This window comes from Pinus tabuliformis, chromosome 6, assembly GCF_031772625.1.
Source record: "Pinus tabuliformis cultivar Carrire ecotype Pingquan chromosome 6, CPIR1, whole genome shotgun sequence".
NCBI classification, from domain to species: Eukaryota; Viridiplantae; Streptophyta; class Pinopsida; order Pinales; family Pinaceae; genus Pinus; species Pinus tabuliformis.
In genome coordinates this window covers 1516367578-1516439666 of record NC_142292.1, presented here as the reverse complement: position 1 = coordinate 1516439666, position 72089 = coordinate 1516367578, and the positions used below count along the sequence as shown (strand labels likewise).

Below are 72089 nucleotides of genomic sequence, written 5' to 3'. Positions count from 1 at the left end.
TGGAAGGCTTCAATAGGATAGAAGCAAACTAAATTAAAGAAGATCTGCCTTCTGAAGATCGAAAGCTAGAAGATAGTTTCAAATTAGCTAACTATTAATTTAAATTAATTTATTTATTTTAGGATATATTCATTTATAGTCCCTCTAACCTTGTTTTTAATAAGAATATAACTAAATAACGATTTGATATTTATTTGAATTAACTTAATTATTAAAATATAGGTCATGCCCTTAATCTTGTCCAACTATCCATCTCCTAGTCAAATTTAGCCGTTGCTTGGTCAAGAAATATAGCCATTGGATGTCCTGCTCTAACTATTTAATATGCAAAGCTAGATCTGATTCTTCAACTTGTCCTGATGATGAACCACACTAGTTGGTTCGAAACGCGTTGACAAATGAAATTTCATGTGATTTACACCGAAGAATCTCTCATAAATTTTATATGGATCACAGAAGCCTCAATTCAACAAAAAAAAATACCTAGGATTCTTCCCGAAACCCAACTCATACAGGAAGAAGGTTTGGCATTGGTTGATTGCAAAAATCTAATCAAGGATCACTCACTAGAGTTTTAAATGGCTATCTAAAGCTGGTAGACTAACCCTCATTAAATCAATACTCCTCGCTATACCTGTCTACTGGGCTGCTTTAACTTGGGTCCCAAAAGGGATTCTGGAAAAAATTAGAAGAGTTTGCAGCAGATTCTTATGGGCAGGCTCAAAGGAGGATTCAGTACTACCATGGGTGGCTTGGGAGAAGGTGGCAAGGCCAAAGGAGTGGGGCAGATGGGGAATCAAAGACTTAACTACTTTTGGGCCGTCGCTAGCAGCAAAGCTGGGATGGAGGCTAATCAGAATGGAGAATCTATGGACTATGGTGGTCAAGAGGAAATACATTGATCCAATTCCATTGGAAGACTGGATTAGAAGTCCAAATAAAAAGAAAGGAAGTGCCTTAGTGGTGTGGAAAGCCACACTAGATGGCTTCAAGATCATTGAACAAGGGTTATCCTGGTAGGTAGGAAATGGAGAACAAGTCCAGATAGGGAAGGATCCATGGGTTGGGTGCAACAAATATTTCACTCTATCCCCGGGCCTCATCAACCAACTCGACATAAGAGGCATCCAAAATCTCAGTCAGATCAAGAACCATGGCCATTCCTCCATTTGGGGACAAGCCTGGCTATCAAGGTCAGACCTAAATCTCAATCATCAATGGAGAGGGGAATGGAACACCTTCATCATGGAACTGTCCAGATCCAATGTCCGACTTAGAGATAGACCTGACCAACTAGTCTTGGAACATGCAGACTTAGGTAACTACTCCCGAAAATAAGGATATAAGTACCTAATGTCAAAGAAACGCTGGGGAAATTAGGATTGGTGGGTTACCTCAATTTGGAAAATGTAATGTCCGGCAAAAGTTCAATTGTTCTTTGGGTGCATTCTCAAGGAGAAGGTGCCAACCTGGGATATACTCTAGAAAAGATATAAGTTAGGTCCAGGGAGATGCTCTCTATGCAAAAATTACTATGAATCGATTCAACATCTTTTTGTAAAATGCTCTTTCTTAGAGAGGTATGGTAGGCTATTGGGGGACTTATCCAAAAGAGTGTGTCATGGGATGGGAGGACAGTAGTGGAAGTATGATAAACTTAGTGGAAGAAACACCCTGAAGAGAACCTAAGAAACCTTCCTCTAATCGTTTCCTATGGTCTATGGCTTGCAAGGAATAAAAGTATTTTTAAAGAACAAAACCCCTCGGTGGGGAACACAGTTGTTGAATTCATGACAGTCTTCAATAACATTCTTGATCCATCCCATGAGGAAATACCATGCCCTGATCTACAGGAGCGCATTAAGGAAGGGGTCCCTTGGGCATACTTCGATCGGGCCTCCAGCCAAAGTAACAAATGTGGGGCTGGGTTGGTTATTCATCTAAACTCTCATAGATGCCTCAAAGCCTCAGTGGGATTGGGGACCAAATCCAACAATTTTACAGAATTATCAGCCTTAAAACTTCTACTTTGTTGGCTTACCCACTTGGGCATACCCACAATTCAGATCTTCGGGGACTCAATGAATATTATCAAATGGTTCAATGGAATGAGTAGATGTCAGAACTACATATTATCACCATTGTTAGAAGAGACAAAACATTTAAAGTATTTTTTTAATGAATTTTCTCATTGTCACATTTATAGGAACACAATGATACAATAGACCAGCTTTCTAAAGTGGGTTTGCAATGAGATCTGGGCAGTTTGAGGATAGAGGAATCTAATATGGGCGCGATCCATGTGTTGGATCTTACACCATAAGTTTAAAAATCCATATTTACTATGATTGTCGCCTAGTTTCAAGCATCTTACTTTGTTTAAGTTTTTATCCACTTTGAAAAACAACGAATATTTTACTCTATAACATTTCCATAACAAATTTTTAACTCTTATAAAACATTCAGCTGACTCATTCCTGTTTGGGTTGTTTTCCTTTCTAAGGAGACCTAGGAATGATTCAGCCCCATCAGTATGTGTTTCTTGCTTATTTTTGGGACATATGATGATGTTTTTGCTCAGATAGCTGATCAAACGGGGTTGTTTTCCTCTCTGAGGAGGTCCATGTTTTTTAAAAATTGATCAGTGATTCAATGTTAGACAAGTGAGACGGTAGAAGGAGAAGACCTTCAAATACCATCTCAATAAACTCTATGATTGGAAAATCATATAATCACCTGAATGCCTAACAACATATACAATGTAACTTTTTATAAAATGAAATAAAAAGTTTGATTTTTTCCTTGGAAAAAAAGGAATGGGTTTTATGTCCTCTATGATGGATAGTGAATTTTATCGCTTATTATCGAGTCATATATTTTAGTCCTGGATTATATTAGTCATTTAAGTTAGTCACTTTTAGTTTGGTCACTTATTATCTAGTCATATATTTTATCCCTTGACTAAATTAGTCATTTAAGTTCGTCATTTTTAGTTCAGTGACTTAAAACTGCTCAAATTTAGTAGTAATTCACTTGAAATAATTGCGGTGGCTAACTTTTTTAGTCACCTAGTCACTAATTTCATCATTTTCTACTAGTGCTTGTTATATAGTTAAATATGTAAATTGTACCCATCTGGTACATTATATAGTGAGACATATTATAGCAAGAGATGTTTTTGGTTACGTGGCTCATTGTGCCAATTTGGTACCTGCTAATAATGTTAAATAGTAAGATATGTTAAAGCACCAAATTCAAACATGTTATAGCATTACGTGAGTAAGGAAGAAAACAACAAACCATCCCACCACAACACCTACGATAACTTATCATATTAACCCAACATGGATTACACAGTTGCATGGTACCAATTATATTTGCATAATAGTGGCTCTTTTCACTTACTACTTTAACATTTTATCATCATAAAACTTCTTTTCACTTTATGTTTTCCCACTTTCCGTATGTAACTTAATTACATCTTAGGAATTACATTCTCATAGTACGAATTATCTTGCATTTTCTCATGTTTATTGTATAAATAGATTTTCAATGGAGTATGAAATATGCTAAAAATGATGCTCTAAAAGTGATTTGTTAGAAAATTCATAGAAAATTAACGTAAATTTCATTAAATATTTTTAAAAGTTGTTAATATTATATCACTGTATATTATTATTCATATATGTAAAACAATACAATGTGCCAATAATATAACGCGTCAACTAATTTTCCATGTTTTTTTAAGAAAAACATGGAATATTAATCTATTTATGAAATTTGGCCCCTCTCAGTAGTCTTACTGATAATAATTGATGTATAGTAGTTGTTTAAAGTTGTATTTATGTTTTATTTTATGGGTAATACTATTACAAAATGGGAGAGTATTGACTAAGTGACTAAAAAAGTTAGTCACCACAATTATTTCAAGTGAATTACTAGTAGATTTGAGCAATTTTAAGTGACCAAACTAAAAATGACTATCTTAAATGACTAATTTAGTCTAGGGATAAATATATGACTAGATAATCAGTTCTCCAACTAAAAACAACTAACTTAAATGACTAATTTAGTCGAGGACTAAAATATACGACTAGATAATAAGTGACAAAATTAAAAATGATTTACGTAAATGAAAACTATAGTCCAAGAATAAAAATATGATCAAATAATAAGCACAAGCATATAAATTAGTCATTTATGCTAGTCAATTTTGATTATTTCACTTTGAAAATGAAAATTGCAATTTTGATATTGAAGTGTTACATTTCACTAAATTTTAACATTATAGATGTATTCTCAGACCCCCTAGTCTCTGAATTAATCTAGAGTGTTAATATTTAAAGACAATCGCGTCTCTAAATCCATCTACAATGTTAAAGTTTAAAGACATCTTTAAGAGGGTCTATATATCCATCTGCAATGTTAAAATTTAGGTAAATGAATTCAACAACCCCTTAAAAGGATCTATTAATCCAAATACAATACTAAAATTAAAAGAAAATTATACAATAAACAATATAAGTTTACAATATATAATACTTGTATACCCCTTTTACGATATATAATATTTTATAATATATAATAGTTTAATGCTAGTCCTCCTTTTGCGTGCTATTGGTTTGATGGGGAGAGCCACGTCAAGGACTTCATTCACACATTCATGATTTATGGTGGCTACAATGAGATAGTTGATATCTTGGTCAAATTGAACTCCTTGGTGTCTGAGATGGACAAACACATTTTAAAGGGTTACTGCATCACTGTGTCGATGCCCAATGATGAGGAAATGGGGGAATTCACAGCAAATTAGCTGAGCAAATTGGGTTCCTCGAAGCAGATCGTGTATTATCACATTATCCTAAAATATGAGACTGAGGAGAACTTGTATATTGTGATGAGGAGGTTTGATAAGGTTAAGTATGATACGCTTAGGGTCCCTCCTAAGGTAGTCACTCAGGAAGTAGATGGGATTGCTATGTCTGGGCATAATTAAATTACTTCCCACTTGTGTGATAAGGATATATAAATTAATGAAAGAATCTATGTTTAGGGCATCGATAATGTATTGTACCCACAAGAAGAAGCAACAAACCACCATGTTAAGGGCCAAAAGTTGGAAGAAGAGAAAAAGGAATTTGAGGAAACGAAGAAGCCAAGTAAGGGAAATTCATTCCAAACATTGAATTTTAAATTGTTGTAGTAATAACTATATTGGGAATGTGAAATTATTTCCTAAAAAGGGAGGGGATGGCTTCCTAATTGAGGAAATTTTTCTGTGACCTAATCTGTAAATCCCAAGATATGTGGTGTCCCCTATCGTTAATTTATCATGGTTTGAGGATGATTTTTTGGTTGGACTTCTCCCTCCTCTATGGGATATTTTTTATGGGTGTGTGTGAAATAGTCCAATAATCCTATCTTATACCATCATAATAGAAATATGCTCAATATCCTTATTTGATAAACAGTCCAACAAGATATTTTTGTGTGTTATTTTTTGGGTGCATGTGTCTATTTCTAATGAATCTAGTCCTCATGGATCTCCAAATTAATAAGACTTTTATTTTTGCCTCAATTTATTTCTTAATTAGGTTTTAATCCCCCATTTGTAATGAATCTAGTCTTCATGGACTGTTAGATGAAAAATATCTCTGTACTTTGTGATATTTCGGCATCAGTTTGTTTATTTTCAGGGTTTACTCCTATCTACATTTCTAGTTCCTACTGTGGTTAAAATTTGATGCACGAAATTTTTTTGTTGTTCCCTCGGAGCATCAACGCATTCCATATATTGATGGGATTCTTACATTTTAAAATTTGTTTGTATATGTTAGGCATTAGTATACAATGTACATTCTTCAAGGACTACCTGATTATGAAGACTTATATACCATATTGTCTTTTCGCCCCCCTTTGTCATTTTTTCAAGGAATCTTCTCACCAGACATTTCTAGTACCTTACCCAGGCCATTTTTTGAAGACTTCTCTACCCTATTATATTTTGGCCCCATATTGTCACTCGGTTAGGGCATCTTCTTACAAAACATTTCTAGTCTCTTACCCAAGCCACTTTATGATGCACACTATTTTGTTCTTTTATCCCTTATAACATATATTCATTCATCTATTTATGGGAAGCTTAGATTTTGGATTTTTGGGAGGATATATGTGCTAGCCATTAGTAAACATTCTTGATTGACTACTGGTCTTGGAAGAGCCCTCCACTTTCTTCTAATTTAGTCACAATTTGTTTCTCAGTCAAGTTTTAATTTGTAGGTATTTGTTGTAGCAATGATTTTGATGACATGTAGGTATTTGTTGTAGCATGGGTTTTTTTTGGATGTTAGAGGTTATTTAGAGTCTCTTTTCTTATGTATTTTCAGTTTAGAGATGGATTGCATTTGATGCTAATTTGGCTATGTGCTCCCTTACATGTTATATAAATGAGAACTTTTTCTTATTTATGTATAAATAGTTTGTATTCATATGGATGCACATGAATATATGTGTTCTTCTTTAAAATTTGAATATTTGATGTTTTTTGGTTGACCATTTTTTTGGTTTGGGTTTTTACTAGTTTTAGTAAAGTGTCGACTAGTTTTCGGTTCGAAGGGTTTTCTGGTTCAATCACCATTTCGCTTCTAATAACATTGGGTATGTCAAGACATTTAATCTATTCTAGTCTGATTTAACACTATTTTGGATATTTTTCATACTTCACTCATACCATAGGTTCTATTGAGCCCGTCATCTAATGCACAATAATTCTTTGTATCCCCTTAGAATATTATCTCGTTTATTCTTATGGCACTAAACTGAATTATATGTGATCTAGTTGAAAATTACCCATGCTTTATCCATTGTAGAATTATGTATACTTCTATATCTGCGCCAACTTCAACAACTTACACTTTTGAAGCAAGTGCAACGGATAGTTTTTCATCATCATCCATCATTAACAACTTATACAACTTGAAGTGATTCACGTTGAAGACCAATTGAATTCTCATGTATGGTGGTAACTCCAACTTGAATGCCTTTTCTCTAGTTTGCTTGATGATGGTCTATGAGACATATTTGAGTGGTTTGATATCCATTCCTCTCTCCTTAAAGATATTTGAGTGGTTTGGTATTCTTTCCTCTCTCCTTAAAGTTCTCCTTTTTAGGCAACCCAAATTTTATCTCATGCAAAAAACTAATGATATGCATAATGTTGATCATGCATGGCATTATGTTTTTTTTATTCTTATGCAAAGCTTCTCAATCTTGACCATGAATCTTCTATATGTGGTATATAAAACATTTTCCAATGTGAAATGACCTCTTTCACCATTGTTTACTTGGTTATAGGACCCAAAATGGCTAAATGTATCTACTGACAAAAATACCAAGCATGCTTCAAAAGGTGAAGTTCATGTTGTGCTATGTAGTGTGCAATTGTTACCCATTTTTAACCCTAAAACTTGAAAGACATGAGATGAAAACATCATTGTCACATGTCTAACACAATCCTAGTTTTGCTATGTAGTGCGTGGTTATAACAATGTTGTACATATGGCATATTGACATCTGATGTATTTGCAAGTTTATGGTTAAAAATGTTTAACAATTGTATTATGTTGTGATTTAGTACCTTTGTTTGAACAATTGTCGAAGGATGGAAGGGGATACTTATCTTTAGCTTGGTGTCCATCAATCCTCACACTTGTCAAAATTAGTTGAGAAATATTTTTGATTGATATGAGATGATTGACAATGATAGACCAAAGTGCATCCAAACCCTTCAAGGAAACTATTATATGACTTCTTGTGTTGAATTTTCATTGTTGCAAGGTATTATTAGTCATTTTATTGAGTAGTCCATAAGTAGCATCAGATAATCATTGCCCCTACAAGTTGTCAAGAAGCCCTCAAGGAAATCCAATGAAATTGATTCTCATGCTCTACCTGGAATCAAGAGTAGAGTATACTTGCCCAATTTCTGGTTTGTTGGCTCTGAAATTATATAAAGGGAGCAACTTATTATTAAAGTCTCTACCATTTTCTCTTGTGAGTAGAAATACCTTAAATAATTTTTTCGTTGTCTTCTGCACTGTAAAGTGTCATTGAAATTTGGAATGGTAGCCTATATGAAGCTACTTTAATCTGTGATCTCCTCAAGGAGCAAGAATACCATTCAATTTATATATAATCTCATCCTTTAGTATATAGTTGCAAAAGTCTTAATTTGGTGGGGTCATTGAAGAATTATTGCACCAAGAGGAGCTCTCCGTCCAGTATGGTAGAGATTTTGTCTTATCAAGTCCTGTCATGTAAACATTTTGACTAGGTCCTTTTACATAAAAAAAATAAAATAAAATAAAACAAAATAAAAATAGAATTAATAATTAAAATAAAATAGAGCTAAGATAGTCAATTTACCATTCGTGGTTTCTTGGTTCTATGTTTTGAGAACCCATGGTATTCTTATATAAGAATATATAAAAAAAATATAAGTAATAATTAAAATAAAATAGAGTTAAAATAATCAATTTATGGTTTTTTCGCTACAAGTTTTGACAACCCATGGATTTTCCCATGGAATAATAAAAAAATAATGTTAAAATAAAAATAACTTCATGGCATAGACCCATGGTATGAGAACCCATGGAATTCATGTGGAATGTAGGCTGTTTAAAGTAGGAAATTAGGTTAGATCTAGGTTGGTGTAAACTTCTTATCTATGTTTGAAGTTTGGATAATGTGCACAAACTTCTCGTAAAGTATTGAACCCAAACTGTTGAAATTAGGTCAACAATACCAATTCGATTGTTGGTAGTCATGAAAGGGAATGTGCTAGCTTACTTGTTGTTCCTTTTCAACACTTAATCACAATGCAAATAATTGAACCATTTAATGTGGTGTGCATTATTGATCCTGCTCAATGTTTAAAGGATTGGTGAGGCTTATGATTGCTAAATGACGATCTCTTTACCACTTAAAGAATGTATACAATGATGTGTTGTCTAAAACAATGTGCACATATCATGTGCAGACATGTTGGTCCTATATTATGTAATTGAAAATGCTTGAAAATGTATTGGAGTGGTGTGCAACTGGTCTTAATGTTGCATAAATCATGTAACAATGGAATTTTCACACCAATCTATGTTTATATTGAGGGCTTGTTGAATATGAGGTAAGGCAAGAATAGTAGTCACAACTTGACACTTGATTTCTTTGAACAATCCTTGTTGTGAATTCCCCCCTCCCCCCTCCGCCCCCAACTAAAATTGAATTGGTCATTTTAGTGCATTAAGAGGGTGCATGACATGGAAAAACTACACAGGAAATATCTCTAGATAATTTTCCATTCCCATGAAGCTTTGTAGGATGTGAATGCTTTTTTTGGTAGTGGTCATTTGGCAATAACTAATTATTTTTTTAGAGCAATGATGAATCAATCTTAGTTCGCGAAAAATCCAATATACACTAGTTTTCTATGCTTTAATGTATGTTTATTTTTATTAAGTAATTCTTTTTCTATTCATAATATTGATAATACATGGTCCAAGTGCTTCAAAGGGTACTCCAACGTTTTATGAAAAACTATTATGTTGTTTAAATACAATATAATAAAAAATAGTTAACATACAATGTGAGCACTTTGTTCAATATCCTTGTAAATGTAATAAGGGCATAAATGATATTGAATGACTTCACCAACCATTGAAAAAGTCCTTGTCGTGGGTCGAAAGTTTCCTGTCATATATATTTGAGTTTCATATATATTTGAGCTTCATACAGATTTAGTTGTAAAATGAACTTTAACTTGTAAAATGAAGTTTGGGTTTAACGTTGTGTCTGATGATGCCTGATTGCAATAACTCTTTTGGGTGAATATAAGTATGTTGTTCAAATTTGGATGTGTAACATTATAGCTGTCACATTGGATAACCGGGAGGAGTGCTCATATAATTAATGAATTTGCTATTTTTTTATCCACCTAATATTTCATTCCGGTAATGAAATTAATCTCTATTATGGTATAGTGTAATCATTATTTATTTGGATTGCTCCGGTCCTTTATCCTGCGTGGTTAGGGATGGCGGCTTATTGCCTCCTCCCCCAGGTTCGACCCTGTGTATGTATCGGCTGCTTCGCAGTATATATTTTCGATGACGTATGCTACTCTGTCAGCATATGTAAAAATTCCCGTTTCCTTAAAATATGTATATGTTACACACATTGTGAAACTCGGCTTAATCAAGCTTTTAAAGTGGGACTCACCCCAGCGTTTTTCAAATAATTATTTATTTGGAAACTATGTAACGCAATCCAAGAAAGAATGAAATTAGTCGCAAGAATTTCCAATTCGGAGACCATGTGATTGGGGATTACCCACGTTTATTGATGCATTTACTGGTTCGTGGATAAGTACGCAGGCGTTTCTAATAGGACTCTCTTGATCAATTACTTGTTGACAACGCTGAAGTTCGCTCGGAATTCTCCCTGGTTGCCAGTCAATACATCAATATTTCCCATTTTGAGCATCACAGTAGCAATTTGTTTGCTGCCATGTGTGCATGCTAAAGGCACCGGAGTTTGCAAAAACCAAATTCCTGGTGTTTACATTGGTCAACAGCGTCGCATCTTGAGGTAAAAGAAACTGTGACTCTTTATAACGTGGCCGTAAGTAGAGATTCTCCACGTAAACAAACCGCCATTCTTTAGGGGCCAAATTTCATAGATAGCTTAATTTTCTATATTTTTCCCCAAAAAAATATTTTCTATTTTCTATTTTCCTTACCACTTAATTTCAATTTTCCCTCAAAATTATTCACTTATATTTTATAGGATAAGAATATTTTACATTAAAAATAATCTAAATTCATATTTTCCATACATTCATTTTTCTTAAAAATTATTCACTTATATTTATAGGATAAATATATTTTACATTATAAATAGTCTAAATTTTAAAGAAATAATACAAATATTTAGAAATTTGAATATTATTTAAAAAACATTACCAAACATTTTATAATTTGCATATTAAGTACTAGTAAAGCATCCATATAGTTACATCAATGATGTTATAACTAGGTCTTCCTTAGGGTCCATCATTTCCTCAAATTAGGTTCTCTTATCAAGTGCTCCAATTATGAGACACCAAGGGAAATCTTATCCATTGCCTCACGTATCTTTGGTGAAACTAATTATTTCATTCAATCTTGTTGTGCACATGAGTTAAATTGATTTTTAACACATTTTTTTTCAATTAATTAATCGTTGTAATTATTATAGGGATGCATTGTTTAGAGGCTTGGATCATGAGGGAGGACAACCCCTTACCATTTACTTTTCTGTATGTGGTGAGTTTTTATGTGAATTCTAATTGTATTTATTAAGTGTGTTAATTAATCTAACTATGGCAAAACAAATTCATATGTTGTTTTTTTTTTTTTTTCCAGTGTGAAGAGACATAATATTTTGATCCCAAAGAAGGACCAAGGTTCCTCATGTTGGGCCGCCAAATTGTCTCAATTTTCACCATCCCAAACAACCATTTCCATTCATTTATCACTTCTTTGCCCATCTATCACCCATCTTGATGTGTTTCTTTGTGCCAAATTAACCTTAAGGATATTAAAGTAGTTAATTATCACTATTTTCCTTTTTTTGGATGAATTAGAATGGATTATTGTTGGCTTTGCTAATGATGGTTTTCCTAGTGTTGTTCAAGTGGTTCACATGTGGTAACAATAACCAACATCCTTGGTTAGCATATCTACATAGCTCCAAGAAGAATTCTAGAACATAAATTTTGTTTCTAAGAATGATAATATGTAGTTTTGTTACCTAATTCATTCCTTGGTCGACCCCATTAAGCTCCACCTCATGATCTATAGTCCAAACACCTCATACCAGGTCTAATTGGGTGAGCATGATTGGTTGACCATTTTTGGATGCGATTTTCAAACAAGCAAAAATGAATATTGGAAATACAGGACATGAGTTTTTGTCAAAACATCTCCAATTAAGTGTCATGCGAGTACTCTCTCCAACAAGTTCATAAAATAGGCTTTAAGTACAATTCTTTCATGAACATCCCCAATTAAGTGTCATGCAAGCAATTTCTCCAAAAGCTTCATAGAATAAATACTAAATACAGTGCTTTCGTGAACTTTGTTAGTTTGACAACGAATTAGTAACTTTGGGTAAAATGTAACTAGACAGTTTTATACCGAAATATTAGTTATGTAACGACGGTCGATGATATAAAACTAACAAATGCCCATGAAATGTAATGCGCAGAGAATCATTGTTGAATAACAAATTCCAATCCAATTCAGTTTCTTGTCTTGGTTATTCTATTGAGTTTCTTTGTTTTTCTTCATTATTTCTGTTATTCGTACAACAAGTGGTATCAGAGCTCCGAGGGTGGTGAGCCTGGGTGTGAAAGAAAGCGGCTGTGCATTGAAGGTGTGAGTCCAAGATTTTTTCTTTGCTATGTGAAGACCGGCGAGGAGTGAAAGTCTGTCTTTATCAGCGATTGGTGTAAGGCGCGTGAGGCTGAGACCTGCAAGCTGTGCATGAATCCAAAAACCTAAGCGTGAGGCTGAGACATGCGTGAGGTTTTCTTTTCTGATTTGCTGTGTGAAGAAGGCGTGAAAGGTGACCTGATCGTGTGAGGCTGAGACCTGCAAGCTGTGCGTGAGTCCAAAACCTGGGCATGTGGCTATATCAGCGTGGAGCCGTAAGTCCAAAACCTGACCGGCATGAGTCGAATCGTGTTGCGTGTATCGGTGTGAGACTGCTCCGTGAAGAGATTGTTGCGTAGCGTGAGGCATTTTTTTTTTTAAAGAGCCTGTAGACGTGCTGTCCCTGCGTGAAAAGCCAGACTGTTGGTGCTGTCCCTGCGTGAAAAGCCAGACTGTTGGTGCTGTCCCTGTGTGTGCGTTAGCTGCCTGCTGGCCTGCATAAAGTTGCAGAGGACTTGTGACAGAGCCTGTGTGAGATGCGGGTAAATTTAAAAAAAAAAAAAAAAAGAATTATTTGTTGAAGGCAATTTTTTTTTTGTTTACCCAGAATATTTTGGGTTGGGTTCATAAACCAGTTGAAAAGGAAGTTGTCCAAAACTGATAAAGAGCAGGGTTTCAGTAAGAATAACAAGTTTTATTTTTCAGTAAAATTTGTTGAAGGGTTTCTCTAAAAAAATATTGCAGAAAAACAAAGGCTCAAAATTGTAGAAAGAAATTTGTAAAATTTGTTTGTTTAAAAAGCAGGCTCAGTTTTTTTAAGAAAAAGGGAAACAAAGTTTTTTTTTAAGAAAAGGATAGCTGAAAGACTGAACCCTAGGAGAAGAACAAAATGGCCAAGATGTCGAATGCGAAATTCGAGGTGGAGAAATTCATCGGAAAGAGCAATTTTGCTCTTTGGAAACTGAAGGTTAGGGATCTGCTTGTGCAATAAGGGTTGCACAAGGCATTGGATGGGGCAACTAAGAAACCTACAACCATGACTACTTCAGACTGGGAGGACTTGGATGCTCGAGCTCTCAGTACCATCTGGTTATGCCTAGCGGATGAAGTTCTATTCAACATTGTTGAAGAGACTACGGCATCAGGGTTGTGGGAAAAACTTGAAAATCTCTATATGACAAAATCATTAACCAACAGAATTTATCTTAAAAGAAAGTTATACAATATTCGAATGAAAGAAGGTTCAAATGTTGCAGAACATTTGAATGTTTTTAATAGACTAATATGTCAATTAACAGATATGGAAGTCAAAATACAAGAAGAAGATAAAGCCATAACCTTGCTGTGTTCTATGCCTGAATCGTGGGATCACTTCGTAACTTCAATCAGCTTCAACTCTGCTGATTCTTTGAAGTTTGAATCAGTCGTGGGAGCTCTCCTGTCTGAAGAAGTACGAAGGAAATCCAGCACTGAAACAGCTGCATCAGAAGCCATGGTCGCTAAAGGATGCTAAAAAGAAAGAGGAGAAAAACCAAGGGGGTCTTCCAGATCGAAATCGAAGGGAAAAAAGTGTAAGGCAAAATGTTGGAACTGTGGTAAAGTTGGAGACTTGAAGAAGGACTGTTGGAAACGAAAGGAATCCGAAAACCTGAAGAACGAAGCGAATCAGGTCGATTCAGGTATGATAGACGAAGTTTTATCTGCTGAAGAATTATGTATGATAGATGAAACTTCACCTGAATGTAATGTCTCTCAGGTTTTAGATAGCTGGTTGTTAGACTCTGGCGCTTCGCATCACATGTGCCCACATAGAAATTGGTTTACCTCGTATGAAAATGTAAACAGTAGTTCTATGTTTATGGGTAACAATGTGTCATGTTAGACTGTTGGGATGGGAGATATCAGGATTAAGATGTATCATAACACAGTTAGAACATTAACTAGTGTTAGACATATACCTGATTTGAAGAAAAATTTGATTTCTTTGGGAGTGTTGGATTCAGATGGTTATAAGTTTACAGGTCAAGATAGCGTCTTGAAAGTCTTTAAAGGAGCCCTTGGGGTTATGAAGACAGAAAATGTTGGAAATCTTTACAGGTTAAAAGGAGTACTCAGGTCAGTGAAGCAGCGGTTGCATCAGAAAATGAAGAAGCAGGTACTCGTCTATGGCATCAACGATTGGGTCATATGAGCGAGAAAGGTCTTCAGATATTGATGAAACGTAAATCTCTTCCCGATCTGAAATACTTGAAGTTAGATTTCTGTAAACATTGTGTGTATGAAAAACAGTGTAAACAAATATTTAAAGTTGGAAATCATAATAGTAAAGATGTTTTAGACTATATTCATTCTGATCTGTGGGAACCATCCCTGTTGTGTCATATGGAGGTGCATTGTATTTTTTAACGTTTATTGATGATTATTCTCGTAAAGTTTGGGTCTATATGCTAAAAAGGAAAGTTGATGTATTAAATGTCTTTAAACAATTTAAAGTAATGGTAGAGAAAAGAACAAGCAAATCTATTAAATGTCCAAGAACTGACAATGGTGGTGAGTTCACTTTAGTTGAATTTGAACAATACTGTAAGGATGAGGGAATTGTTAGACACAAAACTGTTGTTTATACTCCTCAGCGAAATGGTGTTGTTGAGCGTATGAATCAGACTCTTATGGAAAGAGCCAGAAGCATGATCAGCAATGCTAACTTGCAAAAGGAGTTGTGGGCAGAAGCAGTATCTACTGCTTGTTATTTAGTTAACAGATCACCTTCAGTAGCAATTGATTGTAAGATTCCTGAAGAAGTTTGGACAGGTCAGTCTTGTGACTATTCACATTTGAGGATATTTGGCTGTGATGCTTATTCTCTTATTCCGAAAAATAAGCGTTCAAAATTAGATCCAAAGTCGAAATGTTATGTCTTTGTTGGGTATGACTATGTAGTGAAAGGATATAGGTTGTGGGATTCTACATTGCGGAAGATAGTCATTAGTAGAGATGTAACATTTGATGAATCCTCTATGTTAAAATCAAATGTTGAAAGAATTGAACAGGAACAGGTATCGCCGAATCAACAAGTTCAGTTGGAGGCTAGACCTTTCGGTAACAGTCGAAAGGAAGGAGAGACTTCTGGAGAAAAAGGTGTTGAAGACACAAAGGAAGTCGTTGAAGCTTCTGAACCAGTGCAAGTTTCTGAACCAGTTCAGCAACTAGTCACTCTGAGAAGGTCTACAAGGGAAAGGAAAATTCCCAAAAGGTATGAAGATTCTGCTTCATCTTTTGCTTTGATTACTGAAGATGGGGAACCCTCTTGTTATCAGGAAGCAGTAGATGATACAGATAGCGAGAAATAGAAAATGGCTATGGAAGACGAAATGGACTCCTTAGCCAAGAACAATACCTGGGATCTTGTAGAGCTTCCTGGAGGGAGAAGTGTTGTTGGATGTAAATGGGTCTTCAAGCTGAAACGGAAAGTTGATGGAAGTATCGAAAGGTATAAGGCGCGACTGGTAGTAAAAGGGTATTCTCAGGTTGAAGGTATAGACTTTCATGACATTTTTTCTCCAGTTGTAAAACTTGTTTCTATATGTACTGTGTTGGCACTAACTATGTTGCTTAATCTTGAGTTAGAACAGTTAGATGTTAAAACAACTTTTCTACATGGTGATTTGAACGAAGAGATATATATGGAACAACCAGAAGGTTTTGTACGAGGTCGCAACAGAAGATTAGTTTGCAAGCTCAGGAAATCATTGTATGGTCTGAGGCAGTCTCCCAGACAATGGTACAAGAAGTTTGATTCCTTCATGGTGAGCCAAAACTTTATAAGAAGTGAGTATGATCATTGTGTGTACTTCAAAAGTTTCAATTGCATATTCATTATCTTAGCTTTGTATGTTGACGATATACTTATTGCAAGCAAAAGCATGGAAGAGATCAACAGGTTAAAGGCTCAACTCTCTAGGACGTTTGATATGAAGGATCTTGGAGTAGCAAAACATATCTTGGGCATGGAGATACACAGAGGCAGGAAAAATGGTAAGATTTGGTTATCACAGCAAAAGTATGTGGAGAAGGTACTTGAAAAGTTCTCTATGAATAATGTGAAGCCTGTTAATGTTCCACTAGCTTCCCATTTTAAGCTTTCTTCGGTTTTGAGTCCTAGAGTTGATGAAGAAAAGCAGTATATGTCTCATGTACCATATGCAAACACTCTAGGCAACTTAATGTATGCGATGGTATCTACAAGACCTGACATTTCACATGCAGTTGGAGTTGTCAGCAGGTTCATGGCAAATCCAGGTAAAGAACATTGGTAAACAGTGAAATGGGTGCTTCGATATCTAAGAGGCACAAGTGACCATTGCATCGTATTTAATGGTAGTGAACGATCAGTCTGCGGAGATGTAGATGCTGACTATGCAGGTGATTCGGACAAAAGAAGATCTACTACAGGTTATGTCTTTACTCTTGCAGGTGGAGCAATTAGTTGGATGTCAAAGCTTCAAGAAACAATTGTGTTGTCCACTACCGAAGCTGAATATATAGCTGCTTCAAATGCCAGTAAAGAAGCAATCTGGTTAAAGGGTCTACTCGATGAGATTGGAAGGACGCAAGAGAAAGTGAATGTACTTTGTGACAGTCAAAGCGCTATTCACTTGGCTACAAATCCTGCTTATCACAGCAGAACCAAGCACATTGATGTAAGGTATCATTTTCTGAGACATGTGATCGATGGCGGAAAAGTAGCTCTTCAAAAGGTCCATACGCGAGAGAATTGTGCAGACATGTTCACAAAGCCAGTTACAATAGAGAAGCTGCGGTGGTGTTTAGCTTCTCTTGGCTTGCAGAAAAGATGATGAATGGGCATGGGCAAGAGATTAGGAAAATTGTTGTCAAGGTGGAGTTTGTTAGTTTGACAACGAATTAGTAACTTTGGGTACAATGTAACTAGACAGTTTTATACCGAAATATTAGTTATGTAACGACGGTCGATGATATAAACTAACAAATGCCCATGAAATGTAATGCGTGGAGAATCATTGTTGAATAACAAATTCCAATCCAATTCAGTTTCTTGTCTTGGTTATTCTGTTGAGTTTCTTTGTTTTTCTTCATTATTTCCGTTATTCGTACAACAAACATCCATCTTTTTTGTTGTAACTATTAACAAAATTATGTTCTAAACGGAAAAATAAAAAAACGAGTTATCAACTAAAACAACTTTAGCCTATTCTCAAATTATTTCATAATATATTAATCCAATGTAATCCTAACTTAACTTGTTTTCTAACTAAATTTTTCAAAAAGCAACCAACATAATATCTTGTATAAATATGAGGGAGATTCTTGTATAAATGTAGGGGGCAGAGAAGTTTAGGAGTGTATGTTAGGCGAAGTAGTAGAGACAAGGTCACATCAACAAGCAAGGTCATATCAACGAACAAAGACACAACGAGAATATTGTCGCATCATCTTTTTAATAAAGCATGCAAATTTCTATCATATGAAGCCTTAATTTGTGAGTAAGGTTTAGCAACACTGATTGATGAAGGAGAGCCTTATTCAGTGGACGAGTACCATAGTGTTATTTGTTAATTAAAATTATAATAGGAGTTTTATAATTCCTTATGCTTTGATTTTTTGAGTAGGTTGATTTGCTGAAGTTGAGATTTTGCTACATTGACATTTCATGCGATTTATTTCTTGTTATTTGCAGTTTGGTTTTGTCACTGTACATGGTTTTTTTTTTTTAATTAAAAACTAATTTTAAACGATAAAAATAAAAATTAAGATTTGACTTATTATTATTTTTCAAAACCAATTAAAACTTAGTATATTTAAACAACGCATTATTATTTTTCAAAACCAATTAAAACTTAGTATATTTAAACAACGCGTTATTAGAAGAATAAAGTAGAAACTAGTACAATATGGTCCATATCTATTTATTTCAATCAGCATCCCTGCGCCTTCTGGGCAGAGAGAGGGATGGGTTTAAAAGGGATAAATCTCGAAGCGTACAGAACAACTGCCAAGATACAATTGAGCTCCGATCTGCGAAGAACAACACTCATCCATAGCTCTAATAGCTTCTCTCAGACACACCCCGCAGTCGGGTGCTGAAAGAGTTGTCAAGCACATTTCTAATCCATAAACGGTGAGAGAAGAATTCACCACCCATGCTCCCGTGGCGAATCTATTCACGTTTAGGGGAGCTTCGCCTGCCAGAGTCTCCATGAGATTCAAGACGGTGTAATTGAAAGCTTGAATATCATGGCTGCTCTTAACATTCTCAAGAGCATAGGAAACTTTGGTATCCAGATCAGAGGCGAAACTGTAATTCTCATAGCGAATGACGCAGAATTCCAACTGAACACGAGCGCCTATGGCGTTTGGGCAGTCTTGATAAACCAGTTGTGAGGCTGCAGCGGAACAGCTTTGGCAATCGTGTTGAGAGACGTCGGGCCTGCATTGCAGAAGGCCGTAGACTCCACCATAAGTATATGTTGCCAATCCGCCATTGGGGGCGGCGGCTTTCACCAGGGACTGCAATACCATATTGACGTTGCTCTCGTATTCACTGCCATTGCTGTATTTATTTACGTTGCAGAGACCGTAAATAAAAGGATCGGATTGCCTATCGACAGCTGAGATTGAAAGTACATTATGCTGGAGTCCAAAAAACAATAGTGCGATCCAAAACCACCTCCATGCTAGGTTGCCTTCCATCTTCTACGTTATGATGTTGTGGAATTGAGAGGGATTAGGGAGAGGGGAGGGGGTAAGTATGCGGTACGAAACCGTAATATTTATTTGTGATTCGGCTTAATGCAGGAGGAGGAAGAGAGGACAAGGAATGAATGAAGCAATGCATAAACAAAGGAATGAAGGAGTCGATGCACAGACAAAGGCAAAGCGAATTTCGATGGATATTAGGAGGGAATACGAGGAAGGATTTTATAGATGGAGGATGCAATGAAGCGACAGAAAGACGAAGCGAGTTGATGTAAGGGGACTAAGTCTACTGCTGGCGAGAAGGGTGGAGTAGGCGTCGCACGAGAGCGTGGAAAATGGCAAAACCACGCGTTGCAAGATAATAATAATTTATTTATTGGACTTTTTCAGAGGTGCATTGATGAGCAACATTTTGCTTTGAATACATTGTCAAATAAATTTATAAATATGTTAATATATGGATGGGCAACGGCAGATAAAAAAGAATAGTCTTCAAGAAAATTTTGGTTTGGTCAAATCTTTAAAGAATACATTGTTTTACAGATGACGTGGTCGAAATCTTATTTGTCAAGAACTGTACTTCAACTGCCATTCATAATACAAAATTAATAAGTATTATGCATATTAATGAATGTTATTTGTTTAAATGCATATATATCTATTTGAGTATATTCTATAATTTTGAAATCTCTATTTTCTGTATATAATATAATTTTGTAATTTATATTTTCTTTATATTTAATTTAATAAAATTAGTTTTTAATTGTGATAATAAAAAAATTAGTTATTTTTTAAAAGTGTAGTTTAGTTTATAAATGAAATAATTTTTTTCAAAAAAAAAATTAATAAGTATTATGTATATCAATGAATGCTATTTGTTTAAAAATGCATGTATATTTATTTGAATAAGTTTTTTTTTTATAATTAATTTAATAAAATTAGTTTTTAATTGTGATAATAAAAAAATAGACTTTTTTTAAAGATGTGGTTTAATTTATAAATGAAATGGTTTTTTTCAGGATTATTTTTCTTGTTAATTTTAATTAAAATTGGACAATTTTTTTTAAAAACTTGAGTTTAAATTGTTTAATTTGCAAAATTAAAGTTTCTCACTTTTTCGGAGTATTTAATCCATTTATACATTCAAAAATGGATTTTGAATAACAAAAAATTTTAAAATCTTGAAATTATATTGCAATATTTTAGTAAAATAAGTTAGACCATGCCCTTTTTAAAAGTATACAAATATAATATTTTTTTTTCAAATGTAAATAGATATGTATTAAAAAATAAAAAAAATCTTTTGCGAATTTTACTTATTCCTTTCCTATTAAAAATCGTTTAAAAAAATGCATTAAGAAAAAGTTTTGGATGTGGATTTAGAAAAGAAAATTAAAAAATAATAATACATGCAAAGATGTATTTAAAAGTATTCATTTATCTTAGCCATTTGTATATTTCGATTATGGGAAAAATTAATGTAAATTAAAAGAAACAATAAACTAAATGCACTATCGGCAAACAAAATAATGTTTGAAATAAAAGAAAAGTAACTAATGTACTTGATTTTAGAATGTTTAGGATGTAACTAATTATTTTTAAAATTTACTAGAGAAATAGAAAAACATTTTCAACAAAGGTGCGGTATTGGTGATGCATTTTCTTTTTGGAAGTATGCCTTTTATTTTACACATTTGTTTCTTTTTATTTAAGTTGAGATATTGAATTTTTTAATCCCAATTCAATTATGGCTTTTAAAGAATACAAAATATCTTGAGACATATTGAATAATGTTGAGCTTGGTGTCCTAGGAATAAGATATTTACATAGAGATACTTTCCAACTTAGTATGGAAGAGATGTTGTAATATCCTGTAATATTTTGTCTTGCTAAACATTTTGACTCTCTCGAATAACATAAAAATTCAGTTAAATTAATACTTATAATTATAATTAATTACAATTAATAATTAAACTAGCCTCTATTCATCTTAGCTCCGGATCTACCAAGTGCTTGGAGGGATCAAATCTCTTGATGTGTTAACCCCTTTTAGAGTGAAAAGACATTATCTCTTGATGTGCAAACCCCTTTTAGAGTGAAAAGAGATTTTATCCCTCTCAACGCTTGGTAGATCCAAGGTTAGGAAAGGTCTAGTTTGGTTATCTACATGGATGGTCCCTCAACAAGTGACTCAGAAACAACTTGCTTTAATTACACAAATCCTATATAGAAATTAAAATCTAACCTTCATTCTTAGACTTTTAAAAATATGTGTCTCCTCAATGTATCGTACATACAAAAACTAACTAACAATGTAAATAATTGATCTAAATTGGATCATTATATTGTTTGTCATCCATCTCGATAATTTTAGAGTGAAAAAATGGAGGAATGAGGTCACAGGACACGTTTAACCAACAACGCCCAGTTTGGCAATTTTTGGTCTTAAAGCTTCCGAGAGCATTTTGAGGCATCAAATAGCGATTTTTAAGGGTAAAATTTTGTCACTTTAGTGCCACACCATTTTCTTCTTTATTACTCATATAGACATTTCCAGCAATGCAAGCATCGCCTCAGTTGGAGCCAATTTGAAAAATTTATGCCACTTGAACCTTGACCTTCCCATTTGGTCCACAATAATTTTAGAGAATGCCATGTCAACCCCATTACTCATGGAAACTATAATAGCCAAATGATCATGATGAAGAGGATCCTTGAAGAGTTAGCCTTGTAACTGTAGTTAAAATTTGAAGGAGTCAACCTAACCAATAGTAGGCTATCAAGATGTGTTATAACTGAGCCCCTAAGAGGAAAAAGGGTTCCATGATTTTCGAATGAAATTTGTTCAATAAATAAGTAGAGTAGTTGAGAGGGTGAGGGAGAGAGAAAAAAGACACGATTTGTGTGTTTTAGTATCCCATGGGCCCCATGCAATGCTTCCTTGTACTGGTATCCATTTTCTATTTAAAGAAAGTGAGAAGAGCATCCTCACCTTCCAATTGCATTTTCTCTCAAAAGGGTTTCCAAGGATATACCTTATTTCAATTATGGCTTATTAATTTTTATTCTTTTGTATTATATTTTTACATAATTATAATTTGCATTCATACATAATAAACAATAATCCGCATATCCAAAAATCTAAAGATAAATAAATTCTCATAGTGTATATTTGGGATATTTAAGTATTTGATCATATATGTTGTGAAAAACTATTTAGTGGAATATCCACTATAGTTTAGAGATCATATTGGTAACAGAGAAGGTTTCCTTGGGTATATTGTGGAGATTTGTGAGGTGATCTAGATTGACTAAGCCAAAATGCATAAAACACCAACCATGGCTGATGAATTTGTGAATATTCCTATTGATCCTACAAGGGAGAGATTTTCGTGGTTGAAATAACAAGTTGTAGATATAGACCATAACGTGAATCTCTTCATGGTGGCCCTTAAAAATACACTTAGGCTATTTGAAAAATATGAGGATTCTAATGCAAAGTTTTGATTGAAGGGGGCATCAAGAGATTGGAAAGAAACCAAGGAAAACTTTAGGGGCTAATAAATCGCAGGCGGGCTAATTATCCATTCTTTTTCAAAAAGAAAGATTTTCCAATTTCCATTTTTTCTAGAAAATATTCACCCAAATTTAATAGTATAAAATTATTTTACCTTAAAAAATGCTAATAATTTATAGATACTATATAAAAATCATTACAAATTTGAATATTTTTATAAAAATGTCACCAAAAATTTTACAATTTATATATTAGGGAAAAGCAACATTCACCAAGGTTTCTAAATTTTAAAATAAAATTTCATCCTCAAAATTTTCCTTAAAAGAAACAGAAAATGAGTCGAAGAATGAAACAGAAAAAAATCAACCCAGTTTTACTCTCATGAAGTATTCTTGGCCCATATTTAAAATGGAAGAAAAGGTTGATTTTTTTCTTAGCCCACACATTTTTTTGTTTATTACTCATATAGACATTTCCAGCAATGCAAGCATCGCCTCAATTGGAGCCAATGTGAAAAAGTCATGCCACTTGAAACTTGACCTTCTCATTTGGTCCACAATAATTTTAGAGGATGCCACGTAAACCCCATTACTCATGGAAACTAGAATAGCCAAATGAGCATGATGAAGAGGACCCTTGAAGAGTTAGCCTTGTAATTGTAGTTAAAATTTGAAGGAGTCAACCTAACCACTAATAGGCTATCAGGATGTGTTATAACTGGGCCCCTTGGAGGAAAAAGGGTTCCATTATTTTTGAAGGAAATTTGTTCCATAAATATGTAGAGTAGCTGAGAGTGTTAGGGAGAGAGAACAAAGACACGATTTGCAAGTTTTAGTATCCCACGGGCCCCATGCATTACTTCCTTGTACTTGTATCCATTTTCTATTGAAAGAAAGAGAGAAGAGTACCCTTACATTCCTATTGTGTTTTATCTCAAAAGGGTTTCCAAGGATATATCTTATTTCAATTATGGTTTATTACTTTTTATTTTGTTGTTCTCTATTGTTGCATCATTATAATTTGCATGTTTACATAATAAAAAATAATTTACACATCCAAAATTGTAAAGAGAATAAATTCTCATAGTGTATATTTTGGTTATTTAAGTGTAATTTCATCATATAGGTTGTGAAAAACTATTTAGTGGAATATGCACAATAATTTAAAGATCATATTGATATCAGAGTAGGTTTCCTTAGGTATATTGTAGAAATTTGTGAGCCGATCTAGATTGACTAAGCAAAAACTCATAAAACCCCAACCATGGCTGATGAATTTGTGAATATTCCTACTAATCCTACAAGGGAGAGGTTTTCTTGGCTGAAATCACAAGTTGGAGAGATAGAACATAATGTGAATCTCCTCATGGTGGCTCTGACCAATAAGATTAGGCTATTTGGAGAAGATGAGGGTTCTAATGCAAAGGTTTGATTGAAGGGGAGATCAAGAGATTGTAAAGAAACCAAGGAAAAGTTTAGGGGCTAATAAATCATAGGTGGGTTAATTATCCATTCTTTTTCAAAAAGAAAGATTTTCTAATTTCCATTTTTTCTAAAAACTATTCACCCAAATTCAATACTATAAAATCATTAAAAAATGCTAATATTTTATAGAAACTATATAAAAATCATTATAGATTTGAATATTTTTATAAAAATATTACCAAAAATTTTATGATTTTTATATTAGGGACAAGTAACATTCACCAAGGTTTCTAAATCTGAAAATAAATTTTCATCCTCAAAATTTTCATTAGAAGAAATATAAATTGAGTAGAAAAAAGAACTTGAGAAAAATCAATCGAGTTCGACTATCGTGAAGCATTCTTAGTCCCTATTTAAAATGGAAGAAAAGGTTGATATCTAGTCGTACCATGGTAATATTGTCACTCTAAAGCTATATCACTCGTTGCAACAATTAGAATTTTATTTCAATGATCATCATATAGAGGAAGAATATAAGATTTCATTAGCACAGTTGAAATCAGAGGGTCGTGCCCTAACCTAATGGGAAAGCTAGATAGAAACCTTGAGGTTGGAGGGAGATCCTCTAGTGACTCAGTGAGAGGAATTTAAAATCACCATAAAGTCATAAATTAACCCTATTAGGTATGTAAAGGACTACTGGATGTGGTGGCACTACTTCATGTCGAATAAGGGGTAAAGTGTATAGGAGTACACTACAGAATTTACATATATGAAGATAATGTTGGGTATCTCCCCAGGGAACCTAGATGTACTCCTAAAGTATATGTGAGTCTACACAATTATCCCTAGAAGAAAGTGATGTTGTTTAAGCCCATATTGGTGAATGAGGCTTGTATACAAGCACAATACCTAGAGAAAATAGGCTAGAAGAATGGGTAATCAAGTAAATCAAAGTAGAAGAAGCCCTAAAATGCTTCTAAAGAGGGGAAGAAGGTATGGAAAGGGGGAAAAGGTAAAAAGGTAAAAAACATAGCATACTAGTGCAAATATCCCAACAACCACTACCATCAATGTAAGATTGATAGTCATCCCAAGGAGAAGTGTTGAAAGTTGCTTCTAGAGCTTAACCGGAGAACAAAAAGAAATATAATAAGAAGAAGAACATTATGCCCACTAATTCGAGCAACTAGGTTGAAAGACACTTGGACATGGATAAGAAGTTCACATGTACATCAAACCAAAAGGAGGTGAAATTGAGTAGTCTTGAACAATAGGAAGGGAACAAAAATATCAAGCTCTTCCATATCAAGATATAGGTTAAAAAAATAAAGCTTGATCCTTCATTTTACTCTGGATTATAGGAAAATATCATTACAACAGAGATGGTAAAAAAAATGGGATTAGAATTTTGTGATCATCTAATCCCATATCCATTGGGATTGGGAAATAAGGATGTATAGATAAAGGTAACAAAATAGTACAAAATTAGATTTGATATCGCCGTAAATTTTATTGATGGGGTAGAATTAGTTGTAGTTATCCTTGATGTACCTATACATGTTTTATGTAATATTCATATGGAGAGCCAATTAGTATTGACTCGTCAATGATGGACAATCATTTACCACCAACATTCATAAAGGCAAGTAAGCAATTTTGCTAGTAACTGCCAACCAATGCAAGAAACTAATCAATTCTAACAAGAAGTTTCTTTTACTTTTCTTAAGAGATAATAAATATTTTGAAAAGTAATAGAAAATGCATCCCTAGAGGGATGTACTAAGAAACAAAAACAACCACTAACATATTTTCTACAAGCATGAAGGAATGTGTTTTGGGAGCATAAGAGGCTACCACCCAAGAGGAAAGTGGAGCATGAGATCTAACTATTGTCGGACTCCCCATTGCCAAACACTGGGTCATACAAGAAAATTGTTATGGAAGAAAGTGTGGTGAGTAAGTAGTTGTAACAACTATTGAAATAGGGTGTTATCAACTAAGTATATCACCACATGGGTCACCCATCATCATTATGCTAAGGAAGGTTAAGACTTGGTAGTTGTGCATTGGTATCAAAGAACTGAACAAAATAATATTACAGAACAAGTACCCTCTAGCTGGAATAGATGATTTATTAGAATAGTTGCAACAACAAAAAATGCATTACCAATTTGGACTTAAAATGTGGATATCATGAGTTTCAAGTGATAGAAGAAGAAACCTGAAAGACCACCTTCAAAACTAGGCAAGGTTTGTATTAGTGGTTAACAGATGATATACCATGTCCTTTTATAGATTCATTTGATATTGTCTATTTGGATTATATTGTGGTATACAATGTTACCTAGGAGGAGAACATCTCACATTTGACGTAGGTGTTGGAGACATTAAAGATGCACCAAATTCAAGGAAATATCAAGAAGTGTGAGTCTACATAACAATATTTGTTATACCTTGGGTATGTAATAGGTGGAGGATTCCAAAACAAACTATAGTTTAAAATATATGGGTTTTTTAATGTTATGCATTAACATTTTCATTATCGCATTGTTTCCCTTGTACTTTGAAGTTTTGGAAAAATGATAAAAATGAAGGCATAGGTGCCACATTGAAGCACTAGGGAGTGCCATGTGGTAGCACCAAGGAGTGCCACGTGGAAGCTCTCAAGGATGCCATGTGGAAGTATGATGCTGACATGGATTGATGACATGGAAAAGAGTTCATGTGGCATGATGGCGTAGCAGATGATTATGTGGCAATGATGTGGACTGCTAAGATGGTGATGACATGGCATTGACTAGTCAACTATTGATGCGACATGCTGAGTTGGCAGAGTGAAGTGGATTACTGACTTGGCAAGGTGACGTGGCAGACTGTTGGTCAATGAATGTGCAATTTTGATGAATAATATGCTACCACCTGTACCAATCAAATGTTGCCATGTGGTAGCAAAATTGTTGCCTTGTTAAGGGTTGTCAAAATTGTCAAATAATTAATAAATTTTGGCCTGTATTGCATTTGAACTCATGACCCCTCTTACAAAAATTCAAAGACTTACCAATAAACCAAAATTCAAATTTGTGAAATAAGGGCCATAAAAATGTTACTTAAAGTTAAAAATATTAACCATTCGACATATTTGACTAACGAGGCAACAATTTTGACAAACGCACAACAAAACAAAATTCAAGATTTTTACGAGAAAATCAAATGTATAACTTCTCCAGTGCACTTTTCAATCAGTTTCATGCCACCAAAATATTTGATTTTCAATTCAAATCATTCTCTTGCAAAAAAAATGGAACTCACAACCAATTAATCTATAAAAATTGGGAAAACAATGTAGCTAAAACTGAGATTTTATAGTTGTTGTGTTTGTAGGTTGCTACAAGGCATGTTACAACAAAATTCATTGGTCATTCTCTCAGCAAGTATCAGTTAGACTTTGCTCAAATTTTGTAGACATGCTCCTATTGTTCTAATGTTTATGCACAAAAAAAAACAACACCATCCAATGCACACATTTCGATATACAATCGAAATGGCTGTAGGTGATGATGTGTTTAGACAAATGTTTTTTGTAAACTTCAAAAATGATTTTCTCACTAACTATAGGTTGGATTGGGATGAAATTTTGTAGGAAAGTTTCTATGGTACTAATGTTTGTGCATACCAAAAATTAGATCAATCCAATGCACAAATTGCAAGTTATAACTGAAATGGATGAAAGTGATGATCCTCATTTTCTCCAAAATTATGAAGCAGATTGGGTTGAAATTTATAGGTACCATTCATCAAATTTTTATGCACTTCCTATCAAAAAATTACAAGAACCCAATACTAAGTTTGTGAGATATCTTCATTTTAATTTCTTCATTTTTTATTTCGTTTTTGTTTTATTTTTTTATTTATTTTTTATTTATAAAATTACATATTTTTATTTAAGTGATAGAAATCAAATTGAATGAAATTATTGTTAGCATATACATACAAATCAAATTAAATATTGAAGACAAAAATTAATTTAGGCATTTTTTATATCATCAACAACTTAAACCATTTGTGAACACTTTTCAAAGCCATTTATTGGATTCCTATTTTTGGATCTTCCAGGACACGATAAGTTGCAAGAAGAGAGCATACTCAACAAATATGAAATTTCAAAAGAAATGTAAGAAGAATTTGATTTCAAACCTCAAACTTTAGCTCTCTAAACTCCACTTATTTTCCTTCTTCACAAATATCCCTTCGATTTAATCTTCCTACCAATGGTTAGTGAATGAGGTGGCTCTCACTGCACCACCAAAATTTCCAACAAAATAAATGAAATAAAATCTAAAAATCAAAAACTTAAAAAAAAAAAAAAAAATTCTCTTCAAACTTGCTTTTATTTTCCTTTTCTATCCTACTCTATTTTGAGAAATATGTATATTTTTTTCAAGTCTAGGAGTTTTTCCAATGAAGCAATTTATGAATCAAAATCTCTAGTATGCTCACATCCAAATTTGAAACATATACCTCAATATTCATTAGGATATGAGAGTTAAATTGTGAATTTGGATTAAATTCAAGGATTCATTGAAGAATGGAAGAATGTTGTGGTCTAGTCATCTTTTGAAACCAATTTTCAATGTAGTCCTAATTCTCTTGGTTCTCCTCCAAATGCTTGAACATAATTCTAGATTTCTTTTCCACAAATGGATTAGTTTGAAACTCTTATAGTGCAAATATTGATTGAAATTTATGCATCTATTTATCACGCTTTATAAATGCATTTAAAAATGGGATTCAAATCTAACCCCTATGTATACTTCCCCATGTTACTAAGATCGTGATGTTACCAAGTCATCCTTTCAAGATGAGTTATATTTTCCATGAATCAAACCAAAGAAAAATATTTGTGTTGAATTAAATTCCTAATGCCTAATCCCTTAGCACCATCCCTGAAAATGACACCAAAAATTTCAGGCAATTCAATTACTTAAATTGCTTTCATTAAATTATCAACTAGGGATACTCGTAAGCTTGTGATGATGCCAACAAAATATATGTAGGAGTAGGAAATTGACTCTAAGCTAAGAAAACTTGGTTATTTTAAGCAATAAAACACTAAGCTCCCTTACATGAGGTCCTTCCATAATGTTTCACAAGACCTATCAACAATCAAATTATGAAGTATTCCTAATGAAAATAGTAAAAAAAAAAATAAAACCTATAGAAAGCATTAAGATTAGTTAAATGACTTAGTTGTTATAGGCAAGAAAAAACTAAGCTCCCTTATAGGAGGTCTCTTCGTAATGTTTCAAAGAACCTATTAAAAATCAAGATTATAACCCAACATATATATCTAAGCAATATTCACAACTATTTATAATGAGATAAAATTGCTTCCTTGATCCATTCGGAGTGAACTCAATTCTCCTAAGAGCAAAGTGAAAAACTATTCCATAAATTCATACACTACATTAAAGAAATTTACATTTAAAACTATAGAATGGAAATTTATGTAAAAGGAAGTTTTATTCTATTCCATGATAAGTTGGATACATGCTCCAAGAGTCCTCCTCTAGTAATGGAGGAGGCACTCCTATTTATCCATAAACTTGAGATAACTAACAAAGATTTGAGATCCACAAATCTCTCCTAAATTCACAAATGTCTCATGTGGGTACAACCATGTGCTAAAGCAAGTAACATCTCTCCAAATCATCTCACAAACATATAATATCTTTGATAAGAAATCTTATCAAGACTTCCATGATTCTTCTCCATGAAGTATGCTTGAAGCAATCTCCCAAATCTTCATCAAATCTCCAGTGGTTGAAGAATAAATTCGAATTTGAGGCTTGGTTGTCAAATATGACTTTGTTGAAGTCTTCAAATACAACTACAAACATCATGAAACTCATCCCACTTCCATATATAAGTGAAAACATGTTATTTTTCCAACATTTAATCATAAATTCACTCAAAAAAACTAAAATAGATGCATTGGAAAATATGTCTAAACTCGATGTAGTCATGGAAATAGTTTAATGTAAGGGTATCAGAAAGAGAAATATTGTTTAAAAGTGAAGTGAAAGGTTGATAAAAATATGGTATTCGGGCGACCCAACACACATGATGGTAACTAATCCCCTATATTGCCCCAGTATGAAGGTAATGGAGGCCTCTTGCGACCCCTATACATATTCCAAGCCTCTTTTTCTATGACAAAGATGGAAGATCTGTCCCATGAAAATGATTTGTCATAGGTGATCTAAGTGGATCACCAAATACTAGTGGCATGGTAAAGGCTCAAAATAAAAACTGGCAAAAAGTTGATGAAATTGACAACATATCGAGGTGCTTTTCACCCTGATTCCAATAACATGAATGACACTCCAATCTGAGTCTGTATGAGGAAGATAGAGGCAGTCAAAGTTTAAGGTTGACTTGCACATGTGGCAGGCTTAAGGAGGGCTCAATTTGGCTAAAAATTAGCACCTGAATCTGGTAAGTTTTCTAAGAAAATTTGTCGGACGATTAATTCGTCCAATGACCCTACATTTCGAGAAATTTCCTAATAAGAGTTATAATTTTAAGAAAAGGTTGGTATGCCATGACCCCTGCTACCCCTGGAACTGCAACAATTTTCAGCATTAAAAAGAGGGGCGGGTGGCCATGACCTCGCCGCCCCCGGAACCACCACAACACAACCATATATTAAATATAGTGTTGTGGGGTGGGTTGTCAACCTTGTCACCCCTCCAGTTCATAATGTATTAACATAAACTCCAGTAGAGCATGGGGGACTGGCCACCACTGTGGCAGACTCACCGAAAGGAACAACTATATAACTGATATGTAATAAAAATAGGAGGCACATGATTTGATCCCCTGACCCCTCCTCAACCACTCGATGTTTTTAACCATCACACCAACAGACTCCGTTGGGAGGTCCACCCACCGCATTTTATTTAAAGCCTTCTGCACAGTGCAACCCGGAGGGGAAGTGTGACACAGATTTCGAGGTTATCATTTTATTGCAAGAGGGTGGAACCTTGAGCGACTTGTGGTAGGGGGTGGAAACTTGTTTGAGCACATTTTTTAGAGGGTAAATTTTGGTCCAGTGTTAGAATTAGGTGAGTTTTATATTGATTTTGCACCTCTCGGCGACATGAACTCAATGGTGATGTCAGTTTTTGCAACAAAGCTCTCCGTTTTTCAGCCATTTTCTAGATTGGAGGTATAAGACTCCTTATGAAGATGTTTATTGTACTTCCTTCTCTTTTATGCCACTTAATGAATGAAGGCCTCCCCATTGATCAAGCAGGGCCTAAATATGTAGTCCAAATTGGAGGAAATCTGTTATCAAGTCTCTTGTCTTCTATCATGCCTTTATGCGTTTTCTCTCTTATTTCATGTGCACATTAAGTTTCTATGGTTAAGATACAATTTGTTCATGTAATTCTTTAATACATCTATAAGAAAATGATCTTGGATCAAGTGGTATCAAAGTAGGTTTTTGTAGATGTGAATTGCATGTTTGTATGCTAATAAGAAATAGGATCTGAAGAGGCGAAGGGAGACTAAAGTCTTTCGATCATGAAGTGGGGGGTGCACATCGAAGGAGGAACATGGCCGATGATGAGGAGTGCAATTACTGGAAAACTTTCTATACAATGGCAAAATGTTATGAAACCAGCTCAAGAGAAGATAGAAAAGACAGATCAACACCTTAGAATTCAGCCTCTTCGAGGGGGAAACCTCCTTTACATTACATAAATGAACAATTCTTGGATGATTCAAATGACAAAACCTCCTTTCTATATATAGGAGTCTAAGGGGTCACAATATAATCCAACCGACCTAACAATAATAATATAAAGCCACAAAAATAACAATAGAGGGATTCTATGGGGCACAGTAATAACAATATGGGGGCAATAGGGGCACAACAATATTAATAAGGGGTATAACTACAATAGTAATGGGGTAATCACTAGTATTATAGGACCCAACATGCCCCTCTCCTTCAAAAAAGTGTCGTCCTCAACGCTTGAGTAGTTCTGGATACTTCTGCATAAAATTCTCATCCTCCCATGTGGAATCTTCACCAGATAAGTTCTTCCACTTGATAAGATACTCTGAAATTGAACGATTTCGTAGCTGTCGAGTTCTTGTTTCTATGACTGCTTCCGGTTCCAATATAATTTTTCCTTCCTCATCAAGTTCTGGTAATATTGTTTGAACTAGGAGCTTGTCACCTATAACCTTCTTTAAACATGAAACATGGAAAACTGGGTGCAATCGAGAAGCTGCAGGAAGCTCCAATTTGCATGCCATAGTACCAATCTTTTGCAACACCTTGTACGGACCATAATACTTTGGTGATAATTTATTATCCTTCTTAGCTTGCTTGAGGAACATTTGCTTATATGGTTGTAGCTGTAGGAATACCGAATCACCTACATCAAAACTTCTTTCACTGCGATGGTTGATCTGCCTGTTGTTTCATTCTATTCTGTGCCAACACAAGGTTATCCTTTAAGAGTTGGAGGACTTGATGTTGATGTTCGATGTGATGTTCCACTGCCTGAACCTTAGAGTTTTCTCTTAAATATGATGTGATGGATGGTGGTTGATACCCATAAAGTGCCATAAATGGGGTCATTTTTGTTGCTGTTTGGAAGTAAGTGTTATACCACCATTCAGCCAGAGGCAACCATTTGACCCATTGTGTCTGTTTATTAGATACAAAGCAACGAAGATATCCTTCCAAACATTTGTTTACTATCTCAATTTTCCCATCAGATTGAGGATGATAAGATGATCTATGAGCTAACTAAGTACCAAGATAATAAAATAATTCTGTCCAAAAATTTCCAATGAAAATGGGCTCTCTGTCACTTACAATAATCTTTGGGTTTCCATGTAGCTTTTGAATTGTTTCCATAAATGCAGTAGAAATTGTACTGGCTTTAAATGGATGTGATAATGCACAAAAGTGTGCATACTTGGTAAGTCTATCAACTACCACCATGATGACACTCTTTCCCTTAGACTTGGGTAAACCTGTGATAAAATCCATTGAAACCTCCTCCCAACGTTGGCTTGGAATGGATAAAGGTTTTAATAGACCCGGTGTCTTAATTGTTTCAACTTTATTTTTTTGGCAAACCAAACATTTAGCCACAAACTTTTGAATATCTGATTTAAGGCCATCCCAAAAAATTCCTTCTTAACCCTGTGGTATGTTTTTAAAAATCTTGAGTGCCCTCCTAAGGGAGAAGTGTGAAATTCCATAAGAATCTTTTGTTTTAGCTGGGAATTCTTACAGAGGTATAAGCGATCTTTGTACCATAACGAATCATTTTTCTAGCTAAATGTACCAGACATACTGGAATCTTGTTGTAACTTTCGAATAAGTGCCCACACTTCTTCATCATTCTTCCATTCCTCGCTTGCTTTGTTTATCCAATCTGGTTGGATAATACAAATGGCGCACAACAATGCTTCCACATCCTCATCCTTTCTTTAGAGTGCATCTGCCACCACATTTTGCTTCCCTTTTTTGTAGATGATTTCAAAGTCATAACCCAACATCTTTGTGACCCACTTTTGTTGCTCATCGGAGGATAACCTTTGTTGTAAAAAGTATTTAAGGCTATCATGATCCGTTTCTACCTTGAAGTGTCTACCCATTAGGTAGGGTCACCATTTCTTAAGTGCATGGAGTATTGCCAACATTTCCTTCTCATAAATAGCTTTGCTTAAAAACTTTCCCTTGATTGGACGAGTTTCAAAAGCAATGGGTCTTTTATCTTGCATTAGAATAGCACCAATTCCATTTCCTGAAGCATCACATTCCATAATAAAGGTTTTTGTGAAGTCCGGTGTAGCTAAGACTGGTGCTTGGCACATTGCCTCTTTAAGATGTTCAAAGGCCTTTTTTACTTCCGGAGTCCTTGAAAATGCATCTTTCTTCAATAATGTTGTTAGAGGTACTGCTGTTCTCCCATAATTCTTAACAAACTTGCGATAATACCCTGTCAACCCGAGAAATCCTCACAGATGCTTTATGGATGTGGGGATTTTCCATTCCTTAATGGCTTTAATTTTGCTTTCCATTTTTCTTGCTAACCTGAATGCCTTCTCTAATGAATCAGGTTCCCAAAGGCGAACATCATGTTGGATATTATCCTTTAAAGACCCTATGAACACATCAATCCTATGCTCCTTTGGAATATCTTTTACCCTTATGTTCAATTTTTGGAACTCCTCAATGTGCTCCATTATTGAACCCTTTTGTTTGAGACTTATCAATTGGCTAAAAAAAGTGTTGCTTTTTGTATCATCATAATGTGCTATCAATTCTTTCGTAAAAATTTCCCAAGTGATAAATGGTTTACGAAAGAAAAGCCATTGATACCATACAAACTGATTTGGTTCCAAATATAAAGTTTCCATACGTACCTTTTGTGTGTTTTGCACATTATTGAGATCGAAGAATTGCTCCATCTGTAATATCCATGTGGCAGGATCCTTGCCATCGAACATCCTCATATCGATTTTTGGAATATGGTGAGTCTTTGATCCAACATTAGCATCTATGGAATCATGATTAAAATTTATTTTGTTCTCATCATGAGTTTCCTTTAGTACCCTTTCACCCTTAGGGACCATTTCTTGTAGCAACTTATTCATATTTATCTTCAATTTGTCCATGTCTGTCTTCGAATCTATCTTCAAATCATCCATCTTAGCTTCCACGTCAATCATCTTAGCTTCTACACCTTTCTTTAAATAGTCCATATTAGCTTCTACCTCTTTCTTTAAACCATCCATCTTAGATTCTGTTCCTTTTTGTGCAAGGGACAGTTGTTGCACTTGGTCTTGTAATTTTGATATATCATGTTGCATTTCTTCTTCTTCTTCATGAGTCATGCTAGAGCTTTCAGGTTCCTTACTAGGTGTTTGCATTTTCTTTCCTTGGGGCATCAGTTACTGATAATAATGCTCTACTATGCCCTTTGAATTCCTTCAAAATAAATTTTCAAACCAAGCTTAAGCAAAACTTTAAGAAAATCTACACACCTTTTTTCACTTTGTAGGAGCTCGATATTGCCTCTGATGTATCTCTATACTTTTCAATCATCTAGTTCTAAATTTGTGAGCTGTAGTAGCCCTTGATGTCCTCTTTCCAATGCCACAAGTCTGACCCAAATTGGATTCTCCAAGGAAGAGTTATGTGAAATCTCCTACAATGACTTGCTTATAGACTATTTCAGTAGAGCGAACTTGTACAACGTACCACGAGTCACTGTTTCAACCTTTGGATCTAAAGCATGCACACGAGAATCTACATTCCATCCTCTTTCTATACCTTCTTATGAAATTTCAATCCGATCCCCAGAGAGAAAGTTACGACGATTTTCCCCAGGTCACCCGTTTTGAATGTAATTCAGGAGTCTGCAAAAAGACCAACTTCCTCAGATCATATATCCACAAATATCACGCAAAAAGCTCTGAAATTTGGACCCAGGTTTCCGCGCGATTTCTTCTCAAATGGGTTTTTTTTGCGACTTCTGAGACATCACAGAAAACAAGTTATAGTGAAACTTCCACGATGACCTGTTTGGAGCAGCGAAACCCTAGAATCCAAAGCTCTGATACCAAATGTTATGAAACCAGCTCAAGAGAAGATAGAAAAGATAGATCAATGCCTTAGAATTCAACCTCTTCGAGGGGGCAACCTCCTTTACATTACATAAATGAACAATTCTTGGATGATTCAAATGACAAAACCTCCTTTCTATATATAGGAGTCTAAGGAGTCACAATATAATCCAGCCGACCTAACAATAATAATATAAAGCCACAAAAATAACAATAGAGGGATTCTATGGGGCACAATAATAACAATATGGGGGCAATAGGGGCACAACAATATTAATAAGGGGTATAACTATAATATTAATGGGGTAATCACTAGTATTATAGGGACCCAACACGAAACGAGTCAAAAAGTTGTTCTCAAGGCTTGAGAAGACAGTAAAAGCAAGGAGAATCGGCCAGAAGAACAAGGTTCGACTCATGGAAATTATGGAGAGGAAACCCTCCTTCTCCATCCATGAGTGGAAGCTCCTCTTCTTCTCATCATCATCATAGGAATTCAAGAAATGCATCTAAGAAACCTTTCCTTAAATTAGATGTCAAATTTGATCTTCCCATGTATAACAGTGAAAGTAATGTAGAAAAGATTAACAATTGGATTAGGCAGATTTAAGTCTACTATAGAGTTCAATAGATTGCAGAGGATGAGGCAAAGATCTAGTTGGCATCCCTTCGACTGAGTGGGACCACTCTCGTTTGGTTGGTGAGAAAATTGAAGGGCAACAAGAATCTCATAAACCTTCTCTCCTCATGGTAAAATTTTGTGTCTACATTGAAAAAACAATTTTACCCCTTAGGCTATAGCCAGAAGGCATTAATGGATTGGAAACACCTAAGGAAAATCTAAGGTCAAAATGTGCAAAACTTTACTGAAGAATTTAGAAGACAAGCATTGAATTTGAGCATTTTCTTAGATTCACCAAAGATTGTAACTAAGTATATCGCTTCTTTACATAGTTACATAAGGGACTCATTATTATTGTTTGAACCTTACATAAGGCATTCATTATTATTGTTTGAACATGCTACTACCGATGAGGCTAGTGTGAAAGCCATACATCTTGAAAATAGTGGGATGCACATGCAAAATGACCACCAAAAAAGAGCCGCCACAACCAAGAAGAGAGGGGAAAAACCATCTTATACTCATTGTGATAAAGAGGGACACGAAGAAGAGAATTGTTGGAAACTTCACCTTGAGTTGAGAACTAAGAGAAATGACAAAAAGGAGAAGAATACGACAACTGCCACCATGCAACCAAATCCAACATCTAAGTCAGAAGAAGATGAGAACGTAATAGCTATGGCTTTTGCAAGAGGTAGAGCCATTGACTTGGAATCAGATTCTGGTGACGAAAGGAGTATTGCAACTCTTGGAATAGTAGCAGATGGACCCATAGATTTGGGTTCTCATTCAGGTGTTGAAGAAAAAATTTAAATAGATATTGTAACAAATATGGAAATGACACCCAATGTGGTAGGGCCTTAGGAACTTGAGGAGACCAACCAAAACCTTCAAGAAGAAAAAGCTAAGCTAAGGAGGCTCCTACGAGAAGCAGAGGAGGAGAAATAGATATTGTTGCACTAGTTGCAAGCTAAGAACGAGGCCTTGGGAAGACTGCATCCTAACCCCCTTGAGGTAAAAAAGGGTTCTTCGATTCCATGTACTTTTCCTGATGATGATTTTTCTTCTTTTGAAAAGTATACTAGATGTATTGGGTCCAAGCTATTAAATAAGATGGGATATCAGGGAAAGGCCCTCGGCATTAATGGCCAAGGCATCATGAACCCCATCAAAGTAGAGGAAATGCCTCCTCATGCAGGACTCAGTTATGTCAGAAAGGATGATGGGGAAATCTCCAAAGTAGCTAATGACCAGTCAACGACAAATGACGAGACTTCTTCCTCCTATTCTAGCGATAATAAGGGCTCCATGAACCCTTATTAGAGGAACACCAAGGGGAAATGCTTCAAGAAGACCCAAAAGGTTTGGAGAAAGAAAAATCATTGTAGTCGCTGCAATGAGGACACACATTAAGAAAGCACGTGCCAAATGCTCCACATCAAAAAATCAGCAGTAGAGAAGTGAGCCGGTGACAATGCTCAAACACATTCATGGCGGTCTGCCTTATTAAGGAAAGGACATTTTTTTAAGTAGTTGTATGGCCTCGGTTTGTAAATCATGCGTTGCAAGTAAATGTAAAAGTGATGATGTGTTGCCATCACTTCAAAATGAAATGATGATGTCTTTGGGCCTTCTTATGAGTAGTTGAGGTATTGGTTGTTATTGTGTAATCCTTGACCAAAGAGTGTGTGCTATAAACTCTTGGCAAGTGAGGGATTGTTGAGTCATGAGTGGTTGTATATGAGTAGAGAAGATGTATTAGTTTTGCGTGTAGATGATTGAAAGTGTTTTTTGGCAAGGACACAGGTCATATTTTGAATTGTGTTAATCAGTGGGGAGGATTGATCCAGGTGGATTTCCATTTACCAGTGGCACGGTAAAAAGGCTCAAAATTCAAAGTGGCATAAAGTTGATGAACTTGACATCAAATCGAAGAGCTTGTCACCATGTCGTCACACTGATTTCAATGGCACAAACAACACTCTAATCCGAATCCATATGATGAAGATAGAGGTAGTCAAAGTTTAAGGTTGACTTGCACAGGTGGCATTCTTAAGGAGGGTGCAATTTGGTAGAAAATTGGCATCAGAATTTGGTGGGTTTTCCGGGAAAATTTGTAGGATGAATACTTTTTCTAATGAACCTAAGTTTTGAGAAATTTCCTAATAAGAGTTATATGTTTAAAAAAGGGGCAGTAGGCCATGACCCCATCACCCACAGTGGAGCCTGCAACTAATTTATATTAAAAAAAGGGGTGGGCGGTCATGAACCCACCGCCGCCAGAACCACCACAATGCAACCATATATTAAATATAGTGTTGGGGGTCGGGTTGTCAACCCTTCCGCCCCTCTACTTCAAAATGTATTAATGTAAACTCTAGTGGAGGATGGGGGATGGGCCACCACTCTGGTAGGCCCCCCACCCTAAACAACTATATAATGCATATGTATTGAAAATGGGAGGTGTGGGATTTCATCCCCTGACCCCTCCTCAACCACTCGACATTTTTAACCATCGTGTCAACAGATTCCATTGGGTTCTTCGCCGACTGCATTTCATTTAAACCCTTCTGCACATTGTGCCCGGGGGAGATAGAGGCATGGATTTTGAGGTTATTATTTTATTGCAAGAGGAAAAACCTTGAGTGGCCTGTGGCAGGGGGTAGAACCTTGCTTGAGCACATATTTTAGAGGGTCAATTTTGGTCCAGTGTCAGAATTGGGCAAGTTCTATATCGATTTTTCACCTCTCGATGACAAGAACTCAATGGTAATGTCAGTTTCTGCAATAGAGCTCTCCATTTTCGACCATTTTCCATGTTGGAGGTATACAACTCCTTATGTAAATGTTGATTGTACTTCCTTCTCTTTTATGCCACTTAATCAATGAAGGCCTCCCCATTCATCAAGAAGGGCTTAGAGATGTAGTCCAAATTGGACAAACTCCATTATCAAGTCTCTTGTCTTGTTTCATGCCTTTATGTGTTTTCTCTCTTCTTGCATGCACACATGAAGTTTCTATGGTTAAGCTACACTTTTTTCATGCAATTCTTTAATACATCTGTAAGAATATCTTAGATCAATAGGTCCATTGGCCACATATTCATAAACCAAAATAACTTCATAGCATTCCTCGCATTATCGAACCAGAGAAATAAAATGGTGATGTCAAACTTTAGAAAACATCTCAATTTTCGTTTGGAATTGTGTGATACCTTGCTCGGATCTGGGATTACCTCATTCAACTCCATCTTTTGTCCCATCTTCTATTTCTCCTTTTTAAAAATTACAAAAACCTCCTACGCCGAGTGTCAAATTTTCATCAAAGTTGTGCAAATGTAAACAACCGGCCCAAACTTGAAGGTATAGATGAAACATATCTACTAATACCAATCTTTTGTGAACCTGGAGAAACTTTGCTCGCAATAATTTTTGAATTCCCACCATGTAAAGGAAGAGGAAACCAAGTTGGAGGGGAGTGCTTTCGCTTCAATTTTTTATGGATATACATGTAATATCTTGTTGCTAGTAGTCTTTCTCATTTGGATCATTTTTCATGGAAGTGTCTTGAAGTTGCAAGGCATACACCAAGTTCCATAGCACATCCCCCATAATAGGACTATCAATACCTTGCTCTGCCAAACACTTCTCTATTATCTCTTCAAGTTTTTCCAAGGAGCTATGATTTACTATATCCAAAAGATGAGGAGCAATGATTTGGTCAAGCATTCCTCTTTTCTACCAGTGCATTACCCACTCTGTAATGTTGACTTGCTCTCAATTATTCTCTATTGAATAGAAACTAGATCAAGAAGTGGTATTCATTTTTTTTCTCCAACAACATAATCAATTACATTAATAAATGTAATTATATTATAACATTTAACCTAAATTCTATGTACAACTAAACCTATATCAAGCTCAAAGATATAAGAAAGAAAACTTTTGACCCACAACAAGGACTTTTTCAATGGTTGTTGAATTCATTCAATATAATTTATGCTCCTCTGACATTCATAAGCATATTGAACAAAGACCACACATTGTATCTTAACTTTTTTTATTTTGTACTTGAACACCATACTAGTTTTTCATAAAACATTAGAGTTCCATTTGAAGCACTTTGACCAAGTATTATCAATATTATGAATAGAAAAGGAATTAGTCAATACAAAGGAGCATACATTAAAGCATACCAAACTAGTCTATATTGGATGTTGCATGAACCAAGATTGATTCAACATTTCTCTAAAAAAACTCCTCGACTTGTGGTAGTTTCAATTAAACAATAAAAAATAACTTTGCTAATGCTTACAGATAGAAGCTTACACTTCTGGAGGATCAAGATGTAGTTAGACAAGAAAACCCAAAAAACAATATCCAACACCTTTGGTGTTAATTCAACCACTAAATGCTAAAGGAAAATAAAAGCTTCAATATAGTTTTCTTTAATAAACTTGTGAGCATAGGATAGTGCCACTCTCTAGTGGTCAACTAACATCAAGACCCCAAGGCATTTTTCAATGCAGATCCAACATATACGAGGAGTTAGAAAAAAATTTGGACAACCTATTGTATCGCTATTTCAAATTTTTATGGGAATTACAAAGGATGCCTCCAAGCCATGGAGTCCAAAACATCAATGAGTTCCAACAATTTTTTCTGCATTTGAATGAGGCATGTGCAAGCTTTGTTGCTGGAAACATAGGAGATCAAGAGGAAATTACAGAAGTTTGGTGAAATATAAACCAACTCATTGCTTTGTGGATTTTCCACTTTTTTTTTCCAAAAAAATATCACACATGGATAATGTATTATTCCTTGTTGAAAAGAAACTATATCAAGAAATGGTTTTCATTTTTTTCTCCAACAACCAAATAAATTACATTCATAAAGGTAATTATATTAGTAAGTTTATCCTAAATTAAGGGTACAACTAAATTTGTACCAAGCTCAAAGATATATGAAAGACAACTTTTGAGCCACAACAAGGACTTTTTCAATGTTTTGTGAAGTCATTCAATATAATTTATGCCCTTGTGTCATCACAAGGATATTGAACAAAGTTCTCACATTGTATCTTAACTATTTTTTGTTGTGTACTTGAACAGAATACTAGCTTTTTGTAAAACTTTGGAGTACCATTTGAAGCACTTGGACGAAGTATTATAAATATTATGAATAAAAAGGAAATCATTCAATACAAATAAACATACATTCAAGCATCCAAAACTAGTGTATATTGGATTTCACATGAACCAAGATTGATTCAACATTTCTCTATAAATAATTCCTCGCTTGTTGGTAGTTTGAATTAAACAATGTAAAATAATTTTGTTGATGCTTACACATAGAACTTACTCTTATGGAGGATCAAGTTCTAGTTGGACACGAAAACCAAAAAAAAATATCCAACACCGTTGGTGTTAATTAAACCACTAAAGGCTAGAGGCAAATAAAAAGCATCAATACAATTTTCTTTAATAAACTTGTTAGGATAGGATAGTGCCACTCTCCATTGGTCAACCAACATGAAGACCACAATTCCTTGTTGCATCTAGATCCATCACATACAGGAAGTTAGAACAAAAGTTGGAAAAGTTATTGTAGCATTATTTCATGTTGTTATGGGAACTATAAAGGATGCCTCCAAGATATGTAGTCCAACACATCAATGAGTTCCAACAATTTTTTGAGTTATTGAATTAGGCATTGTGCAAGTTTCATTGTTGGAAATGTAGGATATCAAAAGGAAATTACAGGAGTTATTAAATAATAGCCAAATATAAACCAACTCATTGCTTCGTGGATTTGTCATTTTTTTGTTTCCAAATAAGGATTACACATGGAGAATGTATTATTATCTATTGAATAGAAACTATATCAAGAAGTGGTATTCATTTTTCTGCTCCAACAACCTAATCAATTACATTCATAAAGGTAATTATATTAGTAATTTTAACCTAAATTATTGGTATAACTAAATCTGTATCAAACTCAAATATATATGAAAGGAAACTTTTGAGCCATGACAAGGAATTTTTAAAAGGTTGGTGAAGTCATTCAATATCATTTATACCCCTGTGACATTCACAAGGACATTAAACATAGTGCTCACATCGTATCTTAACTATTTTTTATTATGTACTTGAACACTATAATAGTCTTTCATAAAACATTGGAGTACCATTTGAAGCACTTGGATAATGTATTATCAATATTATGAATAGAAAAGGAACTAGTTAATAAAAAGAAACATACATTAGAGCATACAAAACTAGTGAATATTGGATTTTTCACGAACCAAGATTGATTCATCATTGCTCTAAAAAATAATCAGTTATTGCCAATTGACCACTACCAAACAACATTCACAACCTACAAAGTGGCATGGGAATGGAAAATTATCTAAAGATATTTCTTGTGTAGTTTTCCCATGTCATGCACCCTCTTAAAGCACTAAAATGACTAATTCAATTTTAGTTGGGTGAAATTCACAACAAGGATCATTCAAAGAGATCAAGTGTCAAGTTGTGACTACTATTCTTGCCTTACCTCACATTTAACAAGTCATTGATATAAACATGGATTCCTGTAAAAATTCCATAGGTACGTCATTTATGCAACATTAATATCAGTTGCACACCTCTCCAATACATTTTATAGCATTTTTAATTACATAATATATGACCAATATATGTGCTCACTGGTTCAGAAAACACATCATTGTAGACATTGTTTGAGTGGAAAAGAGATCATCATTCATAGCAATCATAAGCCTCACCAATGCTTTAAACATTGAGTAGGATCAATAATGCACACCACATTAAGTGGTTCAATTATTTTCATTGTGATTAAGTGTTGAAAAGGAAGAGCAAGTAAGCTATTACATTCCCTTTCATGACCACCAGTAATCGAATTGGCAATGTTGACATAATTTCAGCAGTTTGGGTTCAATACTTTACGCGAAGCTTATGCACATTATCCAAACTTGACTCGTAGATAAGAAGTTTTACATCAGCCCAAATCTAACCTAATTTCCTACTTTAAATAGCCTACATTCCACATGAATTCCATGGGTTCTCATACTATAGGTCAATACCATGGAGTTGTTTTTATTTTAACATTATTTTTTCATTATTCCATGGGAAAATCCATTGGTCGTCAAAACCTGTAGCCAAAAAACCGTAAATTGACTATTTTAGCTCTATTTTATTTTAATTATTACTTATATATATATATATATATATATATATATATATATATATATATATATGTTCTTTTATAAGAGTACCATGGCTTCTCAAAACATGGAACCAAGAAACCACGAATGATAAATTGACTATCTTACCTCGATTTTATTTTATATATATATATATATATATATATATATATATATATATATATATATATGTAAATGACCCAGTCAAAATGTTTACATGATAGGAATGGATAGGACAACATCTCTACCATACTGGATGGAGAGTGTCTCTTGGTGTAGTAAGTCTTGAATGACCCCACCAGATGAAGAGTTTTGCAACTATAGACTAAAGGATGAGGTTATATATAAATTGAATGGTATTCTTGCTCCTCGAGGAGATCATAGATTAAGGTAGCTTCATAGAGGTCACCATTCCCAATTTTAAGGACACTTTAGAGTGGAGAGGACAACGAAAAATTCATGTAATGTATTTCTTCTCACGAGAGAAAATGGTAGAGACTTTCATAATAAGTTGTTCCCTTTAAAGAATTTTAGAGCCATAAAATGAAAAATTTGGCAAGTATACTCTACTCTTGATTCAAGTGGAGCGTGAGAATCAATTTCAATGTATTTCCTTGAGGGCTTCTTGAAAACTTGTAGGGGCAATGACTATCTGATTCTATTTATGGACTGCTCAAAAAAATGACTGGTAATACCATGCAACAAATCAAATTCAACACATCAAAACATATAACAGTTTCCTTAAAGATTTTGGATGCACTCTGGTCTACCATTATCAATGGACACCTAGCTAAATATAAGTATCCCCTTCCATCCTTCGACAACTGTTCAAAAAGAGGTACTAAATTAGAACATAATTCGATTGTTAAACAATCTTAACCATAAAATTTCAAATACATGGGGTTTCAAAATGCCATATGTACAACATTGTTATAATCATGCACTACATAGCACAACTATAATTGTGTTACACATGTGACAATGATGTTTGCATATCATGTCATTCAAGTTTTATGGTTAAAAATGGGTAACAATTGCACACTACATAGCACAACATGAACTTTGCCTTTTGAAGCATGCTTGGTATTTTTTGTCAGTAGATACAATTATCCATTTTGGGTCCTATAACCAAGGAAACAATGGTGAAATAGGTCATTTCACATAGGAACTTGTTTTATATACCACATCTAGAAGATTCATGGTCAAGATCAAGAAGCTTTGCATAAGAATTAAAAAAACATAATGCAATGCATGATCGACATTGTGGATATCATTAGTTTTGTGCATGAGATAAAATTTGGGTTTCCATGGAAAGGAGAACCTTAATGTGAGAGGAGAGAATACCAAACCACTCAAATATCTTTAAGGGGAGAGGAACGGATATCAAACTACTCAAATATGTCTCATACACCATCATCAAGAAAACTATATAAAAGGCATACAAGTTGGATTTACCACAATACATGAGCATTCAACTGGTCTTCAACGTGAATCACTTAAAGTTGTATAAGTTGTTAATCATGGATGATGATTAAAAACTATTTGTTGCACTTTCTTCAAAAATGTAAGTTGTTGAAGTTGGCGCAGATATAGAAGTGGACATAATTATACAATGGATAAAGCACGTGTAATTTTCAACTATATCACATATAATTCAATTTAGTGTTGTAAGAATAAATGAGATAATATTCTAAGGGGATACAAATCATTATTGTGCATTAGGTGATGGAATAAGTAGAACCTATGGTATGAGTGAAGTATGAATAAAAACTAAAGTAGTGGAAAATCATAACAGAATATATTAAACTTTTTGACATACCCAATGTTATTAGAACTGAAATGGTCATTGGACTAGAAAACCCTTCGATTCGGGAACTAGTTAGAACTGGACTAGAACCGGTAAAATACTAGACCAAAAAAATGGGCGACCAAAAAAACATCAAACATTCGAATTTTAAAGAAGAAAACATATATTCATGTGCATCCATATGAATACAAACTATTTATAAATAAATAAGGAAAAGTTATTATCTATATAACATGTAAGGCAACACATAGCCAAATTAGCATCAAATGCAATCCATCTCTAAACCAAAAATACATAAAAAAAAGAGACTCTAAATAACCTCTAACATCCAAAAAAAACCATGCTACAACAAATACCTACATATTAAAACCTGATAGATATATAAATTGTGACTAAATTAGAAGAGAGTGGAGGACTCTTCATAACCCAATATTCAATGAACAATGTATACTAATGGCTAGCACATACATCCTCCCAAAAATCCAAAATGTAAGCTTCCCATAAATAGAGGAATGAATATATGTTATAAGGGATAAATTGTGCATCATAAAGTGGCCTCGATAAGGTACGAGAAATGTTTGGTAAGAAGATGCCCTAACTGAGGAACAAGATGGGGCCAAAACATAATAGGGTAGAGAAGTCTTCAAAAAGTCGCTTGGGTAAGGTAGAGAAATGTTTGGTAAGAAAATGCCTTGACTAAGTACAAACGGGGGCCGAAAAAAAAAGGGTAGAGAATTCTTCTTAATATGGTAGTCCTTGAAGAATGTACATTGTATACTGATGCTTAACATATACAAAAAATTTTAAAATGCAAGAATCCCATCCATAGATGGAATGTGTTGATGCTCCAAGAGAACAACAAAAAATTGCATGCATCAAATTTTAACTGCAGTAGGAACTAGAAATGTAGATAGGAGTAAACCCTGAAAAGAAACAAACTGATGCCGAAATAGAACAAAGTACAAGGGTACTTTTCATCTAACAGTCCATGAAGACTGGATTCATTACAAATGGAGGACTAAACCCTGATTAAGAAACAAATTGAGGCAAAAATAAGAGCCTTATTAACTTAGAAATCCATGACGACTAGATTCATTAGAAATAGACATACACACCCAAAAAAGAATGCACAAAATTATCTTGATGGACTGGTTGCCAAATAAGGGTGTCGAGCATATTTCTACAATGATGGCATAAGATAGGACTATTAGACTATTTCACACACACACGTAAAACATATCCCATAGGTGAGGGAGAAGTCCAACCAAAAAAGAACCCTCAAACCGCGACAAATTAACCATATGGGACACCACATATGTTGGGATTTACAGATTATGTCATAGAAAAATTTCCTTAATTATGAAGTCATCCCCTCACTTTTCAGGAGGTAATTTCACATTCCCAGAATAGTTCTTACAACAAAAATTTACAATTCAATGTTGGGAATGACTTACCTTTACTTGGCTTCTTCATTTTGTCAACCTACTTTTTCTCTTCTTCCGGATTTTTGCCCTTAACATGGTGGTTTGCTACTTCTTCTTGTGGTAACAATACCTTATTGATGTCATGAACATAGATTCTTTCATTAATGTAAATATCATGATCATACATGTGGGTAGTAGTCTAATTATGCCTAGACATAACAATCCCATCTACTTCCTGAGTGACTACCTTATGAGGGACCCTAAGCGTATCATAGTTGACCTTATCAAACCTCCTCATAGTAGTATACAATTTCTCCTCAATCTTATACTTTAGGATAATGTGATAATACATGATCTTCCTCGGGGCACCCAGTTTGCTCAGCTGATTTCTTGTGAATTCCCCATTGCCTCATGATCTGGCATCGACACAGTGATGTTGTAACCCTCTGAAATGAGCTTGACCATCTCAGACACCAGGGAGGTCAATTTGACCAAGATATCAACCATCTCATTATAGCCACCATAAAGCATGTATGTGTGAATGAAGTCCTTGATGTGGCTCTCCGCATCAAACCAGTGGCATCCAAAAGGAGGACTAGCATTAAACTATTATATATTATAAAATATTATATATTGTAAAAGGGGTATACAAGTATTACATATTGTAAACTTATATTGTATATTTTATATTTTTTTATAATTTTGGTATTATAGTTGGATTCATAGATCCTTTTAAGGGGTTGTTGAATCCAGTTACCTAAATTTTAACATTGCAGATGGATATATGGACCCTCTTAAAGAGGTCTTTAAATTCTAACATTGTAGATGGATTTAGAGATGCCTTTTCCTTTAAATCTTAACACTCTAGATTAGTACAGAGACTAGGGGGTCTCATAATACCCCTGTAATGTTAAAATTTAGTGAAATGTAACACTTAAATATAAAAACTGCAATTTTCATTTTCAAAGTGACACAATTAAAAATGACTAGCATAAATGACTAATTTATATACTTGTGCTTATTAGTTGATCATATTTTTATTCTTGGACTATAGTTGTCATATACGTAAATCATTTTTACTTTTGTTAGTGATTATCTAGTCATATATTTTAGTCCTAGACTAAATTAGTCATTTAAGTTAGTTGTTTTTAGTTGGCACACTTGTTATCTAGTCGTATATTTTATCCCTAGACTAAATTAGTCATATAAGTTAGTCGTTTTTATTTTGGTCGCTTAAAATTGCTCAAATCTAGTAGTAATTCACTTGAAATAATTGTGGTGACTAACTTTATTAGTCACGTAGTCAATAATCTCGCATCTTGTAATAGTGTTACTCATAAAATAAAACATAAATACAACTTTGAACAACTACTATACATCAATTATTATCAATAAGACTACTATTAGGGGCCAAATTTCATAAACAGATTAATATTCCGTGTTTTTCTCAAAAAAACATGGAAAATTAGTTGACACATTGTATTATTGGCACATTGTATTATTTTACATATATGAATAATAATATAGAGTTATATAATATTAACAACTTTAAAAAACATCTAAGAAAATTTACATTAATTTTCTATAAATTTTCTAAAAAATAACCTTTGTTTCACGAGAACCACTCTCGAGAGGTTGGAAACCCATTCCAATGGTTCTTGTGCTCCCGGGAGCTTTGGAACTGTATGAGAACATTACCTTTTTAGCAGGAACTCCAATGGGATCTTGGGAAAGTTCCCGGAGCTTTGAGGACATTTTTTTTTGGAGTTCCCGCGTTCCCTCTGTAGAGAAATATGTTGAATTGCCCACAAAACATGAGCCTATGTTGAAACCTTCATAGGAAGAAAGGCTAAAGACATCTTTAACACCAATATCCTTAATTGAGAAACTGGAGCAATCTCTTGATGGGTTAAGGAAGCTTGTGGCACCTCGACGTAAATGCAATATCTAGGATGTCAAGAAGATGAGTATTTCTTTTGTTTTTTTATGTATATATATTGCAAAATATTGTGTGTGCATATTGTATGTGACAATCAACGTTTAAACATTGGAGTTGCTTTTTCTTGTAATAATAACTACAAAATCATGTCAGAGAACTGATAATGAACTTGACATGATATATCTATATCTATATATATATATATATATATATATATATATATATATAAGGGAGAGACTCAAGTAGAGAGACACCCAAAGAATATATCTATATATAAGAGGGATTATATATTTATTATTTATATATTTAAATTGATTTTAATATTTGAGTATTTTGAGTCAATATTAATTTTATTTATTATATAAATTATATAATTAAAAAAAGTGTTTTATTTTTTAATATTTAGTTTTTATATTATATAATATTACCGTTCCTGATTAATAGTGTTCTGTAAATTTTGAGAAAACATATAGCCGTATCGGAAACCCGTAGCCAAGTTCCCAACATTCGCACGTTCTAGAAACTCATGCAACATAGCAAACAGCTTCTAGAGGATCATTTTTAACATATATCATACTCCATCCAAAATATATCTATACAATAAACATGAGAAAATGCAAGATAATTTGTACTATGAGAGTGTAATTCATGAGATGTAATTAAATTAAATACCAAAAGCAGGAAAACATAAAGTGAAAAGAAATTTTCTGATGATAAAATGTTAAAGTAGTGAGTGAAAAGAGCCACTATTATGCAAATATAATTGGTACCATGCAACTGTGTAAACCATGTTGGGTCAATATGATAAGTTAGTGTAGGTGCTCTGATGGGGATGGTTCATTGTTTTCTTTCCTACTCATGTTAATACTATAGAATGTTTAAATTTGGTGCTATAACATATCTTACTATATAAAATTATTAGCAAGTATCAAATTGGCACAATAAGCCATATAACCAAAAACATCTTGGGCTATAATATGTCTCACTATATAATGTACCATATTGGTACAATTAACATATTTAACTGTATAACAAGATTATATAACTTAATTCCTCATAATAATTACACATGGAGAATGTATTATTCTCTATTGAATAGAAACTATATAAAGAAGTGGTATTCATTTTTGTGCTCCAACAACCTAATCAATTACATTCATAAAGGTAATTACATCAGTAATTGTAACCTAAATTCTTGGTATAAGTAGATTTGTATCAAACTCAAATATATATGAAAGGAAACTTTTGAGCCACAACAAGGAATTTTTCAATGGTTGGTGAAGTCATTCAATATCATTTATACCTCTCTGACATTCACAAGGATATTGAACAAAGTGCTCCCATTGTATCTTAACTATTTTTTATTATGTACTTGAACACTGCAATAGTCTTCCATAAAATGTTGGAGTACCATTTGAAGCACTTGGACCATGTATTATTAATATTATGAATAGGAAAGGAACTAGTTAATAAAAAGAAACATACATTAAAGCATACAAAACTAGTGAATATTGGATTTTTCACAAACCAACATTGATTCATCATTTGTCTAAAAAATAATTAGCTATTGCCAATTGACCACTACCAAAAAACATTCACAACCTACAAAGCTTCATGGGAATGGAAAATTAACTAAAGATATTTCTTATGTAGTTTTCCCATGTCATGCACCCTCTTAATGCACTAAAATGACCAATTCAATTTTAATTGGGGGAAATTCACAACAAGGATTGTTCAAAGAGATTAAGTGTCAAGTTGTGAGTACTATTGTTGCCTTACCTCGCATTCAACAAGACATCGATATAAACATGGATTCCTGTGAAAATTCGATAGTTACGCCATTTATGCAACATTAACACCAATTGCACACTGCTCCAATACATTTTCAACCATTTTTAATTTCATAATATATAAGCAAGATATGTGGACATTGGTTTAGACAACAAATCATTGTAGACAATGTTTGAGTGGAAAAGAGATCGTCATTCATAGCAATCGTAAGCCTCACCAATCCTTTAAATAGTGAGCAGGATCAATAATGCTCACCACATTAAGTGGTTAAATTATTTGGATTGTGATTAAGTGTTGAAAAGGAAGAACAAGTAAGCTAGCACATTCCCTTTCATGGCCACCAACAATCGAATTGGTATTGTTGACATAATTTTAGTAGTTTGGGTTCAATACTTTACGAGAAGCTTATGCACATTATCCAAACTTCACTCGTAGATAAGAATTTTTATACTAGCCTATACCTAACCTAATTTCCTACTTTAAATAGCATACATTCCACATGAATTACATGGGTTCTCATACTATGGGTCAATACCATGGAGTTGTTTTTATTTTAACATTGATTTTTAATTATTCCATGGGTTGTCAAAACTTGCAGCCAAAAAACAGTAAATTGATTATTTTAGCTCTATTTTATTTTAATTATTATATATATATATATATATATATATAATAATAATACGATGGGTTCTCAAAACATAGAACCAAGAATCCACGAACGATAAATTGACTATCTTACCTCTATTTTATTTTAATTATTAATTCTATTTTTTTTATTTATGTAAATGACCTAGTCAAAATGTTTACATGACAGGACTAGATAGGACATCATCTCTACCATAGTGGATGGAGAGCATCTCTTGGTGCAATAAGTCTTGAATGATCCCACCAGATGAAGAGTTTTGCAACTATATACTAAAGGATGGGATTATATATAAATTGAATGGTATTTTTTCTCCTCAAGGAGATCACAGATTAAAGTAGCTTCATAGAGGCCACCATTCCAAATTCTAAGGACACTTTAGAGTGGAGAAGACAACGAAAAATTCTTGTAAGGTATTTCTACTCACGAGAGAAAATGGTAGAGACTTTCATAATAAGTCGTTCGCTTTAAAGAATTTTAGAGCCAACAAATCAGAAGTTGGGCAAGTATACTCTACTCTTGATTGAAGTAGAGCATGAGAAACAATTTCAATGGATTTCCTTGAGGGCTTCTTGACAACTTGTAGGGGCAATGAATATCTGATGCTACTGATGGACTGCTCAATAAAATGACTCATAATACCTTGCAACAACAAAAAATTCAACACATCAAGCCATATAACAGTTTCCTTAAAGTGTTTGGATGCACTTTGGTCTACCATTGTTAATCATCTCATATCAATGGAAAAGATGACTCAACTACTTTTGACAAGTGTGAGGATTGATGGACACCAAGCTAAATATAAGTATCCCCTTCCATCCTTTGACAACTGTTCAAAAAGGGGTACTAAATTAGAGCATAATTCAATTGTTAAACATTTCTAACCATAAACTTTCAAATATATGGGATTTCAGCATGCCATATGTATGGCATTGTTATAATCATGAACTACATAGAACAACTATAATTGTGTTGCACATGTGACAATGATGTTTTCAACTCATGTCTTTCAAGTTTTATGGTTAAAAATGGGTGACAATTGCACATTACACAGCACAACATGAACTTCACCTTTGAAGCATGCTTGGTATTTTTGTCAGTAGATACAATTATCCATTTTGGGTCCTATAACCAAGGAAACAATGGTGAAAGAGGTCATTTCAAATAGGAAAATGTTTTATATACCACATCTAGAAGATTCATGGTCAAGATCGAGAAGCTTTGCATAAGAATCAACAAAAACATAATGCCATAAATGATCAACATTGTGCATATCATTAGTTTTGTGCATGAGATAAAATTGGGTTTCCATAAAAAGGAGAACTTTAAGGAGGGTGAAAGAATATCAAACCATTCTAATATCTTTACGGAGAGAGGAATGGATATCAAACGACTCAAATATGTCTCATACACCATCGTCAAGCAAACTGGAGAAAAGGCATACAAGTTGGAGTTACCACCATAGATGAGCATTCAACTGGTCTTCAACGTGAATCACTTAAAGTTGTATAAGTTGTTAATGATGGATGATGATTAAATACTATTTGTTGCACTTGCTTCAAAAGTGTAAGTTGTTGAAGTTGGCGCAAATATAGAAGTAGACATAATTATAAAATGGATAAAGCATGGGTAATTTTCAACTATTTCACATATAATTTAGTTTAGTGCCGTAATAATAAATGAGATAATATTCTAAGGGGATAAAAAGAATTATTGTTCATTAGGTGATGGGATAAGTAGAACCTCTGTTATGAGCGAAGTATGAATAAAAGCTAAAGTAGTGGAAAATCATACCAGAATAGATTAAACTTCTTGACATACCCAAGGTTATTAGAACTGAAATGGTCATTGAATGAGAAAACCCTTCCAACCAGGAACTAGTCAGAACTAGACTAGAACCGGTAAAAAACCATACCAAAAAAATGGTCGATGAAAAAAACATCAAATATTCAAATTTTAAAGAAGAACACATATATTCATGTGCATCCATATGAAAACAAACTATTTATACATAAATAAGCAAAAGTTCTCATTTATATAACATTTAAGGCATCACATAGCCAATTAGCATCAAATGCAATCCATCTCTGAACCGAAAATACATCAAAAAAAAGACTGTAAATAACCTCTAACATCCAAAAAAAACCATGCTACAACAAATACCTACATATCATCAAAAGAATTGTTACAATAAACACCTACATATTAGAACACGATTGATATATAAATTGTGACTAAATTAGAAGAGAGTAAAGGAATCTTCATAACCCAGTAGTCAATGAAGAATGTATACTAATGGCTAGCACATACATTGATTTGAATGTTAGCTGAAAGTGTGGAAATCAAGGAAAACTGCTCGAGAAGAAGACTTTACGACAACTTATTAAAGATAATAAATATGCATCACAAAAGCGAAAACAATAAAAACACAGTTATACCAGACAACGAGATTGATGACGGAGTTCGTCCCTGATGGACTATGTCTCCGGGTCCACTTTCAAGATGGGCAACCATTTTTATTAGGAATCAAAAGAAGGAGTTGATTACACAGTGATTTTTTCACACTGAACTTGCACATAGGCAATTCTGACCTCTGCAACCATGAATCTCTCTGAACTAGATTTCCAATGCTTGTTATGGTTTCCAAAAACCGACTTCAAATGCTCCTGTTACACTGAAAACAAAACTTCCTATGACCTCTAGAATCTGCATACAAAAACCAAAACTACTCTCGTTTGATCAAAGAAGGCAAATCTGCCTTTTAAAGCCTGTAGGTACATGAAAACCACCTTGGCTGATTTCAGGATGAATTTGGCTTTCTTTTGGATGGTTTGAAACTAAGTCCTATGGTTCCATGATAGCTAGGCTAGATTTAATGGTCATTGCATTAGTTTGTTTTATAAAACTGTTAAAAAACCCAAAATAAACATTGTATTAACTCCTTAATCATTTGCGGTCAGATTTAACCAGGCGGAGGTTGGACAGCTCATGTGAGAATTGAGTGAACGCATGGTTTAGGTGCCGACAGTTTTGCTGATGGTTTTAAGGCTGGCGGTCAATGCTTCAGCATGTTCACATGCAACCCCATAGTTATTTCTGCTACAGCTCCAACTGTCGGTTCCGACCTCGTGGTTATTGTAACGTTAACCATAAACCTGGTGACATATTACCTATATCCACTAACAGTTCTGACGCGGTGAACTCCAAAACTGTCAGCTTCCCATTCACATGCCAGACCTCTCATGCGGTCAGGCTGACGGTTAGGGCCTGTAGTTATTCCGATGGTTATTCTTTATAGTGTTTAGATGTCCCTCACTACGGTCTCTAAGCTCGATGATTAGGACTGTGTATTTTCTTATTGTTTACAATGTTTGTAATTACATTTAGGTCGAGGGTTATACAAATGGTTTTATGGTTAGAAATTAGGTCTTTAGGGTTAATACATGGTTTGGTAAATCATAGGTTTAGGTCTTAGGTTTTTAGCATAGGGCTGTAATGTATTTTAGACAGTTAGGGTTGCAACTTAGGAATTAGGTTTGATAGTGAATATGGTAGATTATGATTAGGGTTTACATGTTGTTTCTAAAAACCCATGTACAAAATATTGTCACAATGTGATGAAAACAATTTCATATCGTTGACACAATCCACAGTTGCGAAGACAACCTTGACGACATATCGAAGCTCTACCACGGATGACACCCATGTTGACACCAAATCTTGTGAGTCAAACGACAAGACAAATGTTGTCGACCAATCCTGGTGGAATTTTTGATCAACATAAGTTGATAGCCAGGTACAAACCCGTATCAATTGAACACCATGAAAACCATATTACCTGAACAACCTAATTCATAACCAACACTGTCGAACTTTCGAAGGTGAACTGAATTGACAATGACACTTGAACATCTGTGCAATTGAATCAATGAAATTCACATGGATAATTCCTCCACTTGAAAGCTTTTGGACCACAAACGTTTGACTAAACAAATAGTCGATGAGGGTAGAACTCCCTCTCTTTCCACGTTGACCTAACGATGTACTAATAAATTTGATTAATCACCTGCAAGTGATGACCTTGATGATGTTGACCATGGTACTTTTTGAGTCAGTGACCTATTCCATCCATTTGTAGTATGAACAAGTTGCGACGATGGGCAAGCAACCATCTATAAAAATGGAAATTGAATTCTTTCCACGAAGAACCATGAGTTAGTGATACATAATATTTGAAACAATCTCTACTGGACATTGTTTAATACCATCAACATGTATAAATAATCTATTTTACGGAATGACAGAGACAATAAAAGATACTTTGGGCATCAAACCAGCTACTTGAATTGACATACTTTCCCGATTCCTTATTACTAAGTGAACTTGCTGCAATGAACCTATCCAACTATAAGGTGAAATTTTCTGTAACTTAGTTTGTATTTGAAAGTATTGATTTAGTTGTTGATTTGTTTGAATCAATTTTCCTTCATTCATTAAATGATGTTTCCATTGATCAACACTTTCCTCTAATGCATAAGTTTCCCTAAGACACTTTGTCACTGCTTTAGAAAAGGCTTGGATATGAAAACAAATAGGTTTCCTCTCCACTTGAAAAGAGGTTTCCAAAATATTTGAGACATGACATGGCAACACAATACAAGAGAAATTGAACAAAGATTCTCCCCAATACTGACCTGTATCCCTGCAATTGTTAAGTTCCAAACTTAAACTGAATTGATTCATTTTGACATTAGAAAGAGGAGCTTTAGGCACAAACTGTGATTCATGTTGTAATCCCTTCTTATGAATAAGATGTTTGGTTTTACATAGAACTGGAATTGTTTTTATCTCTTTAATCAAACCATATTTAAGTTGAGCCTTATAAATTAAACAAAAAACATGTTGATTGTTATGTTGATCCTTTACACACATGATTATGAACCTCTTATTTGAACTTATTAATCGCTTCATCTGATTAATATTAACTGAATTCAAGTGATTTTTACTTTGATGTTCCTTGACAATAAATTCAACCCCATCTTTCTTAAGGTGATATTTATGTTATCTCCTGTAAAATACTACATCACGATCATAAAGATACAGAATTCCTAAGACAACTCCATGTATGTCTACTGGAATCACATCTAATTCCACTTCATCAATGTAATTAGCTATAATGGAAAATCTTAATCGACACTATTTGGTGAATTTTATCTGAGTTTATTTATTTAGCCATCCTAATGGGTAAGGTCTTGGATGATTCCATGTTTCCAAACCCAAAATTTCAACTAAATATTCAAATATTAGATTCACATGTGATCCACCTGTCAAACATTGTATCTATCTTTATATGCTTAGAAGTTATCCTTCTATTAAGCAATTCAACTCTTTTATCCTCATTTGAAGGATTTATGTTTGATGAAGATGCAATAGTTTTCGAACTTGAACCAACGTCAGAAGTTTTACCTTTCGTAACCATGGCGGTTATCCTCCTTTCATCACCTGAATCTGAACCTAGATCTTGCTGGACTGTTACAATGGCATTCTTTTCATCCTTCTCCTTAACGAAATTTTTGGGCTTAAGTTCTGGATAAAGTTTCTAACACTTTGATTCCTCATGACTGATTCTATGGCAGTGAGAACAAGTAGGTCTTTCCTTATGAATGATCGTTAATTTCTTTCTCTTTGAAATGTTTGTCCCCTTACTATCACTGGAATCTTTGATTTCCAACTCTTTGGATGACTGCAATGAAAACTTGAATGATCTACCACCTAATTCAATATGTATGGTATGAACACACACTTCATCGAAATCATCAGGATTAAAAATAAATAATGTATGCTGCAAATATGAATGTAAATTACCGATGTATTTTAACAAAGTTTCATGTGCATCCAATGAAATATCAAGGTCCAATGCTTTCTTTCTAAACTCCTGAGTAAACTCTTGAACACTCTGCCCTTTACCTTGCCTCAGATGCTGCCAATCAATAACAGCTTGCTGCATGTATCCTAAAGGATCGAACTGTTTCCTAAGAGATTTTAAAAACTTAGACCCTGAAGAGATGACTTTCCCTTAATGCTTCACATCTATCTGAGTTTTACGTTGCCACCAGATTAAAGTTGTTCCCCCCATTCTAAGGGTAGCTAACTGAATTTTAGTTTTATCACTAGAAATTTTTTGATTGCGAAAATACACTTCTAATTGATTAATCCAATTATCTAGCTTTTCAGGATTCATTTCGCCATCATAAACAGGTAACTCAAATTTCACATCAAGTTTCAAAAGATATGTCTTCTTAGGTTTCTTTTCCGTTTTAGATTCTACACTGGAAGAAGAAGAAGATGATGATGATGATGGGGTTGATGGAGGTGAAGGTGGTTTACCAGTCTTCCCTATACCTTTGTCCTTCCTCGATGTCTTTGAAGAAGAAGTTGTATCTCTCGCCTTCTTGTCTTCGTACAATTATCCCTAAACCTGCTACATAGTCAAAAATTCTTGTTGAAACTGTTCTTCACTCATCTCAGTTTTAGTGTGTTCACCTGCATCAGGTCCTGACATGGTCGAATCATCACTTTCCAATCTCTAGATCGATCTTCTCAAGGATTCCTTCTCCTCGTTGCGAATTTGACCTAGTTAACATTCAATGGAAAGATCTACAAATGCAACCTTCTTTGATACCAAATTATATGATATGAATGTGATCATAAACTAAAACTAATGTAGAAGTGATTAGCCATTTATGATTTGAAAGTTAGCTAAAAGTGCGGAAATCAAGGAAAAATGCTCGAGAAGAAGACTTTACAATAGTTGATTAAACATAATAAAGATCCATAACAGAAGTGAAAATAGTAAAAAAAACAGTTCTACTAGACAACGAGATTGATGATGGAATTCGTCCCTGATGGACTACGTCTCCGAGTCTGTTTTCAAGATGGGCGACCATTTTTATTAGGAATGAAAAGAAGGAGTTGATTACACAGTGATTTGGTCAGACTGAACTTGCACACAGACAATTCTAACCTCTGTAACTAGGAAGCTCTCTGAACCAGATTTCCAATGCTTCTTACAGTTTCCAAAACCGACTCTGAATGCTCTTGTTACACTGAAAACAAAACTGCCTATGACCTCCAGAATCTGCATACAAAAACCAAAACTACTCTCCTCTAATAAATGAAGGTAAATCCACCTTTTAAAGGCATGCGGGTACATGAAAGCCACCTTGGCTAATTTCAGGATGAATTTGGTTTGCTTCTGGATGGTTTGAAGCTTGGTCCTGTGGTTCCATGACACCTATGCTAGGTTTAATGGTCATCGCATTAGTTTGTTTTATAAAACTATTCAGAAACCCAAAATAAACATTATATTAACTCCTTAACTGTTTGTGGTCAGATTTAACTGGGTGAAGGTTGGATGGCTCATGAGAGTGCCGACTGAACCTGCAGTTTAGGTGCCGGTGGTTTTGCTGATAGTTTTCGCGCTGGAAGTCATAGCTTCATCATGTTCACATGAAACCTCGTGGCAGTTTCTGCTATGGTTCCAACTAGCGGTTCTGACCTGGAGGTTTTTGTAACGTTAACCATAAACCTGGTCACATGTTACCTGTATCCGCTGGAAGTTCCGACACGATTAACTCCAAAACTGTCAGCTTCCTATTCACATGCCAGACCTCCGACACAGTTAGGTTGACGCTTAGGGCCTATAGTTATTCCGACAGTCATTCTTTACACTGTTCACATGTCCTCTGCTGCAATCTCCAATCTTGGTGGTTAGGACTGTGTATTTTTTATTGTTCACAATGTTTGTAATTACATTTAAGTTGAGGGTTATACAAAGGGTTTTATGGTTAAGACTTGGGTCTTTAGGGTTAATACATGGTTTGGTAAATCATAGGTTTAGTTCTTAGGTATTTAGCATAGGCTTGTAATGTATTTTAGATAGTTAGGGTTGCAACTTAGGAATTAGGTTTGATAGTGCATTTGGTAAATTAGTATTAGGGTTTACATGTTTTTTTTAAAAACCCATGTAAAAAATATTGTCACAATGTGATGAAACCAATTGCATATCATTGACACAATCCACGGTTGCAAAGACAACCCTGATGACATATCGAACCTCTGCCACGGATGAAACCCATGTCAACACCAAATCCTATGATTCGAACGACAAGACACATGTCATCGACCAATACTGGCAGAACTCTCCATGAACACAAATCGAAAACTAGGTGCAAACTCGTATCAACTGAACGCCATGAAAACCATATTACCTGAACAACCTGATCCATAACCAACACTGTCGAACTGTCGAAGCTTAACTAACTTGACGACGACACTTGAACACCTGTGTAATTGAATCAACAGAATCCTCCTAGATCATACATCCTCCCAAAAATCCAAAATGTAATATTCCCATAAATAGACAAATGAATATATGTTATGAGGGATAAAAGAAGAAAACATTGTGCATCATAAGGTGGCTTGGTAAGGTACTAGAAATGTTTTCTAAGAAGATGCCCTAACCGAGGTACAAGATGGGGCCAGAACATAATAGGGTAGAGAAGTCTTCTTAATCTGGTAGTCCTTGAAGAATGTACATTGTATACTCATGCTTAACACATACAAATAAATTTTAAAATGCAAGAATCCCATCCATAGATGGAATGCGTTGATGCTCCAAGGGAACAACAAAAAAATTGCACGCATCAAATTTTAACTGTAGTAGGAACTAGAAATGTAGATAGGAGTAAACCCTGAAAAGAAACAAACTAATGCCAAAATAGAACAAAGTACAAGTGTATTTTTCATCTAAGAGTCGATGAAGACTAGATTTGATACAAATGGAGGATTAAACCCTGATTAAGAAATAGATTGAGGAAAAAATAAGAGTCTTATTAACTTAGAGATCCATGAGGACTAGATTCATTAGAAATAGAAACACGCACCCCAAAAAGAATGCACAAAATTATCTTGTTGGACTCGTTGCCAAATAAGGGTGTCGAGCATATTTCTACAATGATGACATAAGATAGCATTATTTGACTATTTCCCACACACACACATATAAAATATGCCATAGAGGAGGGAGATGTCCAACTAAAAAAGCATCCTCAAACCACAACAAATTAACCATATGGGGCACCACATATGTGGGATCTACAGATTATGTCATACAAAAATTTCCTCAATTGCGAAGCCATCCCCTCCCTTTTTAGGAGGTAATTTCACATTCCCATAATAGTTCTTACTACAACAATTTGCAATTCAATGTTGGGAATGACTTACCTTTACTTGGCTTCTTCATTTCCTCAACCTCCTTTTTCTCTTCTTCTAGATTTTTGCCCTTAACATGGTGGTTTGATGCTTCTTCTTGTGGGAACAATACCTTATCGATGCCATGAACATAGATTCTTTCATTAATGTAAATATCATTGTCATACATGTGGGTAGTAGTCTAATTATGCCCAGACATAACAATCCCATCTACTTCCTGAGTGACTACCTTATGAGGGACCCTAAGCATATCATACTTGACCTTATCAAACCTCCTCATAGTAGTACACAGTTTCTCCTCAGTCTTATACTTTAGGATAATGTGATAATACATGATCTACTTCAGGGCATCAAGTTTGCTCAGCTGATTTGTTGTGAATTCCCCCATTGCCTCATGATTGGGCATCGACACAGGGATGCTGTAACCCTCTGAAATGAGCTTGTCCATCTCAGACACCAGGGAGGTCAATTTGACCAAGATATCAACCATCTCATTATAGCCACCTTAAAGCATGTATGTGTGAATGAAGTCCTTGACGTGGCTCTCCCCATCAAACCAGTGGCATCCAAAAGGAGGACTTGCATGAAACTATTATTCATTATAAAATATTATATATTGTAAAAGGGGTATACAAGTATTATATATTGTAAACTTATATTGTATATTTTATAATTTTTTTTATTATTTTAGTATTATAGTTGGATTCATAGATCATTTTAAGGGGTTGTTGAATCCATTTACCTAAATTTTAACATTGTAGATGGATTGAGAGATGCCTTTGTCTTTAAATCTTAACACTCTATATTAATACAGAGACCAGGGGGTCTTACAATACATCTGTAATGTTAAAATTTAGTGAAATGTAACACTTCAATATCAAAACTGCAATTTTCATTTTCAAAGTGTCACAATTAAAAATGACTAGCATAAATGACTAATTTATATACTTGTGTTTATTAGTTGAGCATATTTTTATTCTTGGACTATAGTTTTCATATACGTAAATCATTTTTAATTTTGTCAGTGATTATCTAGTCATATATTTTAGTCCTAGACTAAATTAGTCATTTAAGTTAGTTGTTTTTAGTTGGCGCACTTATTATCTAGTAGTATATTTTATCCCTAGACTAAATTAGTCATATAAGTTAGTTGTTTTTATTTTGGTCACTTAAAATTGCTCAAATCTAGTAGTAGTTCACTTGAAGTAATTGTGGTGTCTAACTTTATTAGTCACGTAGTCAATAATCTCGCATCTTGTAATAGTGTTACTCATAAAATAAAACATAAATACAACTTTGAACAACTACTATACATCAATTATTATCAATAAGACTACCATTAGGGGCCAAATTTCATAAAGAGATTAATATTCCTATAGAGAAATATGTTGAACTGCCCACAAAATGTGAGCCTATGTTGAAACCTTTGCAAGAAGAAAGGCCAAAGACATCTTTAACACCAATAACCTTAATTGAGAAACTGCAACAATCTCTTGATGGATTAAGGAAGCTTGTGGCACCTCGATATAAGTGCAATATCTGGGATGTCAAGGCGATGAGTATATCTTTTGTTTTTTATGTATATATATTGCAGAAGATTGTGTGTGCATATTGTATGTGGCAGTCAATGCATAAACATTAGAATTTCTTTTTCTCGTAAGAATAACTAGAGAAACATGTGAGTTCTAGTGATAATAAGTGTGTGCATATTGTATGTAGCAGTCAATGCTTAAACATTGGAGTTGTTTTTTCTCGTAAGAGAACTACAGAAACATGTCAGAGAACTAATAATGAACTTGAATATATATATATATATATATATAGGGAGAGACTCAGGTAGAGAGACACCCATAGAATATATCTATATATAAGAGAGATTATATATTTATTATTTATCTATTTAAATTGATTTTAATATTTGAGTATTTTGAATCAATATTAATTTTTTATTATTATATAAATTATATAATTAAAAAAAAAAAAAATTATTTTTCAATATTTAATTTTGTTATTATATAATATTACCGCTCTTGATTAGCCAGTTTCCTATAAATTTTGAGAAAACCTATAGTCATTTCAAAAACCCGTACCCAAGTTCCCAACGTTCCCACGTTCACTCATGGAACATAGCAAACAACTTTTAGAAGATCATTTTTAGCAAATTTCATACTCCATCGAAAATATATCTATACAATAAACATGAGAAAATGCAAGATAATTCGTACTATGAGAATGTAATTCATGAGATGTAATAAAATTACATACACAAAGCCGGAAAACATAAAGTGAAAAGAAATTTTCTAATGATAAAATGTTAAAGCAGTAAGTGAAAAGAGCCACTATTATGAAAATATAATTGGTACCATGCAATCGTGTAATCCATGTTGGGTCAATATGATAAGTTAGTGTAAGTGGTCTCATGGGGATGGTTTGTTTTTTTCTTTCCTACTCACGTTAATGCTATAGTATATTTAAATTTGGTGCTATAACACTATATAACATTATTAGCAAGTACCAAATTGGCACAATAAACCATATAACCAAAAAAATCCCGCGCTATAATATGTCTCATTGTACAATTAACATATTTAACTATATAACAAGATTATATACCTTAATTCCTCATAATAATAAGTAGATATAGTTTGTGTAATAAATAATAATAATAATAATATCTATTTTTAAGGTCACAGCCAAGCCAGATACCAAATTGGTGTATCAGACCCCCTTGTTTGTGGGACAACGAACCACCTCCACGCAGCGATTTGATTGCTAAGTCTACGAAGGCATACATACTCTACCCCCTCTGGTTTTGAACCTGTGAATCTCTTAGGAGGAAACACATGCTCTTAACCATTAGGCCCACTCAACCTGTATAACCCAACTAACAAAAAAAATCATTTTAAGAAACACATGTTCAAATTCAATTAATAAATTCAGAAAAACTAAAGTTTATAGTAAGTGAAAGAAACTTCAACTAAAAATACGAATCACATAACAAAAAACATTAAGAGTTTCATTTTGAGAAACGCGTTCAAATTGGCTTGGTTTAAATGTTTCATTTTGAGAGGCACGTGTTCAAATTCAATTGGTAAAATCAATTGAAGGGCAAGTTGAGAAATGAGCTTTAACTTGTAAAACGAACTTTAGGTTTAACGTTGTCTCTGGATGATGCCTGATTGCAATAACTCTTTTAGGTGAATATAAGTACGTTGTTCAAATTTGGATGTGTAATTCAATGTCCTGTGTTTTGGGGGAACATTATAGCTGTCACATTGGATAACGCGGGAGGAGTGCTCATATAATTAATGAATTTGCTATTTTTCTTATATTTCATTCCGGTAATGAGATTAATCTCTCTTATGGTATAGTGCAATGATTATTTATGTGGGGACTATGTAACACAATCCCCGGAAAGAATGACATTAGTCGCAAGAATTCCCAATTCGGAGACCATGTAATACATATACATGTGATTGGGGATTACACTTGATGCATTTACTGGTTCGTGAATAAGTACGCAGGCGTTTCTAATCGGACTCTCTAGATCAATTACTTGTTGAGAACCCTGCAGTTTTTATGTGAATTCTAATTGTATTTATTAAGTGTGTTAACTGATTTAATTATGGGAAAACAAACTCATATGTTATTTTTTTAGTGTGAAGAGACATAATATTTTGAGACCAAAGAGTTCTTCATGTTGGGTGGGCCACCAAATTGTCTTATTTTCACCATCCCAAACAACTATTTTCAGTCATTTATCACACTTATTTGCCTATCTATCACCCATCTTGTTGTGTTTCTTCATGAATATGCCACATTAACCTTAAGGATATTAAAGTATTTAATTATCATTATTTTCTTTTTATTGGTGAATTAAAATGGATTATTGTTGGCTGTGCTAAAGATGGTTTTCGTAGTGCTGTTCGAGTCGTTCCCATGTGGTAACAATAACCAACATCCTTGGTTGGCATATCTACATAGCTCCAAGAGGATTTTTGGAATATAGATTTTGTTCCTAGGAATGATAATATGGATTTTTGTTACCTAAGTCATACCTAGGTCGAATCCATTAAGCTCCACTTCATGATCTATGGTCCAAACACCTCACACCAGGCATAATTGGGTGACCATTTTTGGATGCGATTTTCAAACAAACAAAGATGAAACACGACTTGATTTTGGATGCGATTTTCAAACAAACAAAGATGAAACACGACTTGAGCTTTTGTCAAAACACCCTCAATTAAGTGTCGTGTGAGCACTTTCTCCAAAAAGTTCATAGAATGGGTGCTAAGTATAGTTTTTTCATGAACATCCCCAATTAAGTGTCATGTGAACAGTTTCTCCAAAAGATTTATAAAATAAGTGTTAAGTACAATTTTTTCTTTGAACATCTTTTTTATTACAACCATGGACAAAATTATGTTCTAAACAAAAAAACCAATCATCAATGGAAACAACCCTAGTTTCAACTCTAATCTATCTTTAAATTATTTGATAATATATTAATCCAATGTAATCATATATTAACTTGTTTTCTTACTAAAACTATCTTAACTTATTTTCTAACTAAAATTTTCAGAAAGCAACAAACATAATATCTTGTATAAATAGGAGGGAGATTCTTGTATAAATGTATGGGGGAGAGAAGGTTGGGAGTGTAAGTTAGGCGAAGAAGGAGTAGAGACAAGGTCACATCAACAAACAAGGTCATATCAACGAAGAAATACACAAGGAGAAGATTGTTGCATATCTTTTTAATAAACCATGCAAATTTCTATCCTATGAAGCCTTCATTTTTGAGTAAGGTTTAGCAACCCTGATTGATGAAGGAGAGCCTTCTTCAGTGGACAAGTGCTGGAGTGTGATTTGTTAATTAGAATTATAATAGGAGCTTTATAATTCCTTATGCTTTGATTTTATGCCCAGCTGCTAATTTGCAGAACTTAATCTCTACATTTGTTATCTTGAGAAGGTTGATTTGCTGAAGTTGAGATTTTGCTACATTGACATTTCATGTGATTTATTTCTCGTTATTGGCAGTTTGGTTTTCTCACTGTCACTGTCACAGTTTAGTTTTGTTATTTGCAGTTTCGTTTTGTCACTGTACATGGTTTTTTTATGTAATTAAAAACTAATTTTAAACAGTTAAAATAAAAATTAAGATTTGACTTATTATTTTTTTTCAAAACCAATTAAAACATAGCATATTTAAACAACGCGTTATTAGAAGAATAAAGTAGAGACGAGTACAATATGGTCCATATCTATTTATTTCAATCAGCGTCCTTGCCCATTCTGGGCAGAGAGAGGGATGTATTTAAAAGGGATAAATCTCGAAGTGTACAGAACAACTGCCAAGATACAACTGAGCTCCGATCTGCGAAGAACAACACTCATCCATAGCTCTAATAGCTTCTCTCAGACACACCCTGCAGTCGGGTGCTGTAAGAGTTCTCAAGCACATTTCTAATCCATAAACGGTGACAGAAGAATTCACCACCCATGCTCCCGTGGCGAATCTATTCACGTTTAAGGGAGCTTCGCCTGCCAGAGTCTCCATGAGATTCGGGACGGTGTAATTGAAAGCTTGAATATCATGGCTGCTCTTAACATTCTCAAGAGCATAAGAAACTTTGGTATCCAGATCAGAGGCGAAACTGTAATTCTCATAGCGAATGACGCAGAATTCCAACTGAACACGAGCGCCTTTGGCGTTTGGGCAGTCTTGATAAACCAGTTGTGAGGCTGCAGCGGAACAGCTTTGGCAATCGTGTTGAGAGACGTCGGGCCTGCATTGCAGAAGGCCGTAGACTCCACCATAATTATATGTTGCCAATCCGCCATTGGGGGCCGCGGCTTTCACCAGGGACTGCAAAACCATATTGACGTTGCTCTCGTATTCACTGCCATTGCTGTATTTATTTACGTTGCAGAGACCGTAAATAAAAGGATCGGATTGCCTATCGACAGCTGAGATTGAAAGTATATTACGCTGGAGTCCAAAAAACAATAGTGCGATCCAACACCACCGCCATCCTATGCTGCCTTCCATCTTCTACGTTATGATGGCGGAATTGAGAGGGACTAGGGAGAGGGGAGGGGGTAAGTATGCGGTACGAAACTGTAATATTTATTTGTGATTCGGCTAAATGCAGGAGGAGGAAGAGAGGACAAGGAATGAATGAAGCAATGCATAAACAAAGGAATGGAGTCGATGCTCAGACAAAGGCAAAGCGAATTTCGGTGGATATTAGGAGGGGATAAAAGGAAGGATTTTATAGATGGAGGATGCAATGAAGCCACAGAAAGACGAAGCGAGTTGTCATTAGCGGACTAAGTCTACTGCTGGCGAGAAGGGTGGAGTAGGCGTCGCATGAGAGCATGGAAAATGGCAAAACCACGCGTTACAAGATAATAATAGTTTATTTATTGGACTTTTTCAGAGGTGCAGTAATGAGCAACATTTCGCTTTGAATACATTGTCAAATAAATTTAAAAATATGTTAATATATGGATGGGCAACGGCAAATAAAAAAGAATAGTGTTCAAGAAGGTTTTGGTTTGGTCAAATCCTTAAAGAATACATTGTTTTACATATGACGTCGTCAAAATCTTATTTTTCAAGAACCGCACTTCAACTGCCATTCATTTGAGAACTTAACTCTCGATGATGGGAATTTATATATACTATTATAATTACAAAAATTGAAAAATTAATTTCATTATATTCAGTTTTATATTTGTCAAAATTGTGAAAAAGATGGAGTATTATGTGTTAGATAATTTATTTAATAATATATTATTGTTAAAAAAATAATAAATGTTTAAGGTTTTTGCATTTAAATTATGTTAAGCATTTTTTTTTGTGTAACCATCACATTATTATTTATTTTTATTAAGATTATTATTTTTTTCTTAATACCAATTTTAATATTAATTCTTTTCTTTATTCCTACATGACAAACTTTGAATTTTATTTAATATGGAAATAAATTTTAAATAGCATTATATATTATTAAATTAATAAAAAAAAGTTATTTAATAAAAAAAATTCGCTTATCATTTGTTTCTTAGATTTTAGGGCTAGGGTCCCTTCCTTATTTCGTCTGTTCGCTTAATATGATTTTCATCAATCAGGTGTCTACATGATGAATCACATTTTACGGTTAGACGTTATTTTTTGAACCCTTTCTTGTACATAAAATTTACGAATGTAATGGATCAAGGAAAAAATTAATAAGTATAAGTATTATGTATATTAATGAATAAAATTTACGAAAAAAAAATAATGTGTATTATGTATATTAATAAATGTTATTTGTTTAAATGCATATATATTTATTTGCGTATATTTTATAATTTTGAAATCTCTATTTTCTATATATTTAATTTAACAAAATAAAAAAAAAAAATTGTAATGTGTATTTTTTTATATTTAATTTAATAAAATTAGTTTTTAATTGTGATAATAAAAAAATAGTTTTTTTTTAAGATATAGTTTAATTTATAAACGAAATGGTTTTTTTCATGATCATTTTTCTTGTTAATTTTAATTAAAATTGGACAATTTTTTTTGAAAACTTGAGTTTAAATTGTTTAATTTGTAAAATTAGAGTCTCTTGTTTTCCGGAGTATTTAAACTTGATCTTCCCATTTGGTCCACAATAATTTTAGAGGATGCCACATCAACCCCATTACTCATGGAAACTAGAATAGCCAAATGAGCATGATGAAGAGGTCCCTTGAAGAGTTAGCCTTGTAACAGTAGTTAAAATTTGAAGGAGTCAACCTAACCACTAATAGGCTATTAGGATGTGTTATAACTGAGCCCCTAGGAGGAAAAAAGGTTCCATTATTTTCAAAGGAAATTTGTTCCATAAGTAAGTAGAGTAGCTGAGAGTGTTAAGGAGAGAGAAGAAAGACACAATTTGTGAGTTTTAGTATCCCACGAGCCCCATGCATTACTTCCTTGTACTTGTATCCATTTTGTATTTAAAGAAAGAGAGAAGAGTGCCCTCACATTCCTATTGTGTTTTCTCTAGAAAGGTTTCCAAGGATATATCTTATTTCAATTATGGTTTATTACGTTTTATTTTGTTGTTCTCTATTGTTGCATAATTATAATTTGCATGTATACAAATAAAAAATAATTTACATATCCAAAATTGTAAAGATAATAAATTCTCATAGTGTATATTTTGGTTGTTTAAGTATAATTTCATCATATAGGTTGCGAAAAGCTATATAGTGGAATATCCACAGTAGTTTACATATCATATTGATATCAGAGTAGGTTTCCTTGGGTATATTTTGGAGATTTGTGGGGCGATCTAAATTGACTAAGCAAAAACTCATAAAACCCCAACCATGGCCGATGAATTTGTGAATATTCCTACTAATCCTACAAGGGAAAAGTTTTCGTGGCTGAAATCACAAGTTGTAGATATAGACCATAATGTGAATCTCCTAATGGTGGCTCTGACCAATAAGATTAGGCTATTTGGAGAAGATGAGGGTTCTAATGCAAAGGTTTGATCGAAGGGGAGATCAAGAGATTTGAAAGAAACCAAGGAAAAGTTTAGGGGCTAATAAATCACAGGTGGGTTAATTAACCATTCTTTTTCAAAAAGAAAGATTTTCCAATTTCCATTTTTTCTAAAAATTATTCACCCAAATTTAATAGTATAAAATTACTAAAAAATGCTAATAATTTATAGACATTATATAAAAATCATTACAAATTTGAATATTTTTATAAAAATGTTACCAAAAATTTTAAGATTTTTATATTAGGGACAAGTAACATTCGCCAAGGTTTCTAAATTTGAAGATAAATTTTCATCCTCAAAAATTTCCTTAGAAGAAATAGAAATTGAGTAGAGAAAATAACCTAAGAAAAATCAACCGAGTTTGACTATCGTGAAGCATTCTTAGTCCCTATTTAAAATGGAAGAAAAGGTTGATATCTAGTCATACCATGGTAAGATTGTCACTCTAAAGCTATATCACTCATTGCAACAATTAAAATTTTATTTCAATGGTCATCATATAGAGGAATAATAGAATATTTCATTAGCACAGTTGAAATCAGAGGGTCGTGCCCTAACCTAGTGGGAAAGCTAGATAGAGACCTTGAAGTTGGAGGGAGATCCTCTAGTGACTAAGTGAGAGGACTTTAAAATCATCATAAAGTCATAAATTAACCCTATTAGGTATGTAAAGGACTAGTGGATGTGGTGGCACTACTTCATGTCGAAGAAGGGGTAGAGTGTATAGGAGTATACTATAGAATTTACATATATGACGATAGTGTTGAGTATCTCCCCAAGGAACCTAGATGTACTCCTAAAGTAGATGTGAGTTCTACACAATTATCTCTGGAAGAAAGTGATGTTGTTTAAGCCCATAATGGTGAATGAGGCTTGTATACAAGCAGAATACCTAGAGAAAATAGTCCAGAAGAATGGGTAATCAAGTAAATCAACGTAGAAGAAGCACCAAAATGCTTCTAAAGAGGGGAATAAGGTATGGAAATGGGGAAAACATAAAAAGGTAACAAGCATAGCATACTAGTGCAAATATCCCAACAACCACTACCATCAATGTAACACTGATACTCATACCAAGGAGAAGTGTTGGAAGTTGCATATAGAGCTTAACCGAAGAATAAAAAGAAAGATAATAAGAAGAAGAATATCATGGCCACTAATTTGAGCAACTAGGTTGAATACACTTGGACGTGGATGAGAAGTTCACATGTACATCAATCCAAAAGGAGGTGAAATTGAGTAGTCTTGAACAACAGGAAAGGAACAAAAATATCAAGCTCTTCCATATAAAGATATAGGTTAAAAAAACAAAGTTTGATCCTTCATTTTACTTTGGATCATAGGAAAATAGCACTACATCAGAGATGGTAAAAAAATGGGATTATAATTTTCTGATCATATAATCCCATATCCATTGGGATTGGGAAATAAGGATGTATAGATAAAGGTAAAAAAATAGTACACATTTAGATTTGATATCACTATAGATTTTATTGATGGGGTAGAATCAGCTGTAGTTCTCCTTGATGTACCTGTACATGCTTTATGTAATATTCACATGGAGAGAAAATTAGTATTGACTCGTCAAGGATGGACAATCATTTACCACCAACATGCATAAAGGCAAGTAAACAATTTTGCTAGTAACTGCCAACCAATACAAGAAACTGATCAATTCTAACAGGAAGTTTCTTTTACTTTCTTTTAGAGATAATCAATATTTTGAAGAGTAAGCAATAGAAAATGCATCCCTAGAGGGATGTACTAAGAAACAAAAACAACTACTAAAATACTTTCTACAAGCATGAAGGAATGTGTTTTAGAAGCCTAAGAGGCTACCACCCAAGAGAAAAGTGGAGCATGAGATCTAATTATTGTCAAACTCCCCATTTCCAACACTGGGTCATACAAGAAAATTGTTATGGAAGAAAGTGTGGTGAGTAAGTAGTTGTAACAACTATTGAAATAGGGTGTTATCAACTAAGTATATCACCACATGGGTCACCCATCATCATTGTGCTAAGGAAGGTTAAGACTTGATAGTTGTGCATTGGTATCAAAGAACTGAACAAAATAACAGTAAAGAACAAGTACCCCCTACCTAGAATAGATGATTTATTAGAATAGTTGCAACAACTATATATGCATTACCAATATGGACTTAAAATGTGGATATCATGAGTTTCAAGTGATAGAAGAAGATACCTGGAAGACCACCTTCAAAGCTAGGCAAGGTTTGCATGAGTGGTTAGTCATGTCATTTATCCTATGTAATGCACCAACTACATTTATGAGGTTATGGATGATATACTATGTCCATTAATAGATTCATTTGGTATTGTCTATTTGGATTATATTGTGGTATACAATGTTACCTAGGAGGAGAACATCTCACATTTGACGTAGCTATTGGAGATATTAAAGATGCACCAAATTCAAGGAAATATCAAGAAGTGTGAGTCTACATAACAATATTTGTTATACCTTGGGTATGTAATAGGTAGAGGATTCCACAAAAAACTATAGTTTGAAATATATGAGTTTTTTAATGTTATGCATTATCATTTTCATTATCACATTGTTTCCCTTGTACTTTGAAGTTTTGGAAAAATGGTAAAAATGGAGGCATAGGTGCCACATTGAAGCACTAAGGAGTGCCATGTGGTAGCATCAGGGAGTGCCACATGGAAGCTCTCGAGGATGCCATGTGGAAGTACAATGCTCACATGGATTGATGACATGGAAAAGCGCTCATGTGGCATGATGACCTAGCAGATGATGATGTGGCAATGATGTGGACTGCTAATATGGTGATGACATGGCATCTAATGGTCAACTATTGATGCAGCATGCTGAGTTGGCAAAGTGAATTCGATTACTGACTTGACAAGGTGACGTGGCAGATTGTTGGTCGATGAATGTGCAATTTTGATGAATAATATGCTACCACGTGGACCAATCAAATGTTTCCACGTGGTAGCGAGATTGTTGCCTTGCTAAGGGTTGT

At 34.2% G+C, this 72089-nt stretch overlaps 1 protein-coding gene across 1 annotated transcript; it reads right to left on the bottom strand.

Moving 5' to 3' along the window:
- Positions 1–12844: 12844 nt before the first annotated feature.
- Positions 12845–66585, bottom strand: LOC149264442 (uncharacterized). The gene is made up of 4 exons (XM_089398984.1): positions 65878–66585; positions 58858–58954; positions 18489–19114; positions 12845–12994 (listed from the first exon to the last, which is right to left on the bottom strand). Exons 1-4 carry the CDS (start codon positions 66583–66585, stop codon positions 12845–12847), a joined length of 1581 nt encoding a protein of 526 aa, XP_089255110.1.
- Positions 66586–72089: the final 5504 nt, after the last annotated feature.

Bases quoted from the DNA above. Each gene is read 5' to 3' on its own strand.
- LOC149264442 (XM_089398984.1), bottom strand. From the start codon at position 66,585: ATGGAAGGCAGCATAGGATGGCGGTGGTGTTGGATCGCACTATTGTTT. The intron at 19,115-58,857 runs GTAACATGTGAC...TTTCAATCTCAG, and splicing joins GGAACTTCCAGCGGATACAG to CTGTCGATAGGCAATCCGAT. The intron at 12,995-18,488 runs GTACGCTTCGAG...CATCTCACACAG, and splicing joins TGTATCTTGGCAGTTGTTCT to GCTCTGTCACAAGTCCTCTG.